The following is a 72089-nucleotide window of genomic DNA, read 5'->3' as shown; positions in this document are numbered from 1 at the left end:
CGTTCAAAGGGTTAAGTGTATTCCCTAATTGTGCTTTTTTACTGTGGGGGGGATGGGGGTCACTGCATAGACACTATGATTAGCAGAAACACTAGATCAGTGTCCATGCCTGACAGCACGGTGGTCTGCTTGTTTACAACGGCAGACTGCTGTTCTATCTCTGTGGGGAGCGATCGCTGGTGGCCGGCGAACATCGCATCCGCCAGGCCAGCTGATTGGCTCCCCCTGTGGCTATTGAACAAATCACGTACAGGTCCGTGATTTTGCGCAATAGAGCTGTCCTGCCACAGTATATGTACAGCAGGTGGCCGGGAACCGATTAAGCGACATAGAGCAGTGGTCATCAACCCTGTCCTCAGGGCCCACTTACAGGCCAGGTTTTATTGTATTACCTTGGGGAGATTCAGACTAGAATACTGCAATCACTGAGCAGCAAATTGTATCACCTGTGATGTATTTCAGTTATCTTGCAAACCTGGCCTGTTAGTGGGCCCTGAGGACAGGGTTGATGACCACTGACGTAGGGGATTTTTCACTGTCAGGGCGATAAGGATGTGGAACTCTCTTCCACAATTGGTGGTTTCAGTGGGGAGCATTGATATTTTTTACAGTTCACTGAGAATCTTGAGCTGCCTGCCGCGGCTTTGAAGGAATGGCTCGGGCATGTGGGCAGAGCCCTGCACAGCTATGCTCGTTTTAAATTGTGAAAGAGGGTAGAGCAAAATGATCCTCCTCACTCTGTCACAGTGGGGGATAAGAGCCGCACAGGCAGGTGCTCTTTGGTAACATGTTACACCCTAAATAATGGTGTAACATGATACAAAAGATGAACTTATTCTTTAAATAAATTGACCTCTTAAATTTTCAAAGCAATAGTAAATTCTCGTCTGTTTTTAATAAGATTAACATTAAGACCCCTTTCACACTGGGCGGTTTTCAAGTGCTTAAGAGCTAGAAATATCCTCTGCAAAGTGCCTCCTATTCATTCCAGTGTGTCTTTTCACACTGGGGCAGTGCACTCGCGGGACGTTCGGAAGAGTCCTGCAAGCAGCATCTTTGGGGCGAGTTGGGAGCGCTGTATTTCACACTCCCAAAACACACTGCCCATTGGAATGAATAGGCAGCTTTTTCAAAGCGCTATGAAAGCACCACAAAACAGTTTTTTTAACCCTTTTTTGGGGTAAAAAGCGCTCCCTAGCGGTCGTAAAGCAGCCTTATATTGCACTAAATGTGACATTCACAAACATTTATTGCTGGTGAATATTCCTGGTCCTTGTGTTTAAAGTTGCAGTGATTTATTCCCATTCACTGACTTATGACTATGCCCCTATAGAGGAAATTCATGAATTTAATCCATTTTGAAGTAAGGCTGTAACATAACAACGTGTGGAAATAGTGAAGCGCTGTGAATACTTTCCCGGATACACTGTATGTATCACTACTGATGGATAATGTGGGTTGTGTTGGTTAGATGAATTTTTGTAGTGTATGTCAACAGAAATAAAGCACAATTCCACACACAAATAAATCAAGTACTGAAATGTTTATTTCCATTATTCAAACTATCATAACAATGCAGCCATGTTCCTGACGTAAATAAATAAAGTAAAATCTATATTTATATATTATATATATATTTATATATTTGTATGTATATTTCTTACAGTTGTATATATGGGAAGACATATGATAAGACATTATAAGAAAGGACAACAAAGCTAGGATGATGAAATCTAATAAAGGCAGATGACATGTATCCACCTGTGACACATCGCACAATGACATTAGTTTATAGAAAAATAAAAAGGTGTCTGATATTTTCTATTTGTAGCGTGCCTACTTGTCGGACACATTTAAAGTACTTAATTTATGAAAAGGCTGCTTTTGCTTTCCATACTTATTTTAGCTAAATCTATCAGGAAGCAAAACACCTGTATAATTAGGCTTTGACGGAAGCAGCCATTCCCTGACTCATGTGCCTCACACTAGTGTTGGGCCAGCTGGACCAAACATATTCACTTAGTCACTGCCTTAAAACCAGCATGTGGCAGATTATCCAGGGATTGGCACCACGGGCTGATTACATGCACATTTTGCTTCATGACAATCCATTCAAGCCATCGGTCTCATTTGCATCATGAGAGTAGCAATACCTCCATATGCATACATACACAGACAATATGAATAAAAATAACAAAATAGAAACTTGTGCCTGCATCAAAACTAGATTTTTTTTTTGTGAACAGTGATGTGTTGTACTGTTAGCCATAGAAAGTATAGGGGATATACTTTTTTGGTTAACCAAACATAGGTACAATCCAGTAAGATTTGATTGTTTAAATAATAACTATCATTATATATATTTTTACTGATCTGTCCCCTATGGAACAACATACAAGTAGTATTGTATCCCATATTGCTAGGTGCTTCCTAACCCAAGCTTTGGGGATCAGCCCCCCTACCCCCTGCCACAGCCAATTTGCAACAGCTAAGATGGTGACAGATGCCCCACAACAGCAGCTTACATATTTACATAGTTCTATAGTAGGTGAGGTTGAAAAAAGACCCACGTCCAACCTATGTGTGTGCTTATCGCAACTCTGAACAGTTTCCCTAGAATGTGTCATTCCTTGCGTTCTTCTTGCCACTGCTTGTCTCAGAAAAGTGCTCAGAGCCGAGATAAGCTGCCATTATGAAGCAGCTGTCTCCTTCCTAGCTGTTATCGGATCAGCCACAACAAGATGGTAGGGTGGCAGGTTAGGCCCCTTTCACACTAAGGAGTTTTTCAGGTGGTTTAGCACTAAAAATACAGGCTAAATACCGCCTGAAAAACTCCTGCCCCAGCATTCTCAATGTGAAAGCCTGAGGGCTTTCACACTGAGGCGATGCGCTGGCGGGAGAGAAAAAAAATCTCCTGCAAGCAGCATCTTTGGAGCGGTGAGAGGAGCAGTGTGTATACCGCTCCTTAACCGCTCCTTCCCATTGAAAACAATGGGACACTGCGGTAATACCGCCGGCAATGCGCCTCTGCATTGTTTTTAGCGGCGCTATACCGCCACCGGACATTCTGCCCCAGTGTGAAAGGGGCCTTAGACTTCAAAGCTAGGTTTAAGCAGCACCAACCATCATTGGTCAAAGTACTATGTGTACATTGTCCCATAGGGGACAGAATAGTCAAAAATATGATGATCTTTAAGTCTTGAAATGCATATAACTAAAATAGGTGGACCTGCACAGGGTATCAGATTTTCATTCAGGCATTGCTATTAGTTCCCTAGGTAGCTCCACTCCCCTTTGCCAGTAATTTAGTGATCTTGAAACCCCCTTTTCTTACCTGTTTCTAACACAGGAGAGGTATCACACCCACTGCAGCTTCATTTTCGTATCCTGCATACAGAAAGATTATGTATCATAATGTGAATACTAAGGGGTATATTAACCACTTCAGCCCCGGAAGAATTGGCTGCCCAATGACCGGGCATTTTTTTTTGCGATTCGCTACTGCGTTGCTTTAACTGACAATTGCGCGGTCGTGCGACGTTGCACCCAAACAAAATTGACATCCTTTTTTTCCCACAAATAGAGCTTTCTTATGGTGGCATTTGATCACCTCTGCGTTTTTTATTTTTTGCGCTATAAACAAAAAAATAGCGTCAATTTTTTTTTTTTTACTTTTTGCTATAAAGAATATATATATACTGTGTGTATATATATATATATATATATATATATATATATATATATATATATATATATATATATATATATATATATATATATATAAAAAACAACAATGGTTTCCTCAGTTTAGGCCAATATGTATTCTTCTACATATTTTTGATAAAAAGAAATCGCAATAAGCGTATATTGATTTGCGCAAAAGTCATAGCGTCTACAGAATAGGAATAGTTTTATGGCATTTTTATTATAATTTTTTTATAGTAATGCCAGGGATCAGCGTTTTTTATCATGACATGCGATATTGCGGCGGACACTTTTGACACTAGTTTGGGACCTTTGTCATTTATACAGCGATCATTGCTAAAAAAAATGCACTGATTACTGTGTAAATGACACTATGACACTGGCAGTGAAGGGGTTAACCACTAGGGGTCGAGGAAGGGGTTAAGTGTGTCCTAGGGAGTGATTCTAACTGTATGGGGGCTGGGCTACGAGTGACACAAAAGTGATCACTGCTCCCAATGACGGGCAGTAGATCACTTTTCTGTCCCAGAGCGGCAGAACAGGAAAATGCTATAGGCATCTCCCTGTTCTGCCGCTCTGTGACACGATCGCTGAGCGCCAGCGGACGTTGAGTCCGCGGGCAGGGTCACGGAACTCGTAGCAGGCGCACATGCCCGCTAGGTGGCAGTTTTAAAGCAACATACAGGTACGTTACTTTGCCTGCCCATGCCATTCTGACAACGTAAATGTACGTTAGACAGTCGGCAAGTGGTTAATAAAATATTTATGGATCCATTCCTCCCATGAAATTGTATGTACATTCGATCCTTGGAAATGCTAGAAAAATTAAATGCTAGTAGGCTAAGTTTCTGTACAGGTCAAATGTTCGTAAATATAGTGAGGAATCAGGAAAATAACCCCATTATGACGACTTGATGGAGCTGAAGATCATATGAAAATTTAGAGTATGTGTAAGTATTTATTTCCTTTGATCATAAGCTCAATCTAGTGGTCATAATGCAGTATTATCCTGATTCACGCTATACTGTATGACTGAAAAATATCCTACCCGGAGAAACTATCACAGTAATGATTTTGCCCTTGTTCACAGGAAACAAATGTACTGTACATACAGTTTTGCAGAAGGACTGGCTCTGAGAATTTTTTATAAATACACCTTTTGAAAAATATTTCACTTTTATTAGTCAGTTTCAAACATTTCCTGTAAACCTAAGTCTGTCCAATCACAGAGTGAATTTCAGCCAGTTCCTGATGAACCGACCAAAAATTGTTTTGCATGTGTCCCTGTTAACACCCTCCTCTCCAAATTCTTACAACTGAAAGTGTGATGAAAATTGTCAGTCAACCAGACCCTTTAAGGGCCCTTTCAGACGTGTGGACCGTATGTCCGCATTTTCATCCATCCGTTGCGGATGAAAATGGGACATACATTGGTCCCTATGTGATTGCGGGTGTCAGCGGATGACCATCCGCTGACCCCTGTAATCGTCCGCCTCCGCAAAGATCTTTTTCGGACGGAAGAAAATCCTATTTTTCTTCCGTCTGCCGGATCGGATGAACGCGGACATACGGTCAGTGTTCATCCGATCCCCCATAGGGGAGAGCGGAGGAAAGACAGGGCGGTCCCTGCACAGTGTGCGGGGACCGCCCTGTCAGCTGCCAGCTCAGCGGGGATTTTACGGAGGATCCCCGCTAAGCTTTTGCGGACACACGGAGCGGATCATTACTGATCCGCCCGTGTGAAAGGGCCCTAAGGGCTCAATTACACCAACCCAGACACTAAAACGTGTGTGAGCTGGTGTCTGATGTGTTGAGCAGTGTTTTGCATCGTTACAATGCAAGGCACTGTTTAACTTTTTTTTTTTTTTTTACTTATTAAAATGTTATAAAATTATATTTTTTCCCACTCTGCTGCAGTGCAGTGACATCATGTAATGTGAGAAGCATTGTGAAAAAATACAGCATGTCTGCATTTTTAGGCAATACATTACACAACCCACATCAACACAGCATTGTGGTTTAAACGGGGCACATAGAAAGCAATTGGATGCCCCTTGCATTGAGACTTTATCGATCTATGCAGAGCAATGCACCAAAACTGATGTGGGTGAATGAACCCTAAATCAGACAATCGGAACAGACAAACTCATGCCACATGTAAGGAGTGTTGCGCAATCTGGCTACTGTGGATTATAAACAATTCAGGAGTATACTAACTTTAGCTCAGCAGAATTGCTTTGTTTTGTAGCCTTAAAGGGGTTCTAAAGGTTCGTTTTTTCACCTTAATGCATCCTGGCAATGACGGCCCCCCCAACCCCCCGTTCTACTTACCTGAGACCGTTTACCTGCTGCACTCGCCCTAGATGTCCGCTTTTCCACTCAGTCTGGCCGTTGATTGGCTAGATTGGATGTATTGATAGCAGCACAGCCATTGGCTCGCACTGCTGTCAATCACATCCAATGATGTGGCGCGCCAGGGGGGCCGAGTGAGACAGTCTGTGGCTATAGCCGCCGGCTGCATCACGGGAGCGTGCCCGCAAGAACTAACCCCCATGGGAGAGAGCTCCCATGAAGGGGGTTAGTTCTTGTGGGGAGGAGCCGAGACAGCCGCTGAGGGACCCCAGAGGACCAGGATCGGGGCCACTGTGTGCAAAACGAGCTACACAGTGGAGGTAAGTATAACATGTTTGTTATTTTTTTTTAAAACACGGGAACCTTTAGTGTCCCTTTTAATGTAGACCCTACTAAAAAAAAAATCTGACTAAATGAATGTAAACATATTTATTTTAAAAAAAACGAAGTTAGAAGTACTGTCTTTGTTGTGCCATTTCCTCTGTATGATGATATAGTTTCCCGGGGTGTATTTGTAAGGTCCTGGTTATGTTGTCAGTGCCTCACTGTATGTGAAAGGTCAGTTGTGACTAAAACTTTCATTTTTCCCCTGACTTCAGAATAATTAGGGATAAGCATGAAGAGGTGCACGTGCCACAGATTTTAGGCGAGAAAGGCCTACTTCAAAGTGTATTTTTGCCTTTGCAACCAAATGTTTGTGTTCCCATTCACACAGTGGGCCAGATCCTCAAAAGGGATACGCCGGCGTATCTACTGATACGCCGTCGTATACCTGTTTCTGTCTTTGGAACTGATCCACAGAATCAGTTTCCAAAAGATAGGCAGAAGATCCGACATGTGTAAGGGACTTACACTGCCGGATCTTAGGATGCAGTACCGCATTCCGCCGCTGGGGGCATTTCGAGTCGAAATGCGGCTTCGGGTATGCAAATTAGCACTTACGGAGATCCACAAAGCTTTTACGCTTCGTTTTTTCTCCGTAAGTATTAAGTTGCATGTGTAAAATTAGGGCTGCTTTTACAAAGTGTAAACTGTTTACATCTTGTAAAAGTAGACCCTTCTTACCCGCGACGCTGTTATTTTTCTTTTTTTTTTTTGCCGTATCTTTTTTTTTTTTTCGACGCAACTTTTTTTACCCGGCGCGATTCACAAAACTCGGCGTAACGTAAAACCGCGATATGCAAGTCGGGAAAATTACGTCGTGAGCATGCGCAGTACGTCCGGCGTGGGAGCGCGCCTAATTTAAATGGGACTCGCCCCATGAAAATAGGAACGCCTTGCGCCGGACGAATTTAAGTTACACAGCCGAAAATTTCTAGGTAAGTGCTTTGTGGATCGGGCACTTAGGTAGAAATTTTGCGGCAGTGTAACTTAAATCAGAATATTTAAGTTACGGCGGCTCTTTGTGGATCTGGCCCAGTATACCTAAATATTTCTTACCTTTTTAGCTATTTCTTTGGAGCAAGATTATACTATACATCAGTGGCGGCTGGTGCTCAATATTTTTTGGGGGGGGGCAGCGGCGACAAAAAAAAACTGCACACCCCCTCCCCCCACAGGAGATGGATGGTGGCGAGGCGATCAGTGGCCCAACCCCCCCTCACGAGAGACCGATGGCGGCGATCAGTATCCTCCCGTGGGAGATGGGCAGCGGTAATTAGTGCCCAGCCCCCCACAGGAGACGGATGGTGGCCACAGTGGCCTTACCTTAAGAGGCAGATGCTGCTTCTCGCTCCAGCTTGCAGGGGAAGAGCCGGGGTCGTTGGTTCTCCTCCTGGCCGGAAAAGAAAGTGAGTCCTGAGACCTGATTGGCCAGGAGTCCAAAGACTCCTGGCCAATCAGGTCTCAAGACACGCTTCTTGATTGGACGGGGGGAGGGGCAGGAAGACAATAGTGAATATTAATTTGATATTGTCACAAAGCCTCACTCTCTAATCATGTGCTTAAAGCGGAGGTTCACCCTAAAAATCAACTTTGTCTGACTCATACCTGCAGCCATCGAGTATGTATAATCCATCGTGTTTTTTTTTTTAAATCGCATTGTTTACCTTGATTCAGGAGGATTTATTGTTGCTTCTGGGTTCCTTTCCCCGTGGGAGTGGGCGTGCTTTAGAATTTCTCCACAGTAATCGGTGCATATTTATATCACTGATCACTGTATTACAATTAGTCAAGGGTGCCAAAATAATGTCAAAAGTGTCTGATCTATCAGCCAAATTTGTCACAGTCAGGATAAAAATCGATGATCGATTAGTAAAAAATAACAATAATAAAAATGCTATAAATCTATCCCCTATTTTGTAGGCGCTATAACTTTTGCGCAAACCAATCAATATACGCTTATTGGAAAATATGTACAAGAATACATATTGGCCTAAACTGAACTTTTTCTTTTTTTAAATTGGGATATTTATTGTAGCAAAAAGTAAAAAAATTATTATTTTTTCAAAATGTTGCTCTTTTTCTGTTTTATAGCACAACAAACGCATAGGTGATCAAATACCACCAAAAAAAGATCTTATTTGTGGGGAAAAAAATTATAAATGTATACAGTAAATGTTACAGCGCTGAAAATTGGCCTGGGCAGGAAGGGGGTGAAAATGCCCTGTACTGAAGTGGTTAATATGCTATTTATACTGTTGGATGTTTTTACATTCTCAGCAGCTACATTACCAAAAAACATTTTTAATAAAAATCTATTATAAATAATGTTCTTTAGCAAGGAACATTCCACATTAATAATAATGCTACCAAAATTAGTGTGTGCTGTAAATTGTCTCCAGCATTGCCCCTGTTTCTTTCTTTTTGCTGGAGGCTTCCATTTTGCTGAAGCCTAGAGCCCCTGAACAGCAGTAAATAATCAAGTGGAACTAAACACATCGATTTAAGGGTTTCAAAAAACAGTTTCATTCCTAGAATGCTGGGACTGCTTACTGTCGTATTTGCTTGTGTCCCCAACCAAACTGTCAAATGATCACATGTGCAGCACCACACATGTGCAGCATCCTTGGCTGTAAAGGATAGGAGGGTTTAATTCTGCTTTAGGGCTGTCAGTAGATCGGCCTGTACAAATTCGGCAGTGCTTAAAAATAGAGCGCAACTGAGCATATGCAGAGCAGGGTGAGACACTGTATTACTTAATTTTTAACAATATTTATTTTTTATGTTTTACATGGCTATACCTTCAAAAATGGCCAGCCTAAAGTGATCTAGCAGGATTTAAATTTCTGACTAAAGTTTCACTTGTGCTGTTCTATATGTTAGTGTAGTTACTTTACCCACCAACACTTTGTAATTACTTTAATTTTATGTGGTCTAGGACAGAAGGAGGGGCTTAATTGCAAAGGCTGATTACAGGCAGAGAATAAAGCTAATGATATTCAACAGGACAATACAAGCAATGGTTGACAACCTATTGTATAGCCTGTAAGTTTCTCTTTTCCAGTGTATATTTAGTTAACCAATAAAACCCATCCCATATACTCTTTTTTTTTATTTGTACTTCAAAATAACATTGAATAAACATATCTGAGACCCATATTTATAAAAGTTGAAAGGTAAAATGTGCTGAGAAATATGCCCTGTCAAATTAATTAAAGGCCAACCACAAAATGACTATGTAAAATTGTTTTTGGAAGTCAAATGGTAATTTTTAATTGTAGCATCTAATTGAAACTAAGCTAATTCAAAATATATTCATCTGACTTCAACAAAGTGAATTCTAATTGGGTGCATTTAAGAAATGCCACTTTGGGGATAATTATATTATCATACTGTTAACTTTTACGTTACTCCCATTCGTCACACACCAGGGTATTATACACTTATGTGTGAAAATGTCCTGTTCATTACTATTGAGAGGCAAACTTCCTACGCATACCAATGTTAGATGGTCTCTGCATAGGGAGTGATGGATGGTATTTTTTTTATGCATGCACAGAGAATAAGAAGTACCTGTTGTGAGAGTAGGCTCCTTAATGCCCTCATTCACCAGATCAGAAACTGTGGCTTAAGGCTAGCCATACGTTATACAATTTTATTGCACAATTTTCCTTTAGATTTACCAAAACCATATAATATAAGGTCAGGCCTAAACATTTTCAATTTGTATGCAGTCAGGACGTCCCTTGCGTTACAAAGTTAAAGGTATATCTAAAGGAAATGGAGTATGAAAATATTATAATATATGGCCATCCTAATATATAGTTTATGGTTGGGAACACAAGGTTTAAAAAAAAGGTTCCCTATGCTTTGAACTGCAGCACATTAAAATTCAAGAAAATTAATAACTACATGCCAATCCCCCCCCAACAGAAAGACAGCCAGAATATTCTATTGCATCCAGCACCAAACAAATGTCACTATTTACAGGTGACTTTCTCTGTTAAATTTATGCACATTGGAATTGCATTGACTGAGCACATTGATTTTCTATGAACCCAGTTAGCAAAAAGTAACCCACTGCAGTATATCTTTAGTTTTTGCTCCCTCATAAGAGTGTTCGGTTTTGGCACATCAAAACATATTGAAAATGAATCCAATACTCACCAGCTAGTCTAAACCACTTTACTAATATTATTGAAGATATTTTTTATTCAAATATCAGAAAATCATATAATTAAGTAGAATAAATTGAGAGTTGGCACTTCAATGTTACTAAATTAAACTGATATTATTTCAAGCTAGGCATAGCAAGAAATAAGCACATCTAAGGCAAAAATCTCACTGGTCAACGTTTCTCAGAAAATGGGGGACTTATACTTGGAATTTGGGGCCAACATCTAATGTTAATGCAATGTTATATCCTGCTACTTTTGAAGTCCACACTGACCAAACACCTCACATAAAATAAAGTTTCCCTAAGTTTGTTGCATTAATGCATACCATTCTTATGAATGAGCTGACTAATGCACCAAACACATTGAAATAGGTGAATGCAACACAACACAACAAAAGGTGTTAACATGAATCATGGTTAACAGCAAACAGGTGCTTTAGGAAGATGCATTGGGGTGCAATTCTGAATAATTAGGGCCACAGTTCACCAACACGCATAATGTGCACAGCTGTATTAACCTTTTTTATTTTTTCACTTTTTAGGACCTCTAGAGAGCTGAGAATAAATCATTTTGTACTCCCAACTTTCAAAGCTACATTGCTCTTGACAAATGGTAGACCTTTTAATTTCAAAGGACCCAAGGTGGATGCCCACTGACATGCTTATGCTCCCTCTGCCACTATATAAGCCTAAAAAAGGTTGGCCTTCAAAGAGAGTGTTCAAGAGAAGTAAACATCTAAGTTTATAAAATACAAAGCTGAGTGGGTGTCAGTATTAGCATTATTTTTCATGTGAAGCTTATTTTTCAGCCCTGGTTATTTTTGACAGTATAGGTCTCAGTACAGGAATACAGGCTGGAGTTACATGATGGAATTGGAAAGCAGGTACCGGTATATGTTTAATGAGCTGCTAACAAATGTAGATGCAGTAATGGAATAGTTTATGACTTCATAAGCTGTTCAACAATCTGTCACACCTAAGTGCTACAAGCACGTTATATCACAGTTACACGGGATGGTTGTGCTTTTCTTTCTTACATTACTTTAGAACAGTACAGAATTCAACACTGGAATGACTGACCAGCAGTCTTTTGGGTAACAAAGATATTATATACAGACCGCAGTTTGATCCATACAGTTGCAGGGGGCACAGAAAGTGATGCCACAAAGTCAAAAAATGATCTTATGCTTGAATATTCGACATTATCGCCCCCATTATATTTTGATGTGGCTTTTTTTTTTTAAATCATTGGTAAAGTGAAGGACATTATGCACTATACAGTGCCTTGAAAAATAATTTGTACCCCTTGAATTTTTCCACATTTTGTCATGTTACAACCAAAAACGTAAATGTATTTTATTGGGTTTGTATGTGATAGACCAACACAAAGTGGCACATAAAATTGTGAAGTGTAAGGGAAATGATAAATGGCTTTCAACATTTTTTGCAAATAAATATGTGAAAAGTGTTGCATGCATTTTGTATTCACCCCCTTTACTCTGATAACCCTAACTAAAATCTAGTGGAACTAATTGCCTTCATAAGTAACCAAATTAGTAAATAGAGTCCACCTGTGTGTAATTTTATCTCAGTATAAATACAGCTGTTCTGTGAAGCCCTCTTTGGTAGAAAACTTTAGTGAACAAACAGCATCATAAAGACCAAGAAACACACCAGACAGGTCAGGGATAAAGTTGTGGGGAAGTTTAAAGCAGGGTTAGGTTATACAAAAATATTCTAAGCTTTGAACATCTCACGGAGTACTGTCCAATCTATCATCCGAAAATGGAAAGAGTATGGCACAACTGCAAACCTACCAAGACATGGTGGTCCACCTAAACTGACAGGCCAGGCAAGAACATTAATCAGAGAAGCAGCCAAGAGGCCCATGGTAACTCTGGAGGAACTGCAGAGATCCACAGCTCAGATGGGAGAATCTGTCCACAGGACAACTGTTAGTCATGCACTCCACAAATCTAGCCTTTATGGAAGAGTGGCAAGAAGAAAGCCATAAGAAGTCCTGTTTGCAGTTTGTGAGAAGCCATGTGGAGGTCACAGCAAACATACGATAGAAGGTACTCTGATCAGATGAGACCAAAAGTGAACTTCTTGACCTAAAAGCAAAATGCTGTGTGGCAGAAAACACTGCACACAAACACACATGAAACATGGTGGTTGCAACATCATATTGTGTGGATGCTTTTCTTCAGCAGGGACAGGATAGTTGGTGGGAAGATGGATGGCGTCAAATACAGGGCAATCTTTGAAGAAAACCTGTTATGCCCCATACAGATGACCGGTTTTCCAGTCGAGAAAAAAAAACGATGGTTTTCCCGTCGGTATTCCGCTCAAGCTTGTCTTTGGTACACACGGTCACACCAAATTCCGACAGTCAAAAACGTGGTGACGTACAACACTACGACGAGCCAAGAAAAATAAAAGTTCAATGCTTCCGAGCATGCATCGACTTGATTCTTAGCATGCGTGTTTTTTTGCGCGTTGAAATTGCATACAGATGAACAGTTTTCCCGATAGGATTTTTTCCTGATGGGAAAAAAGAGATCCTGCTCTCTTTTTTTTCGGTCAGTTTTCCTGTGGGAAAAAGTCAGATGGAGCATACACATGGTCGGGATTCCCGACGAAAAGCTCTCATCTGAGTTTCTCCAACGGGAAAACCGGTCATGTGTACGGGGCTTAAGAGTCTGCAAAAGGCTTGACACTGTGGCGGAGGTTTACCTTCCAGCAGGACAACGACCCTAAACCTACAGCCAGAGTTACAATGGAATGGTTTGGATCAAAGCATATTCATGTGTTAGAATGGCCCAGTCCAGACCTAAATTCAATTAAGAATCAGTGGCAAGACTTGAAAATTGCTGTTCACATATGCTCTCTATGCAATATGACAGAGCTTGAGCTATTGCACAAATAAGAATGGGCCAACATTTACATTTTTAGATGTGCAAAGCTGGTAGAGACATACCCAAAAAGACTTGCAGCTGTAATTGCAGCAAAAAGTGGTTCTACAAAGTATTGACTCAGGGGGGGGGGGGGCTGAATACAAATACATGCCACACTTTTCAAATATTTATTTGTAAAACATTTTCAAAACCATTTATCATTTTCCTTCCACTCCACAATTATGTGTCACTTTGTCGGTCTATCACATAAAATCCCAATAAAATACGTTTACCTTTTTGGTTGTAACATAATAAAATGTGGAAAATTTCAAGGGGTATGAATACTTTTTCAAGGCACTGTAAATCCAATTTAAATTTTAGGTTGCTATTACAATGGCTGCATCTCCAGGAAAATCATGGTTGCATCTTTGCATTTGTAAACTAAAACGTGCTTACCAAAAGCAGATGATTCTGTGATGATTTCAAAACCCTCTCTACTCTTTTAATATTAATTTTCTATGCATATATATTTATTTTCCTCACACTGATGTATGATTATTCTCATAAGTTTAACATCCAACTTCTTAATTCTGCTCCCTCTAATTGGATTTGAACAACAACCTGACATGCACATGCAGGACAGGAGACTTTTAGTAAGGGATGGTAAGGTTGTTTGAAATGAACGGTTTGCAAGCTTACTTTTGAAACACCTTTGTCACACCACAATTGGAGTGTCAGAGAATACTGAACTGATAGATCCTGGATCTGACAGCTTCCGGTGTGGTGATGATTGCTGTAGCTGGTGGCCTTTTATTCCAGGAGCTTCTTGTGAACCATTTGGTTTTAGTTTACCATTCTGACCTTGCAGATCTCCAGGGGGATCCAGAAAAGCCACATGACGACTGAGAGCTGCCTTGTCACTAGTAGTCTCATGGTTGGGGGTGGCACTGAGGCTCGAGGAGCGGATGCTATCCCTGTCCTCTCCTTGTCCCCTATCACCTGGCCGACACCAGCAGCGACATGGTGTCATGTATAAGTAAATCAGCACTAGAATAACACTAGCCACACATCCCACTAAAGTGGTATATGCTGTATTTAGTGTATCCTGGTGGACATGCTGTGTAAAGTTGAATACAGTGAGTGTGACATACAGAGTCTCATTCAGAACTTCACCTTGAGCATAGCAAGTATATGTCCCTTTGTCTTCCAAACGGATCCGTTTTATTTGAAGACTGCCATTCCCAAGCACATGTATGGTACGATTTCCCTCTGTCCCATCAACATGTTTTTGTATCCATTCATTCCCAGGAGTAACCCAAATTAGGTTTACACCTCTTTGTTTGGTGTCACAGTTTAAGGTGACTGTCTCCTCAAGATGTGCCTCCATTCCAGTCTCTCTTACAACACTGCAGTTCATACCGTCATTGAGGGAAAACACATTTACTGAGACAGTCCGTGGCTGGGCAGGTGGATAACACTGTAATTCTTCTCTGAAATCTATGGTGGATGCCAACTGACGTACATGCCAGTGCCAGAAAAGTTCATATAATTCACAGTTGCAGGTCAGTTGATTTCCATGTAGATATAGCCTGTTACTCAGCCAAGCAGGTAGCGCCCGAAGCTGTTTTACTGGGAGAACTTTCATGTGATTGAAGGAGAGATCAAGTAATGTAAGCTCTGGCAATTTCTCTCCATCTTTCACCAGTTCTAGAGGGAAGCGTTGCATTGAATTATGGCTCAGGTATAACTTTTGTAAATGGTTCAGTTCATCAAATGCACTGCGATCAATATCTACTAATTTATTTTTATAGAGAAGAAGTACTTCCAGGTTTTCCAGAGCACTAAATGCATTCTCCTCAAGTGTGCGCAGTTTATTACAGGATATGTCCAAATGACGGAGGTTGGGGGTCTGAAGAAAAGCTTCAGGGGATACAAAGGTTAAATGATTATGTGACAGTAATAACGTGTGAAGTGTTTTTAGTGGATATGTGGTCCATTCAGCCCGTATTCTCATCAGGTTGTTGTGACTGAGGTCTAACATTGCTATATACTTTGGTAAACCACTCGGAACCACTCCCAGTTCCTTCTTAGAGCAACTGATAACATCACTGGCACAGACACAAGTTTCCTGGCAGTTAAGTGGAGATGCTTCTGATTTTGTTACTGTTTCTAAAAAACACAGACTGAAGGCCCAGAACAGTTGTGGCCAGAAGACACAGGGCAGCCTCATAGTGAGAGATCGGTCACACGTAGCAAACAGTTAATTTGGCTGCATTGTACCATACTACAGGTGCCAGGCATTCACTGGTACAGGGCAGTAAAGCAATATTATACATCATTAGATGTCCTTAACCGATGTTGTAATGTTGTTGTGTTTTATAGAAATGTCTGAATTAGCCCATGATCCAAAATCGACATCTGTACTTCCTTATAAACTTCCATCGGTTCACTTTAGGGTCCAAAAGCTAATCTGCAGAACAGATTAAAAGCTACTGATTTAGGAAAAACAATTTCTGTAGGGAAAGAAAAAAACAAGTGCTGAGTATATCAGACATGACAGGGTTGTATTGCAATTTTTTGAATTTAGACATTTTGAGTCCTAATATTGAATTTTCTATTTCATAAATTACATTACATCAACTAATACCAAACAATTGTTTGCTTAATAAGCGTTCTATACATTCCTGTGTCCCAGTACATAGTTTAAGTTCAAACACAACATTATATTTGACAAGAAGTCAATATAAACAACTTTGACTTTCTAGGATAATACAAAGGGGCAAATGTCCACAGCAACCAACCAGATTGTACAGGACTGTAGGAAAACACTATGGCAGATAGACGTTTATGATCTGTTCATCCCAACCAGCATATTCCTAAGGGCACTAAACAGATTAGTTTAGTGCCCTTACAAGTTATATTTGTTTGGGGTATTAAAAACATACCTATTCTTCTATGGCGAACCTGTTAAATGGTCCAATTTTATAACCACATTTAACACAGTGTTAGAATAAACAAAACAGTGTCAATTAAAAAAAAAAATCTTTATTTCAAATCAAGATACCTCTCTGATTCATCTTAAAAAAAAAATATGCACATCCCAAAGTCCCCATAATGGGTTAAATTTATGGAAGCAATGCTCCCATATGTGTAGTTAAGCAATGTTCCCAGGCACTAACTGGTTAATTGCGTCATTTGTTTAGAAGAAACCATAGCTGTTGATTTAGGTCATCAAAGAGTGATATTATATTAAATGGACCACGGAAGCATCCCAGGATCCTATATGTGGTGACATGTCCCTTCCCCAAAATTTCATTGTAAAGGTTTTGATTGAATGGGAGACTTGGAATCAAAACAGGAATATGGAAACTTCTATTAACTGTATTTAGCTCTTTCTTTTTAATTTGTCAATAAATGTGACAGGATGGGCTTGGCCCTGTGTGTATATATATTTTTTGTTATATTTCACTGTGGTGAAAGGATAGGGGGACAAATGTACTATTTTACCAGTTCACCAGGTACAGTAAGTTACCTGCTACCACTAAAAGCAGAATTTTGCACTTAACTACCTACACCATCTTAGGCAGGTGGGGTGGTCTAAAAGTGTCAAAGCAGCATTGCTGTGGTGTTTTTAAATATAAAACACCATGCAGTTCTGAAATAAATAACAAGATAGTGTTACCATGGAGGGCTGACCGCAGAAAAGGAACCCTACAGCATTGAAAAAAGTCAAGGATTTGGGAAAAGTAGGATATTTTATAAAAAAAATAAGAAAGAGCAATTCCACTGTATCATTACAGGAACAGTCTGGAGTAGTAAGAAAAAAAAACTAAAGATGTCTACATTTAAAACATAATTTTTTTCCCATTTGTAAACTAGTTGGAATCAGTTAAAAAATAATCTAGCTAAGATATGGTGGAAACAAGATGCTCTGAAATAACAGAAAAATGAAATAATAAATTACAAATTTGGTAAACCCTTTCATGTACGTCAGTCAAAATGGGGGATTTACACACACAGCTTCCAGGAGTGTGTGTATCTGACAAGTCATCAGATGAAAGTGATCCAGCAGTGCTGCAGCCCCCAGATCGCTTCCATACACCCTGGTAATGGCTGCTCCCACCATGTTTCCCTGCTCTGTGTGCCCATTGGCAGACCCAGAATGAGCATGGCGGTTGCTTCTGGGTAGAAGGGAGCGAGAGCAATTTTAAGGCTTGGAATGTTGGGTATGCATTTTACTTGGTGCAACCTCATCTTTTATATTTTACCCAATAATTAGGTAAAGCATTCCATTTGTGCCCTTAGATTAACTTAGTATATTGTTTACTGAGATTTTGTGTTTCGTAGACCGTTGTGCTAATATCGCGTGAAATAAAAAATTGGAACTACCACTATTCTATTCTCTAGTGTGTTTGCCCTGGTAGTGTAAGGCCGAGTACTCACGAGCAGACATGTCCTATGAAACCGGTCCGCGGACCGTTTTCAACGGACATGTCTGCCCGGGGACTTCTGTTCGATGGCTGTACACACCATCGAACAGAGGTCCGCGCATAAACAATACGCGGGGCGTGTCCGCGGTGTCGCCGCGACAATGACGCGGCAACGTGGGCGGCCTGCCTTTAAAATGCTTCCACGCATGCGAGGGATGGCGGGCGGCCGGACATGTACGGTAGGTCTGTACAGACGACCGTACATGTCGGGGGGACAGGTTTCCAGTTTTTAAAGCAAGTCCAGGAAACAGTTGTCCGCTGGAAACCTGTCCGATCCGCCCGAAAATGGTCCGCTCGGGCCTACACACAGCCAAACATGTCTGCTGAAACTGGTCTGCGGACCAGTTTCAGCAGACATGTTTGGTCGTGAGTACGGGGCCTAAGGGCTAAAAGAAAATAATAAAAAAAAATATATAGAAAAGGTAAGAAGACTGCAGATATTCTCTGTGCCAACCACATCTAAAGCTTCGTACAAACAATGAGAATATCGGACAAATAATTCTTTTTTTTTTTGTTTTGTCTTTTGCATGCTAGTCTCATATTGTAAATTACTAAAGTTACAAAAATTTCCGTACTACAGTATACAACTTTGGGAAGTGATGTGATGTAATGTATTATAATATATTCTTTAGTTTCCGAGCATGCGTGGTTGTGGTCACTCAATTATTTTCAGACAAATACTGTACTGATTAAACGAAAATAGTTTGTTCTGGTATCGTACGAAAACTATTTTCATGCTTGTCTCTTTAGATAATTTCAAATAAACTGCCTTGATCCCCTCTCGAAAGCGGTGTACTAAAATACTGATTATCGTATGATGGCTTCAAAGGCAGTATTTTCCGTCCGATTTTCTCATTGTGTTCACTAGGCATAAAAAAGGTACAAGAATAACTGATCAGCAACATAGTCAATTCTTCCCTCAAGTATAGTCAGTTCAGTCTTGTTTGTACAAGGTTGAAATAGCCTGCAGACATACAATAATTCCCCAATCCAACAATTAACAGTCGGTTGGCGCCAAAACTTAGCGATAATAGAGCGGGCAGCCATAAAAAAATGTTGAATTGAGCTTTTCTTGATTTATTTATAGGAGCCTAGCAACATAGAAAGTATGGTTATACGAGGTTCATTCAGGAATTTGTCCCCAACAAGCTTGACATATAGTTGCAGTATTTATTCCAAAAAGGGATAATGTGCGGGCATGTGCTCCATATAGGCAACATGGTGCCTGAGGCCTGTAAACATCTCCAGCATGTATTTTGTATGGTTGGATCAATTTTATGCAGGATAGTAATGCAGTGATATCATCTAGACACAATTCAGTTATTCCGTTCTTGGGCATGAGATGAGATAGACAGTTTGAAGGAAAGTGCTAGTGTTTTGCCCCACTCCATATCATCAGGGGTAGGGATGAGCTTCGAGTTCAAGTCGAAACATGAGTTTGACTCGAACATTGGCTGTTCGGCGAACAATTTGGGGTGTTCGCGGCAAATCCGAAAAGCTGCGGAACACCCTGTAAAAGTCTACGGGAGAATTCTAAAATGCTAATTTTAGAGGTTAATATGCAAATTATTGTCCTAAAAAGTGTTTGGGGACCTGGGTCCTGCCCCAGGGGACATGTATCAATGCAAAAAAAGTTTTAAAAACTAACATTTTTTCGGGAGTAGTGATTTCAATAATGCCTAAAGTGAAACACTAAAAAAGTGAAATATTCCTTTTATTTTTCGTACCTGGGGGTATGCCTGTAAAGTAGTGCATGTTTCCCGTGTTTAGAACTGTCTCTGCACAAAATGTCATTTTTTAAGTAATTTAAAAGTACTACTATTCATGAATTGCCAGGTCCCCGCAATACAGAGAAAGGTCATTGAAAAAAAACGGCAGGGGTCTCCCCCCAGTCCATTACCAGGCCATTTGGGTCTGGTATGGATATTACATTTTTTTTCCAATTACTTTTATCTGTATTGCTGGAACCCGACAATTCATTAATAGCCACAAGTAATTTTAAATGGATTTTTTTCCTTCAAAAATGACATTTTGTGCAGGGAACCAAAATGAAAAAAAAATTGCGTAGGGGGTCCCCCTCAAAATCCATACCAGACCCTTCAAGTCTGGTATGAATTTTAAGGGGTACCCCACACCAAATGAAAAAAAATGGCGTGGAGTTCCCCCAAAAATCCATACCAGACCCTTATCTGAGCACGCAACCTGGCACGCAATGTAGCTGAGGGTGGTGCCACCTGTCACGGGACCACGCCTCCCTCTGACGCAAGGGGAAACGCTGGGCTTTCCCAGTGATGTGGATGGGTGACCCCGCCCCCTCTGATGCAATGGAAACCACCCATCCACGTCAATGGTAAAGCCCATCGTTTCCCCTTGCATCAGACAGGCACAGGGTCACGTGACGGGTGGCCCCGCCCTCAGCTACATAAGAGCGGTCAGGCTAGCGCCGCGTCATTCCCAGGGTGTCTCCGGTGGAGTCAGGATCGTGTGCGTGTTCCTTGCTGGATATCATCGCTGTTGAGTGGAGATCACCCATCGCTGGATACCGAGAATGTATTCCATCACTGGAGTGGAGATTGAAAATAGATTACATCGCTGGAATCTTTTTTTATTTTTTAGGACTTCTAAAACTGTGTCTTTGTGGTTAACAATTTGACAATTTTTGTGTGAAATGATAGGTGTACAATGTACCCGTTATCAATTCACATAGGGGGGACCGGAATCTGGGGGTCCACTTTGTTAAAGGGTGCTTCCAAATTCCAATAAGCCCCCTGCACGCAGACCCCCACAACCACCAGGCAAGGGTTGTGGGGATGAGGCCCTTGTCCCCATCAACATGGGGACAAGGTGCTTTAGGGGTCACAGACCCCCAAAACATCCTCCCCATGTTGAAGCATGTGGCCTGGTATGGTTCAGGAGGGGGGCACTCTCTCGTCTACCCTCTTTTCCTGCGGCCTACCAGGTTGAATGCTCAGATAAGGGTTTGGTATGGATTTTTGGGGAACCCCACGCCTTTTTTTTTTTTTTCATTTGGACCCAGCAATTCATGAATAGCCGCGAGTAGTTTTAAATTACCTTTTTTCCATAACAAATTACGTTTTGTGCAGGGACAGTTCTAAGCACGGGAAACATGCGCTACTTTACAGGCATAGGTATGAAATTTAAAGGAATATTTCACTTTTATTGTTTCACGTTAAGCATTATTAAAATCACTGCTCCCGAAAAAAATGCAGATTTTAAAACTTTTTTTTTGCATTGATACATGTTCCCTGTGGACCCGGGTTCCCAAACACTTTTTAGGACAATAACTTGCATATTAGCCTTTAAAATTAGCACTTTTGATTTCTCACGTTCGAGTCCCATAGACTTTAACCGTGTACGAATGTTCGCGTGAACTTTTGGTCTGTTCACATGTTCTGGATGCGAACCAAACCGAGGGGTATTCGGCTAATCCCTAATCAGGGGATACATTCAACGCCTGTTCCCATTTTGAAAGGAATGGTGGTGAAGCTGGGGACTGGTTTTCATGTCTTAAAGCTTATGGCTCAGAACAGGAGCATCAGATTTTCTACCATGAGAGGAATTTGGAACTAGTAAAAGTCAGAGGGAAAGATGCGATTCCAAAAAGCAGGGTGAAGGGGGTAGGTCTTGAGGACAGTAAGCCTCTGGTGAGGTATTTGTCCCAGATATAGTGTAGCATAAGTCCAAAGGAGCAATAGATCATTAGAAGGTCTGTGTGTAGAGTCTGTCCACAACAGAGACATAAGATCGGGGGATATCAGGTTGTTTTCTAAGAGGGTCCAAAGTTTAGTGAATTTGCCATGGTACCAATCAATTATCCGAAGCAGCAGCGCCGCATGGAAGTATAACAAAAGATGAGGTAGAGCAACACCTTCCCTGATTTTCTTTTTCATGTATGTCAGGGAAACTGGTCCACGTGGACCACAGTAACAAAAGTATCATAATCAAAAATAACATAACATCCACATCGGTGAGGTATATATACAGGAATAATCCAACACCAGCACCAAAGGTGTATAATACAGTCCCGTCTAAGCTAGACATTACCACATAGCTAAAGCCGGTGCAGCAGTACCCCCAAACAAATTTCCACGTGGGGAACCGTGGCAAGTCCACATATCCCTGTGGTTGTCCTGTGTGGTTGAGAGGTGTGACAGACTCACCTGGGACAGAGGCTTTTAGAGGGGACTGAATGCTAGCCTCTTGCCTTGCGATCATGGGCCTTGGCATTTGAGGGAACTGTGCTCTTTGTGAGCTGTATGCCTGGGGACAAGGGATGAGCCGAACACCCCCCTGTTCGGTTCGCACCAGAACTTGCGAACACACCAAATGTTCGTGTGAACTTTAGAACCCCGTTAAAGTCTATGGGACTCGAACATTTGAAAATCTAAAGTGCTAATTTTAAAGGCTTATATGCAAGTTATTGCCCTAAAAAGTGTTTGGGGACCTGGGTCCTGTCCCAGGGGACATGTATCAATGCAAAAAAAAGTTTTAAAAACTAACGTTTTTTCGGGAGCAGTGAATTTAATAATGCTAAAAGTGAAACAATAAAAGTGAAATATTACTTTAAATTTAGTACCTGGGGGGGGGGGGGTGTAAAGTTAGCATGTGAAATATCGCATATTTCCCGTACTTAGAACTGTCAATGTACAAAGTGTAATTTCTGAAAGGAAAAAAGTCATTTAAAACCGGACTATAATGAATTGTTGGCTCCGGCAATTCAGAGAGAATTCATTCATAAAATAAAAAAAAAAGCGTGGGGGTCCCCCTGAATTCAATTACCAGGCCCTTCAGGTCTGGTATGAATATTAAGGGGAACCCCGCCGTCAATTTAAAAAAAAATGACGTCGGATTCCCCCCAAATATCCATTCCAGACCCTTCAGGCTTCACGCTTTTTTTAATGGGAACTCCACGCCAAATTTAAAAAAAAATGGCGTGGAGTTCCCCCAAAAATCCACACCAGACCCCTTATCCGAGCACGCTAACCTGGCCGGCCGCATAAAAGAGGGGGGGGACAGAGTGGGGCCCCCCCTCTCCTGAACCGTACCAGGCCACATGCCCCACACCCTTGCCCGGTGGTTGTTGGGGTCTGCGGGCAGGGGGCTTATCAGAATCTGGAAGACCCCTTTAACAAAGGGGACCTCCAGATCCCGCCCCCCCATGTGAATTGGTAATGGGGTACATTGTACCCCTACCATTTCACAAAGGAAGTGTAAATAGTTGTAAAAAAACACACACACACACACACACCGTAGAAAAAAGTCCTTTATTAATAATAAAAAAAAAGGTAATCTACTCGGTCCCAGCTCCCTGCTCCAACGTTGTCTGTATCCAGCGACGGGTGATCTCCTCTCCGTTCCAGCGATGAGAAGATTGTCCGGGATCCAGAGCAGCATCGCCGGCCTCCTCTCTCCGCCGGACACAGCCCGGCGAATGACGCGGCTGGAGCTTTGACATTTCTTATATTTGTGAGGTGGGGCCACCGTCACGTGACCTCGTCCCCTCTGACGCACCGTCTGCTACGTCACTGGGGAAGTCCAGGCTTCCCCCATTGCGTCAGAGGGGGTGGGGTCATGTGACGGTGGCCCCGCCTCACAAATATAAGAAATGTCAAAGCTCCAGCCGCGTCATTCACCGAGCTGTGTCCGGCGGAGAGAGGAGTCCGGCGATGGATAGCGCACTTCTCATAGTGCAGTGGGAAAGATTTAATAATGAAAAACAATAAAATATTACACTTACAAACAATGAGAGAGGGGATGTGGTGGGAAGCAGGATACTGGAGTGATGTCCGTGCAAGGAACGTCTGACTCCTCACCTTGGCCACAGACTGGGGAGAAGCATTGGCTGCTGCTGGTTATACCGATGCGGTAGGAAAAGATGACAGGAGCCGCCAGGGGCCAGGAATTGTCCAGAAAACCACCTGTAGTACAATGCAATGTGTGTGCGTACTTACTTGTATTTTTGTTATATAGCTATTTATGCATATATTTGAATGTCTAAAATGCTAAGTAGGAGCAGGCATAATGGAGTGTAAGTGTAGAGCAGCATCGCCGGCCTCCTCTCTCCGGCAGACACAGCCCGGCGAATGACGCGGCTGGAGCTTTGACATTTCTTATATTTGTGAGGCGGTGCCACCGTCGCGTGACCCCGCCCCCTGTGACGCAATGGGGGAAGCCTGGACTTCCCCAGTGACGTAGCAGAGGGTGCGTCAGAGGGGGACGAGGTCACGTGACGGTGGCCCCGCCTCACAAATATAAGAAATGTCAAAGCTCCAGCCGCGTCATTCGCCGGGCTGTGTCCGGCGGAGAGAGGCGGCCGGCGATGCTGCTCTGGATCCCGGACGATCTTCTCATCGCTGGACCAGAGAGGAGATCACCCGTCGCTGGATACAGACAACGTTGGAGCAGGGAGCTGGGACCGAGTAGATTACCACCGCTGGATTTTTTTTATTTAATTTTTTTATTAATAAAGGACTTTTTTCTACGGTGTGTGTGTGTGTGTGTGTGTGTGTGTGTGTTTTTTACAACTATTTACACTTCCTTCGTGAAATGGTAGGGGTACAATGTACCCCATTACCAATTCACATGGGGGGGCAGGATCTGGGGGTCCCCTTTGTTAAAGGCGTCTTCCAGATTCTGATAAGCCCCCTGCCCGCAAACCCCCACAACCACCGTTTTTGTGGTGAGGACGTAAAAGAGGTTTTCTTCTGATGACTCTTCCATGAAGACCATATTTGTACAAGTATCTCTTTAAAGTGGAATAGTGTACCACAACTCCAGTGTCTGCCAGATCTTTCTGGAGGGATCCCCAAACGTGGGTTTTGAATTGCTTTTCTCACAATCCTGCGAGCTGTTCTGTCTGATATTTTTCTTGGTCTTCCAGATCTTGCTTTAACTTCCACTGTTTCTGATCACTGCCATTTCTTAACCCCTTAACGCATGCCGCACGACTATATACGTCCGCAAAATGGCACGGACAGGCAGATGGGCGTATATATACGTCCCTGCCTTCTAGCGGGTGGGGGGTCCGATCGGAACCCCCCCCCCGCTGCGTGCGGCGGGCGGATTCCCTCGGGGAGCGATCCGGGACGACGGCGCGGCTATTTATTTATAGCCGCTCCGTCGTGATCGCTCCCCGGAGCTGAAGAACGGGGAGAGCCGTATGTAAACACGGCTTCCCCATGCTTCACTGTGGCGGCGTATCGATCGAGTGATCCTTTTTATAAGGGAAACTCGATCGATGACGTCAGTCCTACAGCCACACCCCCCTACAGTTGTAAACACACACTAGGTGAACCCTAACTCCTACAGCGCCCCTTGTGGTTAACTCCAAAACTGCAACTGTCATTTTCACAATAAACAATGCAATTTAAATGCATTTTTTGCTGTGAAAATGACAATGGTCCCAAAAATGTGTCAAAATTGTCCGCCATAATGTCGCAGTCACGAAAAAAATCGCTGATCGCCGCCAATAGTAGTAAAAAAATTTTTTTTTATAAAAATGCAATAAAACTATCCCCTATTTTGTAAACGCTATAAATTTTGCGCAAACCAATCGATAAACGCTTATTGCAATTTTTTTTACCAAAAATAGGTAGAAGAATACGTATCGGCCTAAACTGAGGAAAAAAAATGTTATATATGTTTTTGGGGGATATATATTATAGCAAAAAGTAAAAAATATTGCATTTTTTTTCAAAATTGTCGCTCTATTTTTGTTTATAGCGCAAAAAATAAAAACCGCAGAGGTGATCAAATACCACCAAAAGAAAGCTCTATTTGTGGGGAAAAAAGGACGCCAATTTTGTTTGGGAGCCACGTCGCACGACCACGCAATTGTCTGTTAAAGCGACACAGTGCCGAATCGCAAAACCTGGCCTGGGCATTTAGCTGCAAAATGGTCTGGGGCTTAAGTGGTTAATTACATTCCGAACAGAGGATATTGACATCTGAAAACGCTTTGCTATCTTCTTATAGCCTTCTTCAGCTTTGTGAGCGTCAACTATTTTCAGTTTCAGTTTTCTAGACAACTGCTTAGAAGAACCCATGGTGCTGATTGTTGGGGCAATGTCAGATGAGTCTGGGCATTTAAAACCTTTGACATTGACATCACCTGGTCTTCCCAGACGATGATTAAGAACAATCCATGACACTGGCAGGTCTCAGCTTTGCAAAGGGGCAGTGCATGCTATAAATTCTGCAGGGTGCCCAAACTTTTGCAGACACCATTTTTTGGTTTTCTGTAATTTTGAAAGTGTAAATGATGGAAATAAAATCTAAGGCCCCATACACACGAGAGGATTTATCCGCGAATACGGTCCAGCGGACCGTTTCCGCGGATAAATCCTCTCGAGGATTTGCGCGGATTTCTATGCGATGGAGTGTACTCACCATCGCATTGAAATCTGCGCCGAAATCCTCTGGCGATGACGTGTCGCGCCGTCGCCGCGATTATGACGCGGCGACGTGCGCGACGCTGTCATATAAGGAATTCCACGCATGCGTCGAATCATTACGACGCATGCGGGGGATCCCTTTCGGACGGATGGATCCGGTGAGTCTATACAGACCAGCGGATCCATCCGTTGGGATGGATTCCAGCGGATAGATTTGTTTAGCATGTCAGCAAATATTCGATCTGCTGGAATCCATCCCAGGGGATAAAAGATCCGCTGGAGTGTACACACCATAGGATCTATCCGCTGAAACCCATTCGCTGGGATTTTTCAGCGGATGGATTCTATCGTGTGTATGGGGCCTTACTTTTTTTGACATATTATAAGAATGTCTAATCTGTAATTTGATGCCTTTTGGAGATTTTTCCATCTTTCCTTGGCTTTGTTATGCACATTAATACAAATTTTTACCTGGGGGGCCCAAACTTTCGATCCCCGATGTATAAGGTTGTATTCTTGGTTATATTAAACACTCCATGTTCAACAGACAAACATGTCTTGTCTCGTTGTGTGCTTGTGAGCAGCTGGAATATCTAATATCTATATCCAGACTGATAGGAAGCGGTATATGACGGAAGCACTCTTGTATATAATTATTTATAGTTATTTATTATATTATAATTTATGATTTTGTGTTTCAAACTTTATCATACCCGGGATGTCTACTAGACTCTTGTTTGGACAGATTTAAGTGAGTTATTCTTAAGAATTACAGGCCTACAATATAAAACACCAAATTTCCATGTAAAATAATGGTACTGCTTTCAGCACCTAAAATCTGAAAGAATCATTCAGCCAAGGAGGTTAAAGGGGTTGTAAAGACAAAAATATTTTCCTCTTAAATTAAAGTCTGACAGTAGCTGATAAAATAAAAAGTAATGTTTTGCATTATAACTAGTTTGATACCTGTTGAAATCGAGCTGTTTAATTCACCTCCGTCACTCCTGAATCATTATTCTCACTGACTTCCTGGTTTGCGGTGCGCATTCATTCTTGCTACATCACGGGCTAATGGGAACTACAGTTCCCATTAGGCTTAGCCTCCATGCCTGTGAGGGATAAGAGAGCATCTTCACGCAGAGCTGTAGTCATAGGGAGGGGGTGAGCACATTCTGCTTTCCACCATGCAAAACGGCTCAGATGCTGATGAAAAGCAAGAAGAGGAGAGACAGGAAATGGCATTTTCAAACCTGGATTACTGTATTTTGGAGGTCAAAAGGAAAAACGAGGTAAGTGATATTTAAATGCTCTAGCTTACAGCAATCAATTGATCTAATAAAAAAATAAACCTTTAGTGTTCCTTTAAGGCCGTGTCAGATCATTTTAGATTGAAGCTAGCTCGGGGGCATGTGAGTTGGGGCAGTGGAATTCCTATACCGATCGCCCACGGGAGACTTGCCCATAGTTGTCAAACTCCTGCATTAGGTTGGGTAGTGATATGGCTGGTTTCGTAAGTGGCACTTCGTTCGTGTCACTGTACAGCAGCGTGGTGTGTTGTGCTGCTGTACAGAGACATGCGATCCTGTGCATTGAGATAAAATGCAGAATCTCTGCTCTGGGCAGCTCTGGTCTGCATTTCTGTGTGAATATGACACACAGAAAATAATTGCTTTCTGTGTGTCCTAGCTGAGACTGGTGTGCTGAAGAAAAATACTGGTCATGTGTAAATGGGCCCCAACTCTTCAGGTATGTTCACCCAGTGCAAACATGCATGTTTGTACAATAATTGTTAGTAAAAAAAAAAAACTGGTCAATGGCCAGATCACACTATTTATTTATTTATTTATTAAAATTCTTAAAAGTACAAAATGGTACAAAACGCAGTCAGTTACCCGTAGGCCTCGATGCGCCGAGAACAACAATACAGCAACAACCAAAAACCTAGGCTCCGTAAACTCTAATTTTAAACTAATTCCATCATAACAAGTAGTGTTATAGTAGACAATAGCAAGCTCTGGCATCTCTTTCTATCCATTGCAGCTTTTCAACGGCAAGGTTTGCAGTAAATGACACTACCTTCATCAAAATTTTCACTGTGGTATAAGATGGCACTGGAATGTTCTTGCTCAGTGAAATACTTTATTAATTAGTTGGTTGCCTCCCAAAAATGATGGCAATGGCCTTTATAAAAATGTTCTGAATGAGATTAAATAATTATTGACATAGACATTGACTAAACCTTGCTGGTGTGGATGACTAAAAACAGCCTGGAAAATATGCTTTCCACTTTAGCCTGAAAAATATGCATTTTAGTGAACTTTCACACTGAGGTGCTTCTAAACTGCCAGTAAAACACTGAGCGCATTTTCAGGCATTTTTGAGGTGCTTTTTTTTTGCGCTCCAAACATGCTGCTTGCAGGACTTTTTTCACCGCCCCAGTGTGAAAGCATTCATTGATTTTAATGGAAATATGTTTTCGCAAACTTTTAAGTCGCTTTTTTGAGTGCGAAAGCACATGAAAAGCGCCTCAGTGTGAAAGGAGTTTTAAACAGAAGTCATTTTGTATATATAAAAAAAAAAAAAAAATTATAAACTAGAACTAGGTATTTTAGGCAGGTGTGAAAAAATGCTGTAAATTAAGAATGCTTTCAGAAATAAAAATTTTGAACGATTTTTTTTTTATCAAATAACACAATTTGCCTTCAAAACAGCATTAATACTTCAATTCTTCTAGGTACACTTGCACACCATTTTTGAAGAAACTCGGCAGGTAGGTTGTTCCAACCATCTTGTAGAACTAACCACAGATCTTCTGTGGATGCAGGCTGCCTCAAAATCCTTCTGTCTCTTCATGTAATTCCACAGAGTCCGATCTCCACATCATAGAGTCTGTCTGGGGTTACATGAAGAGACAGCAGGATTTGAGGTAGCCCGCATCCACAGAAGATCTGTGGTTAGTTCATTTTTTCACACCCGCGTAAAACTTTTGCACAGTGCTGTGTATATATACAGTTGTGCTCATAAGTTTACATACCCTGGCAGAATTTATGATTTCTTGGCCATTTTTTACCCTGGTCAAAAGTTTACTTACCCTGGTGATTTTGGTCTGATAACATGCACACAGGTTGACACAAAGGGGTTTGAATGGCTATTAAAGGTAACCATCCTCACCTGTGATCTGTTTGCTTGTAATTAGTGTGTGTTCATAAAAGGTCAGTGAGTTTCTGGACTCCTGACAGACCCTTGCATCATTCATCCCGTGTTGCACTGATGTTTCTGGATTCTGAGTCATGGGGAAAGCAAAAGAATTGTCAAAGGATCTGCGGGAAAAGGTAGTTGAACTGTATACAACAGGAAAGGGATATAAAAAGATATAAGGAATTGCGAATACCAATCAGCAGTGTTCAAACTGTAATCAAGTGGAAAATGAGGGGTTCTGTTGAAACAAAACCACAGTCAGGTAGACCAACTAAAATTTCAGCCACAACTGCCAGGAAAATTGTTTGGGATGCAAAGAAAAACCCACAAATAACTTAAGGTGAAATACAGTACTCTGAAAACGTGGTGTGGCTGTTTCAAGATGCAAAATAAGGAGGCACTTGAAGAAAGATGGGCTGCATGGTCGAGTTACCAGAAGAAAGCCATTACTATGCAAATGCCACAAAGTATCCCGCTTACAATACGCCAAACAGCACAGAAACAAGCCTCAAACCTTCTGGCACAAAGTAATTTGGAGTGATGAGACCATAAACGCTACATTTCGAGAGGAGTCAACAAGGCCTATGATGAAAGGTACACCATTCCTGCTGTAAAACATGGAGGTGGATCGCTGATGTTTTGGGGATGTGTGAGCTGCAAAGGCACAGGAAATTTGGTCAAAATTGATTGCAAGATGAATGCAGTAAGTTATCAAAAAATACTGGAGGAATATTTGCATTCATCAGCCAGAAAGCTGCGCATGGGACGTCCTTGGACATTCCAACATGACAATGATCCAAAACACAAGGCCAAGTCGACCTGTCATTGGCTACAGCAGAATAAAGTGAAGGTTCTTGGGTGGCCATCTCCTGACCTCAATATCATTGAGCCACTCAGACAGCCCAAGAATTTACAGGAACTGGAGGCTTTTTGCCAAGAGGAATGGTCAGCTTTACCATCTGAGAAGATAGAGAGCCTCATCCACAAACACCACAAAAGACTTCAAGCTGCCATTGATGTTAAAGGGGGCAATACACTGTATTTCTGTTGTGATTATGATTTAACTACTTAAGGACTGCCTCCTGCACATTTATGTCGGCAGAATGGCACGGCTGGGCACAGGCACGTACCTGCACATCCCCTTTAAGTGCCCAGCCGTGGGTCGCAGGCGCGCGCCCACGACCCGGTGCAAAGCTCCGTGACCGCGGCCGCAAGACCCGAGGACCCGATCGCCGCCGATGTCACGCGATCGGTCACAGGAGCTGAAGAACGGGGAGAAGTGTGTGTAAACACACCTTCCCCGTTCTTCACAGTGGCAATGTCACTGATCGTCTGTTTCCTGATATAGGGAAAGGCGATTAGTGATGTCACACGTCCAGCCCCACCCCCTACAGTTAGAAACACATCTGAGGTCACACATAACCCCTACAGCGCCCCCTAGTGGTTAACTCCTGAACTGCAATTGTCATTTTCACAGTAAACAATGCATTTTTATAGCATTTTTTGCTGTGAAAATGACAATAGTCCCAAAATTGTGTCAAAATTGTCCGATGTGTCTGCCATAATGTCGCAGTCACGCTAAAAAATCGGTGATCACCGCCATTAGTAGTAAAATAAAAAAATATTAATAAAAATGACATCCCCTATTTTGTAAACGCTATAAATTTTGCGCAAACCGATCGTTAAACGCTTATTGCGATTTTTTTTTACCAAAAATATGTAGAAGAATACGTATCGGCCTAAACTGAGATTTTTTTTGTATATATATATCTTTTTTTGGGGTATTCATTATAGCAAAAAGTAAAAAATTTAGATTTTTTTTTTAAATTGTCGCTCTGTTTTGTTTATAACGCAAAAAATAAAAACCGCAGAGGTGATCAAATACCACCAAAAGAAAGCTCCATTTCTGGGGAAAAAAAAGGACGCCAATTTTGTTTGGGAGCCACATCTCACGACCGCGCAATTGTCAGTTAAAGCGACGCAGTGCCGAATCGCAAAAACTGGCCAGGTCCTTTACCTGCATAATGATCCGGGTCTTAAGTGGTTAAAAAGAGTAAACATAGTTGATTGATAATAAATGGCTTCAGCCAAACACTAACCATGAGTGAAAGAAAAGTTGTTGTGTTATCATTCATATTCTCTGAAAAATGGCCAAGAAATCAAAGATTCGGCCAGGGTATGTAAACTTATGAACACAACTGTACTTTTATATTGGAGTGTTTCTTGTCTATGGGAAATTAAGTCATAAATATCCCATTGAAATGCATAGGGGTTTAACCCTTTTCTTCTCTATCTAAAACTAAAAATACAGTTTGGATTTGAAGTAGATATACACACATAGTGTTCTATGCATGAAAACAATTTGCTGTGCAGATGTCCTAAGCAGGCCCAATATTTATAATATGATTATCTCGGCGGTATTGTCAGATGTTTTTTCACCTTAATGCATCCTATGCATTAGGGCAGGGGTGTCCAAACTTTTTTCAAAGAGGGCCAGATTTGATGAAGTGAACATGCGTGAGGGCCGACCATTTTGACTGACATTCTTTGGACCATTAAATTTGGTCTAAGTGAGTTCCTCCTAGCACTAATACACTGCCCAACAATTATCTTGCCTTTGTGGCTGTGTGTGCTAAAGAGATGAGCTTGGGCGTGATATTTGGATATATGTATATCTTTTGTGGCCCCAAAAATCCCCAGGCGCCGCTCAAGACTATGGATGAGTTTCGGCCGGTTATTTGGATATACCATATTTATCGGCGTATAACACGCACCTTCACTTCAAGAGGGAAGTTTCAGGAAAAAATGTAAATTTTAGTAAAGAACTGAGAAGCAAAATAAGGGTCAGTGCCCATCAATGCAGCCTAATCAGTGTTCATATGCAGCCTCACCATTGCCACGAATGCAGCCTTATTATTGCCGTGAATGCAGCCTCACCATTGCCATCAGAGCAGCCTGATCGATGCCCATCTGCATCCTCGGAGGGGGCAGGAGGAGCGCCAATAGATTACATACAGAAGAACCTCATGTTTACTCTGTGGCCTCTTTAATACAAAGTCCCGCCTCCTATGATAGACAGAACAGTCGTCCAATGACAGCCCAGGAGATAGGACTTCCTATTACAGACGCGGCAGAGTAAACAGGAGATTCTCCTTTATGTAATCTGACAGCGCTTGTCCAGCTCCCTCCCTGTCCCCTCAGAGGCAACGCCGATATATACGGTATATATCTTTTGCGGCCCTGGGGGCCACAAAAGATATATATATCCAAATTACAAGGGGGGCCGCATGAAACCGGAACGCGGGCCGCAATTGGCCCGCGGACTGGACTTTGGACATGCCTGCATTAGGGTGAAAAAACATTTACCTTTACAACCCCTTTAAAAAAGTGCTTTATGGGCACTAAGTAATGCTGATAATATAGGAACTACATACATTAGGGAAGAAGAAAGAAAACTGACAGGGATCCCAAAAGTTAACCAAACCCAAGAACAAAAATGTCATACATTGCTTACAAGTCCTTATATGATATGGTGGGCACATTTGTGTTAATTGTTCACATTAAGATTTTTTTTTTTAGCAAGTACAGTAAATGCTCATTGATTGTGTCCGAAATGCAATGTCTTTGCCCATTTCAAGTGAGATAAACTGGGAACACCTGTATCACTACCACCACCAATTAATGGATTAGAACAAAGGCAGAATGTAGCCACCCTAGGATGAGAAGGGTGTTCTTTCCAGGATAAACAGGTGCCACCCCCCCCCCCCCTGATATCTATGCGCCCGGCTCCTAATCTCTATGCAGAGCGCCGAATGCATACTGTTCTACTGTTTTTCTTTTCTTTTTTCATGTGAAGCACGTGATTAGGATGGGCTCAGGGCACAGAGCACCCACTTGTGAAAATAGCAAACCAACATTTGCTATTGACTTCCTGCTTCTCCACCCGGCCAATCAGGACTGGAAGCAGGTCCTGAGACCGGATTAGCCGGGAGAAGAACCGACCGGATTTGCCGGGAGAAGAAGCCGCCCGGGACCTGGATGGGGTTGGGGGTGCATTGTTTGCCACACAAAAAATGAAGCACCAGCCACCACTGCTCCTGGTACAGAGGTTTTACAACACAAAATTAAACAGGTTTATTAAAGCGGTGTTCCGCCCCAAATTTTTTTTATTTAAATCAAGCAGCTACACATACTACAGCTGCTGGCTTTTAATATTAGGACACTTACCTGTCCTGGAATTCAGCAATGTCAGCACCCGCAGCTGATGTTTCCATCAGCTGTCGGGTGCTGCGCTACCATTGCGGGTAAGGGAACCTGGCAGTGTAGCCTTTCGGCTTCACGCAAGGAACACTACTGCCCATGCGCAAGGCCCACTCTTCTCTCCTACTGGCCTGGTGGCCGGGGAAGGAGGAGGGAGCCCCGCAGTGACGTTACGGGCCCTGGCTCTGCCTTGAAGCATTCAGTATGGCATGACTCATAAGGCCATGGTATGCACCTTGTGCTAAACATGTCATATTTTAATGAGTTAAGTTGTGTTGGACTAGGTAAGGCTTTTGAGCTGTAAGGGTTTGATTTACTAAAGGAAAATAGGCTGTTAATTGCACATTGCAAAGGATTTTTCCCCAGTGCTTAGTGAATGTGGTGAAGTTTCACTTTGCAAGTCATAACAAATTATGTGCACCGATGGAAGCTAGCAGAGCTAGCAGAGCTTCACCTCATTCACTAAGCTCTGGGGAAAATTGTGTTCATATTGTGAAGTAAATGCTTCAGCCACTTTCCTACGTGCCAGCAGATATTCAGTTTAACTGACAGAGCTGTCTCAGTTCACAAATATGTCCTATAGCCATGAATTCCAGGTGATGGCAGCCTGTATTTTGAGGTATTTATGCTTTTTTTTATTCCGTCTCTTTTTTTGGCAAGAGTTGCATGCGATGGCAAACATTGTACAAGAGGCAATGTAATCAATCTGATAAACCAATTTGTGCAAAGGAGTATTTGGTTTGATTGACAAGAACAAATTACTGTTGATATGTTGTTTTGACACAAAGTGGTTTGGAGCAGTCCACTGGATGTGTACATGATCTAGGAAACAATGTCTCAGGTACCATTTAGTGAACCTTGCTCCTGAATAATCCCATTGTGAGGATGCTAGCAGTTGCATTTTGCATGATGTTTTGGACTCTTCTTTGCAAAGGGCTTTACAGTGTCTGAGGAAATCTGATGCTAACCAGACCTACAGCATAGTCTGCCTTTCCAAACAAAAAGAGAGACAATTTCAAGTGGACATGCCAGAGTTCTAGAAAGAAAGCTTGCCACCATTACCTAGCTTGCCCCTCAGAAGTTCCATCTTTCCCACCTTCTTTGACAAATTCCTTGTCATAGAAAAAAAATGAAAATTCAAACACTTTTTGCAGTGTTTTAATAGACCCTGCAACCATTATCAACTGCCTCAAAACAGTGGACTACATATCATCTACCAGTGGCAATATGTGCATTTTTTTTCTTAGGAGCCTGTAAAGCATCGCACTCACCATCAGCAGATCGTGAGTGCAATGCCAGGCTCCCTACAGACAGTAGGTAGAGCTGTCTGCCTGTACCTCTAATAGAGACAGGTAGTTACTGAATTGTAGGAAGATCAATGCAATATGAGCAAACTCACCTGCACTCTTGCGGTTCATTGAGAACTACAACCTGTCAGCTGCAATGACAATTCTGTGAATGAATGAAGTGGCTGTGTGGTGGGGCCGCACTGTATTTGAATTGTGACAGCAGGTGTGGGGAGAAGATCCTCTGCCCGCTGTCACAAGCAGGGATCAGGTCTGGGGGGTGGCAGGTGATGTTAGAGTATAAATCTGGCTGTAATGTAACATGTTACTAATGGTGAACCTACCCTTTAAGCGTGAAAGTCATCCTTATCATTAAAATTACAATAAAGGCACCTTTAACCCAGCCATAGACTGATCGAAATGTGGGTGGTTCAGCAGGCTGGTTGTACTAAAGTTGACCTATCAATCACTTTCAGTACAATTAACCTGTTGGGTTTTCTTTGTTTGATCACTGCCTGTGGCTGTAGCCGCCAGCAATGATCATTGTATTCTGATGGCTGTAAAATTTCCTGCTGTCAGAATACTATAGACAGTGTTGATGGGGGAATCAAGCAATTTTCTTTTAATTAAACTCAAGGTTGAATAAAGAAAATTGCATAATGTATGGTCTGCCTTAGGGCTCTTTCACACGGGTGGCCCGTTCAGATCCGCCTGCCAGTTTTTTAGGCGGACCTGAACGGGTGCTCCGTGCTCCTCTATGGAGCCGCGGATGTCAGCAGTGACATGCCCTCTGACATCCGACCCGCTCCGATCCGCCAAAGTGTGACAGAGAAAAAACCTACTTTTCCATCCGTCTGGCGGATCGGATCAGGTGAACACGGACAGACGGTGACAGACGGTCCGTGTTCATCCGATCCCCCCATAGGGGAGAGCGGAGAAAAGACAGGGTGGTCCCTGCACAGTGTGCGGAGACAGCCCTGTCATCCGCCGGCTCAGCGGGGATCAACGGAGCGATCCGCCCCGTGTGAAAGGGGCCTTATGCTGCATTCTCACCTGAGCAGCGCGATTTTCAGGCATTTTTATTTGAGCATTTTTTGTGTGCATATACAAGCATTTTAAATGTGTATTCAAGCCTACCTAGGCAATTTCCAATTTACTTTGTTCCCCTCCCCAGAGCAGTTTTATCTATTCTTTAATCAATGTGAAAATACTTATGCGATGCAACGTGTAAACAATTAACAAATTGATAGGTAATAGCTGTTACTAGATAAATAAAACAGAGAACAGCTGTGACCATTAAAAAAGTGTACTCAAAAACACTAAAACATAAAGTGAAAAATAGTGTAAATGGTGCTGTAACGGTCACCACCGCTTACGACCTTCCATCAACCCACGACAGCTTCAGACACTCCAACCATCCAGCAGACCCGAACCATTCCATAAGAATTCCCTCAATAACAAGACTTGCTCTGTTACTGGTTTCAAATGCAAGACAACTTTAATGGCCAGCTCTCAGCTTTTAAACAGTTACAGCATGTTACAGTACTCAAAGGAACAAAACCACACCCCACCCATACATCACACGATGAGCTTCAATCCCATTCTTTTAGATAATTACATAGAGGAGTTAATTATCCCCCAGACGTTACGTCTCCGACAATAAGTCATTCACCTGCACAATCCACATTGCACAGACGTCTGACCTTTAGAGTCACAACACATCTATCATCAATAGCACACAATGAAAGGTCTTTCAGAAGCCTGACTCAATTAACAACTCACTAGCCAGGGCTAATCATTGAAAAGAGTCATTATTGACCGGTATGGTCAGAATATTCTTTACAGACATTAAAGAATATATGGTAGATTACTGTCCATGTTAAAACAATCCAATATATGTCTCTTTATTTCCTGGCTCAATCTGTGCCCAAAAGTGACTCCTGTTACAGGTGCGTTTATTCTATTCCATATAAAGAAAAATATGTGCGAACCCAAGAGGATAAGGTTTAAAAAAAAAAAAGTGTTGAGGTGAAAAGAATAACAAAAAATAGTAAAAAGGTTATGCACAGAGTCCATCCACGAAGAGCCTGATGATTCTCCTATAAATCATATAAAGATCTTAAACTTTTGGAAAAACAAAAGGGGCCTGTCCACTGCCTTCAGGTGTAATGGCCGCTCACCTCAGGAATTGACCATCAGGTCAAACAGCGCTCATAAGATGAATGGTAAGGGATCTCTTTCAGCCTCTGGGTCCCAGAGTCCACAAATGTTTTCACTGATCCATCTGTGTATTGGTGTGTGAAATCCTTTAAGCTCCCAAAAGTCAGTTTTACTTAAAGTAAAAGAAAAAATTCACAGCACAATATGCTGATAAAAGCCGTATTTATTAAGGGCCGGTTCACACCACATGCAGTCCTGTGCGTTTTTTTTTCTACATCAAAAATGCATGGAATGTAGGTTATATGGTCTTTAATGGCATAGTTCACACTGGTGCTTGCAGTTTCAGTGCGTTCCAGAGAAAAAAGTAGAACATGCTGCATTTTTTCTGCCCTGGACTGTACTGGGACGCTGTAAAATGCATCAAAAAGGCACTGGAACACACATGTCCTTATGGGATAGCAGACGGGAATACCCTTAACACTTTAATAAATAAATAAATAAAAGACAACAGACCACTGTTGGATGTTAAAGGCCGCAGTTATTTAATATTGGTTTTCAAAATATTGTGATAAATATTATCAACAAAATATAAATAAATAAGCATAAAAGTAAAGCATTAAAGCTAACCTAGCCACTACGGCTCAGGCTGCCAACACAATTACCCAGATAGCACACTAGTCCCCCTTTGCTGTTAAAAACCTTATTTTTTCTCTTTTTTTTAATAAAGCAAAGGTGACACTACCACATAAGAAATAACCGCGACAAGGTATCTTCTGAAAATAGGGGGGGGGGGGGTAGGAGGGGAAGAACACCACAGCGCCAAGTCTTCTGAGGTGAATGAGCCTGGGCTGGACGGAACCCGCTTTAAATAGCCCAGAACGGGCTAAAAACCCACTGGTTCTGACTGGTTTGAACTGACCCTTCCCGGGCTTTAGCCCAGGAGGGGTCACCCAAAGTTCAAAGAACCTGCCAAAATTCCCCCAGAAAGGTCACCTGGGGGACAATTGACTAAATGTAAACTGACCTTTCCCGGGCATTCTATTCAGGCCCAGGAAAGGTCACCCAAAGGCTACTAATCTATTTTCCTCACAGGGGGGGGGGAAACCCCCCTCCCAGGAGAAAATACTGTCCCCCGTCGCTCTCCCATGAGGAAAAGGGGGCTATAATTGCCCCTTTTCCTGTCATTTAAGTATAGGAAAAAAGAGGATGGAAAAAATGCAACGGACTGCATCAGAAACGCAAAAAAAAACCCACATAAAAAGCTGTACAGGACTGCATGAAAGACGTGCCAAAAACGTGCATGCAGAAAAGCATCTGCAACGCATACGGACTGCGTTTCTATGGTGTGAACTGGCCCTAAAACCAAAGATAATCTGCTCACTTGTAAACCAAAAAAAAACATGCATAGGGTATTAAAACAGGATGAACTGCCTTCTCACCGCACTTCCGAAGCCAGGGTGGAGCCAGTGACGTCTGTTCCGGTGACTCCGATTCCTGAAAGTATGGTGAGGAGGTAATTCATCCTGTCTTGCTACCCTATGTGAGTTTTTTGGTTTACATGTAAGCAGATTATATTTGGTTTTCATAAATATGGCTGTTTCCTTTAACATTGAGTAAAATTGACTTTTGGGAGCTTAAAGGATTTCTTACACCAATATGCAGATGGATCAGTGGAAGCAGGGCAGGACTTAGGGTGGTGGGGGCCCCTGGGCTTAATAATCGAAGGGGCCCCCTGCAGCAGAGAGGGGGGGGGTGACCGCCAACCGGTCATAGTTGTTGAGAGCGGGGGGGGGGGGGCAGTGCACAGAAATGTTTGCGATTGCTGCGAAATTGTGGGAGGGGATTGCCGCGAAATTGTGGGAGAGGATTGCGGAGAAAATTCCGTGAGGGAGTTGCCGCAATTGCTGCGAACGGGGGGTTGCCACGATTGAGCCTGGGGCCCCCTATTGTCAAGCCCAATGGTAAGTCCTGCCCTGAGTGGAAGGATTTGTGGGACCCAGATACTGTTGGTAGAAAGTGACCCAGAGGCTGAAGGAGATCCCTTACCATTCATCTTATGAGCGCTGTTTGACCTGATGGTCAATTCCTGAGGTGAGCGGCCATTACAACTGAAGGCTGTGGACGACAAAGTTTAACATCTTTATATGATTTATAGGAGAATCATCTGGCCCTTTGTCGATGAAACTTTATACAATTTTTTGTGTTTGGTTTTTGTTATTTTGTTATTCTTTTCACCTCAACATTTTGTGCACACAATAATTTGTAAACCTTATCCTCTTGGGTTTGCACACATTGCTCTTTATATGGAATAGAATAAGTGCACCATTTACACTATCTATTTTTTAATGTCCGCTTGTACAGTTGATTACATGCATATCCTTATTATTGGACCAGACAAGACTGTTTTTTAACTTAAAGCGGAGTTCCGCTTTAAATTTTAAGTCAGCAGCTACAAATACTGCAGCTGCTGACTTTTAATATTAGGACACTTCCCTGTCCAGGTTGCCCGTGATGTCAGCACCCAAAGCCGATCTGTCCCTCGGCTCTTGGATGCTGCTGCTGCTACCTTTGGTAAGGGATTTGGGAAGTGAAGCCTTGCAGCTTCACTTCCTGGTTCCTTACTGCACATGTCCATGCTGTCTTCTGGGACCTGTGTGTCTCCCAGAAGGCAGCTTGGGGGACCGGAGATGGCGTAGATCGCCAAGGACGAGTCTGGGAGGCCAGAGTTACATCACCAGTGCTGTACTCTGCTGTAGCTTTTAGTAAAAGAGGGGGGGGGGGGGAAGGTCCACTGTAAGTGGAGAAAAAAAGATTTTTATTATTTGGTCATACTAGTGATACTAGTATGAAAAAATTACCTCTGAATGGAGACAGACCATCTTGCCTTCTGCAGTTTTTAATTTGTTGGTGATAGCTTACATAGATAACAAGGTAACAATTCAACACTGAGGCAAAAGTTACTTTGTTGCATTCAAGAGGTTGTAAACTCTAAATTTGGCCATACATGGATTAAAGTTCAGCCGGTTCAACAGGATCCATGTATGGGTAGGCTGTACCCAAGTCGATCCATCGGGTATAACCAGCCTGTTGGATTTTTTTATATGCAATTACTGCCAGTGACTAGATCTACTAGCAGTGATCATTGTGTTCTCCTGACGAGGAAGGATACCCAGGCCTCTCCTCCAGCAGAACACAATAGCGCTGCTGGAGGCACTTCCTCATCCACACTGACTTTTATGATGGGGGGAATCAAGTGATTTCCTCTCCTTCCACCCATGGTGGAAGCAAAGAAAATCAAATCATCTATAGACTGCTTTAGGCTAGGCATAGGTGGGTGTTTTTTTTTTTATTATCAGCCAGTGGGCTAATAAAAAAAAACAAAAAAAATGATTTCTCCATCCACACAATCAAAGTGGAGAGAGGAAACCTCCCGGCTTTGTTATTTTATTCTGACAGCAGGGACTCCTCTGCTGTCAGAATACATTGATTAACATTGCAGCTGATTGGCTGCATGTGCTAATCGTATGAAAACTTTCCAACATCCCCTTTGAGAGAAACCAATCATTAGATTGACTTCTCTTGAGCGGGTACGGCCATAGATGGTTCGAAATGCGCCTGGGTCCCTGCTTAACCGTATTTTTTTCAATACATCCATTGCAAGCTTAAGGACATTACCTATTTATTTTTTAGGGATTTTAAGAATCTGACATGCAGTGCTTCTAACTCAAGATTATTTGATATGAGGTGCAATACAGGTTTGAAAGCATTGGGAGCACTGAACTACATTCTTATCAATGTGTTGAAGGGTACTGAAGTAGGTAGACTGATATCGCAAGTATGTGCATGTAACATCGTCCCAGGAGTCAGGAAAAATACCAGAACATCTGAAGGTAGTGTGTAATGACTTTATATAATAGTAGCTTTGGGCAAGATCATATGGAGAGTATATGCTAAATCTAGCCCTGTTAGCTCTCAATACATGATGCTTTGAGATTTAAAGAAATGTTTTTCTCCTGTCACATTAGGAAGATTTTTATTATTTGGTCATACTAGTGATACTAGTATGAAAAAATTACCTCTGAATGGAGACAGACCATCTTGCCTTCTGCATTTTCACTTGTTGGAGATAGCTTACAAAGATAACAAGGCAACAATTCAACACCAAGGCAAAAGTTACTTTGTTGCATTCAAGAGGTTGCAGACTCTAAATTCAGCCATACATGGATTGAAATTATGCTAAAGCAAATTGTTGTGATAATATCATGGCTGTGACACGGCAGCAGGGTGCACAGATCTCCCAACAATGTTAGTCATAGTTTGCAAATCAAGCAGAATTGCTATAGACGAGGAAGAGCTGCACACATCGGAACCTCATGCTCTGAAGTAATAATACTCAAAAATATTGTAAAACTAATGCCACGTACACACCGATCGGTTCATCCGATGAAAACGGAATGATGGATTTTTTCGTCAGATATCCGATGAAGCTGACTTTCATCAGTCTTGCCTACACACCATCAGTTAAAAATCCGATCGTGTCCAACGCGGTGACGTAAAACACAACGACATGCAGAGAAAAATTAAGTTCAATGCTTCCGAGCATTTATCGACTTGATTCTGAGCATGCATGGAATTTTTGACCGATGGATTTCCCCACAGACGATCGTTTTTTTTCTATCAGTTTTTTAACCATCAGAGAATTTTAAAACTGGTTCTATTTTTTTTCACTGATGGGAAAAAAAACGATGGGGCCCACACACCATCGGACCATTTTCATCAGACGAACCGATCGTGCGTACAGGGCATAACACAAACATTTCTAAGTTTAAAGCAGTAAGGCTCCATTCACATCTAGGCGGACGAAATCGCGGCATTTGTCGCCGCAAATCGCGGTACAAATAGCGGCCTTTTGTACCGCGATTTGCGGTATTGTCCGCCTAGATGTGCCCCAGATTGACCCCCTCTATGGAGATGCTTCCCATCTCCTAGCCGAACGCCGAAAGACGCCTGAAAAAAAGGTCCGGCGTGGAGATGTGAACCATCTCCATAGAGGGAAATGTGTCACCAGCCCTCTGGCGCCGGCGGCGTAGCGCTACAGGCGTAAAAACTCCTAGATGTGAATGGGGGCTAACTCTATCTTTTGTTAGGGTAGGTTATCAAAAATGGTAGGATGACCAAATAGCTGGTAAAAGAAGCTTCAGACTGTCTGGGATGGGGGGCAATTAAAAAGCACCTCAAGCAGTTCATATCGAACTGTTTTGGCCCTAGATGTTTTGGGTCACATCATGACAGATGGGCATGTGCGCTTTCAATGTCCATTTGGGGGTTGGTGGTGGATGGTTTGAATTGTTAGCCAATAAGAATTTACCAATTAATCACCATACAGCACAGCAAATTTAATTTATGTAAATATATACTTTTAAACGTCCTGGAAGAATCACGATTAACCAAATCAATTAATGTGTCTCATCATATGACAAACCATCCTAGTCCTTGTCACAAAATACAACTTCACATGTGTAGAGAATGTATATAACACACAAGCCAAAGCTTATTTTTTTTTTTAATGTTGGTTAGTATAAAAGGTAAATCATCTGTCAAATTTTTATTGCAGCATTTGTCAGGACTGTGGAGATTATCCATTGTTTGCTGTCCCCGTGACCACTTGTCATTAGGGCAGGTAGTGAGAGAACTCTTATGCCGCGTATACACACGACCATTTTTTATGACGTGAATTTTTTTTTTTAATGTCATTAAAAACGATCGTGTGTGGGCTCCAGAGCATTTTCCTCAACGTGAAAAATGGGCATTAAAAATTTTGAACATGCTTTAAATTTTCGCGTCGTTTATAATGTCGTTTTTCACGTTGTGAAAAATGATCGTGTGTAGGCTTTAATGACGGGAAAAAAACACGCATGCTCAGAAGCAAGTTATGAGACGGGAGCGCTCGTTCTGGTAAAACTAGTGTTTGTAATGGAGATAGCACATTCGTCACGCTGTAACAGACTGAAAAGCACGAAGACTGAAAAGCGTGAATAGTCTCACACCAAACTTTTACTAACACAAAATCAGCAAAAGTATCCCAAAGGGTGGCGCCATCTGAATGGAACTTCCCCTTTATAGTGCTGTCGTACGTGTTGTACATCACCGCGATTTGCTCCAGCATTTTTTTTCACGATTGTGTGTGTATGCAAGGCAGGCTTGACAAGAATCATGTTGAGAAAAACATTGTTTTTTCTAGGACATGAAAAACGGTCGTGTGTACGCGGCATAACAAAGAGAACAATAAAAAATCTGAGGCCTTGTACACACGACCGAACATGTCCGCTGAAACTGGTCCGCCGACCAGTTTCAGCGGACAGATCTGATCGTGTGTACTGGCAGTGGTTAGCGGACAGATTTCCAGCGGACAAATGTTTCTTAGCATGCTAAGAAACGTGTCCGCTGGAAAGCTGTCCGGCGAACATGTCCGCTGGTTAGTACGTCTAACCAGCGGACCGAAATCCCGCGCATGCGTCGAATTGATTCGACGCATGCGTGGAAGCATTGAACTCGTGCAAGAAAGAACGTCAGTGTCATCTACATCACCGCGTTCTCTGTCCGTGCGGATTTCGGTTTGATGGTGTGTACAGCCATCAGACCGAAATCTCTGAGCGGACATGTCCGATGAAAACGGTCCGCGGACCGTTTTCATCGGACATGTCCGCTGGTGTGTACGAGGCCTGAGAAAGGCTCCACCACTTTCCCAATATACTAAAACTAACATGTTTTAGTACTGTTTGGGTCCACATTTGAGGGATTTCGCATGACTTATTTTCTTCCTAAAAGTGAGAGGAAATCTTCCCACTGGGGACGTACACACTAAAATAATAACGATAATAAAAAAAAAAGACAAATTTGATTTTAGTAAACCAACCCCTTGAAGTTCAGCAATCATTCCAAAAGCTCAAGATTTTGAAGTTGGAGTGTAACTCAGGCACTACAAGAATAATATATTGCTCAATTGTAGATTTTTATTAAATGTCAGCAAAGTAAGGCAACTGCTTTAAGGCTGAATTCCAGGAATACAGCCACTTTGTGAAAAGTGAAGGCATACTATGAGTTGAGCCCAAGGAGGTGCATGACATCTCCTGAACGTATTTATATCCGACATGTTTATGGCTCTGCCAGAGCATGCACTGTTATTGGGGCTGTGAGAGAGGAGATAGAGAGGCACACAGGGTAGCTATGTCTGCCCCTCCCCTTTGCTGCCCATTTAGAGAAGCCTTTGTATTTTGTAAATGAGTTCAAATACAAAGGGTTCTATGATAAGGCATGGGGAGGGAAAGATTGGGCATAGCAGCTTCACTGACTCTAATGTTGAAGATGCTTAGACCTGCAGAATCAGAGTCGGGCTCCCAGAAATACAGTGATAGCTTTCTCCAGCACAATAAAACTGTCAGATGTAAATAATAGATATAAGCCTAGGAGATGTCATGCACTTCCTTGAACTGAACTCATAGTATGCCTTCACTTTTTACCAAGGAGCTGAATTCCTGGAGTTCAGTTTTAAGTTAAAGTAACTTTACTTTTGGATGAGTGTGCATTGGTGACTACAACTCCTTGCAGCTTCACAGCCAGTTCCCTATTGCGAGAGGAGGAGCAGGGAGGAGAAGGGGGTCGAACTTCTGATGTACCTCCTCGCGGCGCTCCTGAAAAGATGCCAAATGTGGCACCGGAGGGGGGGGGAGACAGATAAGGGGAGCTTCCACTTTTGGGTGGAACTCCGCTTTAAAGATCTAGGTACTAAATAATGAAAGGTTTTACTTCCAAATAAACTTTCTATGGAAATATAATGGTAAAACCATACATATTAGCCCTGGTAGAATTTACATGCTTGTAGCTATAGAGAAGGAAGAAGTGCACCAGCCCCTCTCTCTCTCAAAAAAAAAAAAAATCCAACCCAGACATTTGAATTATTTCCCAAGAAGCCCTGGCCAGAGGGATGTCGGTCATGGTAGAGTAGGGACTACAAACGGATGTTATGGCAAGATTAAGGAAGCCCCCCTTGCTGTTTGAAGGCATTTAAAGGGGTTGTAAAGGTAAAAGTTTTTTCACCTTAATGCATTCTATGCATTAAGGTGCAAAAACATCTGCGAATTAGCGCCCCGAGCCCCCCTTTACTTACCTGACCCCTCGAAAGTCCCGCACCGCAAACGCGCTTGCTTCTCGGCTCATTCATTGGTTGGATAGAAAAAGGGTAACCGCTCAAAGAGAACCAGATAATCAGGTTCCTATAGTACGAACCTAGGGTGCAGGCAATGCAATCAGGATGCAGGTTTGAATACAAGAAAGAGCTGGGACAGCCGCACTCCAAAAAAACTTCTCCTTTTATTAAAAATGGATCACAAAATACATGCCACGGCCAAAAACAGAACAAAAAAGCTGAAGCGTTTCGCACTGTATCTCAGTGCTTATTCATAGCTAGTGTGCAAACAGTAGAATGACAGAATAAATACCTTACAACACAATAGGTGGGAGGGGGCTCTGAGAACAATTAAGTTAATCAGAGTCTCCTGTGGGTTTGGGTGTGTCTCAACAAGTAATCAAAGAGTGTCCCATACAAACCCATCATGGGTAGACAATTGTAAAATAGTGATTTGTGTATGTTGATCCAAAAAGCAAAAAAACAAGAAAAAGAAATGAATAAATGAATGGAGTAAAAAGTGAAAAATGAGAGCATATGTGGGTGAGAAAGTGGAGGTGCAAAAAAAATGTTTTGTGTGAAGAAATGTAATGTGAAAAGCAGAAAAGGAGGAAAAAAAAAAAGAAAAATTAGGTAAGTATAACATGTTTGTTATTTAAAAAAAAAAAAAAAATCTTTATATACCCTTTAACATCAGTCTTGTTAGTTCAAAGATTGCTACCCATTCAGACCTTTAAAACTGATCATGTTTTACACCTTCTGCCTGTGTGTTGGCAAATGCATCTTGCAGCCAGTCTGACAGTGGAGTCAAATGGATGTTTGTTTTCGACTGCAGTGATGACAAAAGTGGAAGTAGCAGAATTCCTTTCGAAAAGTCGTGTATTGCCAATAGAGGAGAAGTGATAACAATTTGTGACAGCTAGTACCTTCTGAAAGCAACTATATGGCAAGTGACCAAAGTGATAAAAATAGTGACAGCTGATGTAATATGGCAAATAAGTGAAGTGACAGAAATAAAGACATCTCCTTGGTAAAACGATGCAGTTCACGAGTTCATGGACTGGATGATGAGGTTGGAATATGCATAAGGAAAAATCTCCTAAGTTTGCAAAATAGTTAAAATGAAATCTTTGAGTTGGCCAACATTATCCCAAAAGTACAGCTATCACAAAGCAATGGTGAAGCCTCTTGGCATTGCAGCACTTCTAAAACGTTCAGCTATTCTTGCACCCTGAATCTGGTAACATGTCCCTTCAATGTTTATTTAATGGACGACAAGCTTCCCAAGTAAAAGTCACAACAATGTAAAAATGCTGATAAGCCATTTTCTTGCAAATCACTTGACGTTTACAACTATCTGTCTAAAGCAAACTCGCCTGATAAAGGATGCATTTCCAACCAGGCATATCAATTTTCTCTAATTTAAGGGTATTCTTAAGGGGCCGAAGAAGTTGTGCCCAGTTTAGCTTCCAGGTTTGCTTTGTATACAGATGGAGCTAGACACATAGCACTGTGGATACTCTTGCTTTAAAATACCTTCTTTTCTGCAGCTCATATTTTCTGTTGCCAGAGCTTTGTAGTGGTCCTGAGAGATGGAGATAAACTAAGCTCTAAGACCTCATAGCTTTCACCCCGAAGACTACAACCCATAACATAAGGGTTCTAGTAAGATACTAAGCCTGTATGCAACAAAAATGTTATCCCCAACATTTATTATAATACATGTTGGGAAATCTGGTCAGTTTTTGCTCTAATCTTGTTTGCCCTCTCATAACCATTTTGTCGGGAAAAAAAGACGGAAACCTAAGAAATGTCTTGTACTTTTCCTGCATCACTAATTGTTCTAATTGTGACCCTGAGATTGTGTCACTAAATGCCTACTGAATCCTGCTGTATCGGTATCCACAATCATTTTTGATTAAACAAAACACTAAGTCAATCAGATTAAATGACATCCGCGTACTGCATTTGCGCATATGTGTGATACACCAATATATCTACAGCTCCAATATTGTTTACATACAATTAGCTATCTGGCTCACAGGCCCATAATCGAAGCTTGCTTTGTGTTGTCTTATATGCATGTCATATATAATTCTCTTTCATTTAGAAGCAAAGATGAGACAGCAGAAACAATATATATCGTACATATATGTATATAGTGTATAAGCATCATATAGCGTGTTAATTTAGCAGGTCAGGAAAAAAAGGATGTATATTTCAGTAGTACCAGTACAAATTCATATCAATAGAGAAAAATAGTCACACTTTCGAGTCCAATTCATTCCCATTCCATTTGAATCATGTAAGCAAATCCAAGGTTCCGGTACTGTTTTAATATCGGTTCTTTGGACTTTGCATTGCAGATCTATACCTTGAGATGAAAATGCCTGTGCAGTGTCTATGTGCAGAGCAATTGGTGAGTGAGTGCTGTGGATGGGAGGGGGTTGGATGTTTACAAGGATGATGCAGACAAACTGCAGGTCCCACATGATGGATGTCATTGTGCTGCTAATTTTTGTGTGTATGGTGTCTTTGTGTATGTCCCAAAACAGAACAAATGATGTGTATGTAATCCCTTAAACTCATTTTTCTAAATGATGATACTGCTTCTCTGCATCAATATATGTATAAAAAACTTAACTGTTACTACAAAATAAAATTGAACAAATGTGTATTTGCTGTTGCATTCTTTTTATTTTGATCTCTACCTGCATCTATTCATGAGTTACATGGCTTTTTGTATCACATGCATAACCCTGCATAGATATCTTTCTGTACAACTACTGTGTCATTGATCTACCCCATATGCAGTGCCCATGGTATATCCCCCAGGTTATTCGCACCTATCACCGCATATATATTTGAAATGTTTTACTTTACCTGTCTTATGTTTTCCTTTGTTCCCTCTGTGCTGCTTTTGTAGCATATCCCTGGGTTACTGTTGAAGGCTAGGTATAGATGTGGTTTGTCCTCTGCATGCAGAAAGCTTCGTCCACTGCTGATCTCTTTCACATTATTGCTTCCGATGAGATGGAGGGAGGGGAGAGAGAGCAGGAGGGAGAGTGAAAAGGGACGAAAAAGAGAGGGAAGAGGGTGGAGAAAGGGGGAGGAAGAGGGAAAAAAAACAAAAGGAGGAGGGAGAAAACGAGAGATTAGATGATATGGGAGGGAGAAAGAAAGGGACAAAAGAAAAGCGTCAGTGAAGGAGGGAGGTTGTGTTTGGAAGTCATCCTTCCTGATGTTCTCTGACTCCTTGTCCTTGTTAGTCTTGATTTGCTTTTCTGCTTTCTGACTGATCCTTGCTGCAAACCTAATTGCACATTTTCTGCATTTTGCTGCTATCCCTTTCACTTATTTTATCTTCATCCCTGCACAGAAAAATGCTTTTCATTTCCCATCAAAGCATCCTTCCAATGGCTTAGGTCAGCAGTATTTCATAACCATATTCCCTATCCATAAATCTTGTGTCTTTTTCCTTGTTTTGTTTGCTTCGGATCTGCTGCATGTTTGTTGACATTGATTGGCACCATTCCCAGTATTTATAACCAAGTAAATGTTAGGCAATAGAAAGCCATGGGTCAATGACAAATGTGCAGCAAATCCTCTAATCTAGATGAATCCTGATTATTTCCACTGGACAGATATTTACTGGAGGCCAGGGTGGCAAATGCAGATCGCATTGGATGCGATTGGCAGCAGATCGTTATAAATCAAGCAATTGGCATCCGGTGAATAAGCAGTTAAAAAGGGTGAACAATCACACTCCAGTATTGAAGACGAGTTTTGAAAACCTAAAGAGATGCCACTCTGGGCAGCACTGGGACTGATTGTCTGAGTATAGCAGACAAGCCCTCCCAACCCTATTAATATTTGCAGAAAAGTAAGAAATAATTAGCAATTTTTTTCTCAACAAAACTGTGATTTCTGTTCAAATCCTCATGCATAATCCCGCCACAATAATCCTGCCACTCTAATCCAATCAATTTAGAATTACAATCTGCCACATAATTTATGATGGGGTAAAGCGGTATATGGTATAGCAGGGATTGTTCTAGGTATTATTAACCATCAAGGATGACCCCCGGCGTGTTCGCACAGTCCACGTGCAGAGCCCGCCAGGAGGTTGGCGCTGCGCTAATCACAGGCAGGGAGACATTTCCCGATCTCTGCAGCTGAGCATCGGGACAATGTCTCCCTGCCTGTGATTAGCGCAGCGTGGTGCCGACTTCCTGGCAGGCTTTGCACGTGGACTGTGCGAACACGCCGGAGATCATCCTTATTAACAATCCCTTTTCCCTTTAAGGTTGTGGACTATGGTTGTCTTTCAGTACAATAGACAGTCAATGGATTCTCTCTGTGAACTTGACAGTCTTTGACAGTCGTTCTGTAACCTTGCAGTCTTATAAAATATAGCAGTTTTTTTTTATAACATGGTAATGGTAAAACTGTTTTTTTTTTTTTTGTACGAGTTTGCAAGTCCAATATGTTTCAACATAGATATTAGTGTGATGGTGGTGCAACATTAAGCACCAATCAAAAAAATATTTAAAGCCGCAGCCAACATTTTCAGATGCCTTAAATCCCAGGAAAATTAGGTCTATGTGTTCTCAGTTATCTGCAGAAAGTTGAAAGTTTTGATGTGCACAATGGTGTACATGTCAGTCCCCTTTAAGAACACAGCCGTAGGTCGCGAGCGCGCCGCCGGCCCGAAGCTCCGTGACCACGCCGGCGGGACCCGCGGACCCGATCACCACTGGTGTCCTGCGATTATTCACAGGAGCTGAAGAATGGGGAGAGGTGAGTGTAAACAAACCTTCCCCATTCTTCTCTGTGGCTTGTCACTGATCGTCTGTTCCCTGTCATAGGGAACAACGATCAGTGACGTCACACGTCCAGCCACGCCCCCCTACAGTAAGAAACACACAATAGGACACACTTAACCCCTTTAGCGCCCCTAGTGGTTAACCCCTTCACTGCCATTGTCATTTTCACAGTAATCAGTGTATTTTTATAGCACTTTTCGCTGTGAAATTGACAATAGTCCCAAAAATGTGTCAAAAGTGTCCGATGTGTCCACCATAATGTCGCAGTCATGAAAAAAAATCACTGATCACCGCCATTACTAGTAAAAAAAATATATTAATAAAAATGCCATTAACCAGTTCCCGACCCCCGCATGTACATATACGTCCACAATATGGCACGTACAGGCACATGGGCGTACATGTACGTCCTCGCCTATTAGCGGGTGGGGGGTCCGATCGGGACCCCCCCCGCTACATGCGGAGGTCGGGTCCGCTCGGGGAGGGATCCGGGACCACGGCGCGGCTATTTGTTTATAGCCGCTCCGTCGCGATCGCTCCCCGGAGCTGAAGAACGGGGAGAGCCGTGTGTAAACACGGCTTCCCCGTGCTTCACTGTGTCGGCGCATCGATCGCGTCATTCCCTTTATAGGGAAGACACGATCGATGACGTCATTCCTACAGCCACACCCCCCTACAGTTGTAAACACATACTAGGTGCACCCTAACTCCTACAGCGCCACCTGTGGTTAACTCCCAAACTGCAACTGTCATTTTCACAATAAAGAATGCAATTTAAATGCATTTTTTGCTGTGAAAATGACAATGGTCCCAAAAATGTGTCAAAATTGTCCGAAGTGTCCGCCATAATGTCGCAGTCACGAAAAAAATTGCTGATCGCCGCCATTAGTAGTAAAAAAAAAAAAATTAATAAAAATGCAATAAAACTATCCCCTATTTTGTAAACGCTATAAATTTTGCGCAAACCAATCGATAAACGCTTATTGCGATTTTTTTTACTAAAAATAGGTAGAAGAATACGTATCGGCCTAAACTGAGGAAAAAAAATGTTTTTATATATGTTTTTGGGGGATATTTATTACAGCAAAAAGTAAAAAATATTGAATTTTTTTCAAAATTGTCGCTCTATTTTTGTTTATAGCGCAAAAACTAAAAACCGCAGATGTGATCAAATACCACCAAAAGAAAGCTCTATTTGTGGGGGGAAAAAGGACGCCAATTTTGTTTGGGAGCCACGTCGCACGACCGCGCAATTGTCTGTTAAAGCGACGCAGTCCCGAACTGTAAAAACACCTTGGGTCTTTAGGCTGCATATTGGTCCGGGGCTTAACTGGTTAAACTATCCCCTATTTTTTTTAAAACGCTATAACTTTTGCGCAAACCAATCAATAAACGCTTATTGACATTTTTTTACCAAAAATATGTAGAAGAATACGTATCGGCCTAAACTGAGGGAAAAAAATGTTTGTATATTTTTGGGGGATATTTATTTTAGCAAAAAGTAAAAAATATTTTTTTTTTTTTAAATTTTCGCTCTATTTTTGTTTTTAGCGCAAAAAATAAAAACCACAGAGGTGATCAAATACCACCAAAAGAAAGCTCTATTTGTGGGAAAAAAAGGATGCCAATTTTGTTTGGGAGCCACGTCGCACGAGCGCGCAATTGTCAGTTAAAGCGACACAGTGCCGAATCGCAAAAAGGGGCCAGGTCCTTTACCTGCATAATGGTCCGGGGCTTAAGCGGTTAAGCAGCAAGTTATCCTTTTCACTTTCTTCTTTAACCTTTAAACACAGCATCTTCTAATCTACCTAATTTCCCCCCATCTGAGGGGAATCATTCACATGCCTAGAGCTGGTAATATTTTCCAGCAATTATAAATCCAGTACCTAATTCTTCTGGTCTGGCATTTCACCTGATATGCTCTGCATATGACAATAACACTATACAGCTGTCATACTGCTTTAGGGACAATTTATACCCATGTTTGCAGAGGTTTTCCATTGTTTTTAATGGTGCTAGTTCACATATACTGTATGTAGCTTGTTGACATACATTTTCCAAAAAAGCCGATATGTCATCCATTGATACACTTTATAGGTGCTTTGGATAGAACAGTGAGGCATGTCAGTGTATCATTAAATGCGTCAAAAACTTGGAAATGTGCTGCAAAGCACACATATACATGTCAATACAGCCTTATCAATCTTTGACCAATCTCTAATTCAGTGGTCAGTTATATTCAGGGCTTTTTTTCTCAGAGAATAGGTGCAGGAACTCTCCCTTTTGGACTTGCCTCGTCTTCACCACTACCTACCTCCGAGCACCGTTCCTTGGTCCCACCCCCTACCCACCTCCCAGTACTGCCCCTTTAATTTGTTAATGATAACAAGAAAAGCAGTAAACTAGATGCCCTGCAGCCAATAACAATAGACCCCCCAGCAACAATAGATCCACCGGCAACAATAGACCACCCTCAACAAAATAAACCCCCCCCAGCAACAACAGACCCCCAGCAGCAACAAAAGATCTCCCCGCAGACAGTTTCAATAGACCATCCAACAGCCAGCTACAATAGAATTCTCCCTCAACAGTAGATCCCTCCAGGCAACAACTGACTCTCCCAGCAACATAAGACCCACCCCAGCAACAATCCTTAGGGGCGGACTGACCATTCCTGCTCTCAGGCACTGCCCGAGGGCCCCATGCCACTAGGGGGCCCCATCAGGGTTGGCAGCCTCAGCAAAACCAGGGACAGTATGTGAAAATCTCTGTTTTTTTTTTACATCTTTTCCTGAAATGTCCCTTACCGACATCCTTTTGGTCGAAAAATCCCAAGATTATGCCCCGCCTCTTCATGCATACTGTATGTATGTGTGTACTGTGTGGCCCCATAATCTCTTATTGCCCAGGGGCCCTATAATCTCCTTTTGACGGGAGCCCCATAATCTCCTTTTGACGGGAGCCCCATAATCTCCTTTTGACGGGAGCCCCATAATCTCCTTTTGCCCGGGGGCCCCATAATCTCCTATTGCCCGGGGGCCCCATAATCTCCTAATGCCCGGGGGCCCCATGAGTTGTCAGTCCACCCCTGTACCTCCTCCGCAACAATAGACCCTCCCCTGCAAAAATAGATCCCTTCCAGCAACACTTTATCCCCCCTAGACACTGTAGCACAACCCAGCACCCCTTGACATCACATACATTCAATGCTAGAGGTGCCAGAACTGCGTTCCCCCGCATTCCCGCTGAAAAAAAGTCCTGGTTATATTACTTCTTAGCACTAAGCACAGCATTATGGTGAGGGGTAGTCTTATGTATTCCCCATACCTAGAAATGTATGTTTTCCTGAAACCTAATTCTTATATCCAGTGGGTGTTCTTAAGCCTTTACACCTGGCAGTTCTCAGGTTCTCTGTATTGCCACCAGATTCTCCTGCGTTATGTCATTTGCATGAGGGATAAGTGTGAATGTTTGTTACACATAGCGCTGTTGTCACTGCCTATTTTTGTTATACACTATGAACTGACTTGTTTACAATCTACTGCTGTGTCTTCCACATATGCTGGCATATTAGGAACAGTGTTACGTTCAGCTTCATCTTACATAGGTTTAAACTCAACAAAATGGAAGATAGTCTATTGTACACTTTTACAATGAGATTGGCCTTAAGGTGACCAGATTTTTAAAATGAAATCCGGGGACATATTTTTTATCTGAGCCGTTTTGCATGGTGGAAAGCAGAATGTGCTCACCCCCTCCCTATGACTACAGCCCTGCGTGAAGATGCTCTCTTATCCCTCACAGGCATGGAGGCTAAGCCTAATGGGAACTGTAGTTCCCATTAGGCCATGATGTAGCAAGAATGAATGTGCACCGCAAACCAGGAAGTCAGTCAGAATAATGATTCAGGAGTGCCGGAGGTGAATAAAACAGCTCGATTTCAACAGGTATCAAACTAGTCATAATGCAAAACATTACTTTTTACTTTATCAGCTGTCAGACTTTAATTTAAGAGGAAAATATTTTTGTCTTTACAACCCCTTTAAGAACCAATTTAGAAAATAAAAAACAAACCTTTACAACCCCTTTAAGAATCCAGTGCATTACCTGCTCGCTCCACTGTCATCAAGTATAGGGACTTAGGCTGGCCATACACGGTTTCAATCATTAACCGCTTAACGACCGCCGCATGTATATGTACGTCCACAGAATGGCACGTACAGGCATATGGGCGTACATGTACGTCCCTGCCTTTCCGCGGGTCGGGGGTCCGATCGGGACCCCCCCTGCTACATGCGGCAGCGGATACCCACGGGGAGCGATCTGGGACTAGGGCGCGGCTATTCGAATAGCCGCCCCCTCGCGATCGCTCCCCGGAGCTGAAGAACGGGGAGAGCCGTATGTAAACACGGCTCCTCCGTGCTTCACTGTGGCGGCTGCATCGATCGAGTCATCCCTTTTATAGGGAGACTCGATCGATGACGTCAGACCTACAGCCACACCCCCCTACAGTTGTAAACACACACTAGGTGAACCCTAACTCCTTCAGCGCCCCCTGTGGTTAACTCCCAAACTGCAACTGTCATTTTCACAATAAACAATGCAATTTAAATGCATTTTTTGCTGTGAAAATGACAATGGTCCAAAAAATGTGTCAAGATTGTCCGAAGTGTCCGCCATAATGTCGCAGTCACGAAAAAAATCACTGATAGCCGCCATTAGTAGTAAAAAAAAAAATTATAAAAATGCAATAAAACTATCCCCTATTTTGTAAACGCTATAAATTTTGCGCAAACCAATCGATAAACGGTTATTGCGATATTTTTTTACCAAAAATAGGTAGAAGAATACGTATCGGCCTAAACTGAGGGGAAAAAAATGTTATATATGTTTTTGGGGGATATTTATTATAGCAAAAAGTAAAAAATATTGAATTTTTTTCAAAATTGTCGCTCTATTTTTGTTTATAGCGCAAAAAATAAAAACCGCAGAGGTGATCAAATACCACCAAAAGAAAGCTCTATTTGTGGGGGAAAAAGGACGCCAATTTTGTTTGGGAGCCATGTCACACGACCGCGCAATTGTCTGTTAAATCGACGGAGTGCCGAATCGCAAAACCTGGCCTGGGAATTTAGCTGCCTAAAGGTCCGGGGCTTAAGTGGTTAATAGGCAGGCTGAATGTACCAAGTTGATTGATCGATCAACCTGGGTACAACCAGCCTGCCTTAGCCACTAGCGATAATCACTGTCTTATCCCGGTGGAGATGTCTAACCCCCTCCCCACCGGAAGAAGACAATTGCTTGGCAAGACGGATTCCCCTGTCAACACTGTCTGTGTTGATGGGGGGGGGGTGCAAATTTATTTCCTGCTTGCCTTTTTCTTGCTCTGAACGACACCAACAATATATGTTGCTTTTATTCCTCCCACTGACACAAATGATATTGGGCTTTTGTTTTCCCCACTAACACCAATGTCGATGGTTATTTTATCCCACTGTCACCAATGGGGGAGGGGGCATATTTATGTAAAAGAAAATGGAAAGGTATATGCAGGGCTCCACTCTTACTGGGGATCACTTAATTCTAGCACCTCTCACTAAAATGTGCATACTATAATCAACAACATAACAAACACCTACAGCGCTTACTCAAGTTAACCAATCCCAAACCAGCCAGTTCACTCGTTTTTCCTAGCTAGCCACTTAACGGTTAATTATCTAAACAACCCAGGACTTCTTGGTTCTGAGTCATTCATCAATAGCTGTACATAAGCTACACAACAAGCCACTGCTTATCCTGCCAGTTCAGTTCTCTAGTGACTTAATAAGGCAGCGTTTCTTTGTGTCAGATCGAATGCATATGTCGATCATGGACACCATTTCTCCTCCTCCTCTAGATGGGAAAACCTCTCTCTCCTTCACAGAACTTGTCCAGCGCTTGCCTTCTAATGGATAAATTAATGTTAACCCCTTAGCACTTCTGGGGTGCAGGTCCGGTGGCAGTTCACAAGAGCTATAATGTAAAAAATAAATCCCCTAATCTAAAGTAGTATTTTTAAAACACCATAAAACTTTAATCAAATTGCACTTACAAATGCATATCTCGACTCTTAAAACATAGCAACATCATCATAGGGCACCTATTAGAGCTGGTCTCGATACCCTATTCCTTCAGTCCAGCTAGCAGGTTTTGTTGTCACAGACAACATCACCCCCCTTAGGATGCGTTAAAAGTTTAAAATCACATTAACAAAATCGCAGACCATTACTTTAGATGCACGTCCAGCAGAACACTATGGCCCAGATTCTCAAAGGACTTACGACGGCGCAGCGCAATGTACGCCATCAGAAGTCCTAATTTGACCCATCGTATTTATGCGACTGATTCTTAGAATCAATTACGCATAGATATCCATTAGATTCGACAGGCGTAAGTCTCTTATGCCGTCGGATCTAAACTGCATTTTTTTTGACCACTAGGTGGCGCTTCCGTCGAATTCCGTGTCGAGTATGCAAATTAGCTAGATACGCAAATTCCCGAAAGTACGCGCGACCGACGCAGTAAAGTTACGACGTTTACGTTAGGCTTTTCCCGGCGTAAAGTTGCCCCTGCTATATGAGGCGCAGCCAATGTTAAGTATGGCCGTCGTTCCCGCGTCGAAATTTGAAAAAGTTCCGTCGTTTGCGTAAGTTGTCCGTGAATGGGGCTGGACATCATTTACGTTCACGTTGAAACCAATGACGTCCTTGCGGCGTACTTTGGAGCAATGCACACTAGGAAATTCCACGGACGGCGCATGCATCGTTCCGAAAAAACGTCAATCACGTCGGGTCACAGTAGTTTTGCATAAAACACGCCCCCCCTGATCCAAATTTGAATTAGGCGGGCTTACGCCGGCCGATTTACGCTACGCCGCCGCAACTTACGGAGCAAGTTCTTTGAGAATACAGCACTTGCCCGTGTAAGTTGTGGAAACGTAACGTAAATCAGAAACGTTACGCCCGCACAATTTTACGCGGCTCTACGTAAATCTGCCCCTTAACATCCAGCAATAGATACATATGCTAAACTCTCTCTGTAAAGCCACTCTCTTGACCACACCTATTTTTGGCCACAATGTCTCCGATTGCCTTTTTGCGCCCTCCTGAAATGTCTCTATTATTCCCACAGGGCAGTGGTTCGGAAGTAAGCACCCTTTACATTACAGGTCAGTTGTAAAGTCCCCCTTAAACCTTTTTGCTGCCGATGGCATATCCGACGTATCATTGCTTTGAACGGGTTAAAGCAAGTTCAACAGCAGTCATGAGTTTGTTTCTATTTTGTGCAGCAGAACTATTGTAATAAAATTGACGTTGGCATTAGAGCCATCCAATAACTTTTACAGGACTTGCAAAGTGCTGCTTTTCTCCCATTGATTGTCTCCTTTGGATCCTAGGCCATCCCGCTGGGATCTGGGAGCCTGAAACCCAAAAAGACACTGGCAGAGAGATGAGCAGGAGAACGTTGCAGAGGACATTGGGGAATTTATGTTCTTCTGAGCATGAACCTTAAAGCCCTCAGCTATGAGCCCTTCAGGGCTCAAAGCTGTCAAATTCCCACCTTCAAAGCTGGGTAATCAGCTGATTTACCAGAGTCTGTGCTCTTTTGACTGAAGCAAATGGCCGAGGGAACATTAGAGGTCTAATCTACCCCTAGAGTTGCCACCTCATTCCTTTAAACCCGAACACATATTAATTAGACAGGTTCTGTGGCTGATTAAGGTGCTAATTAAACTCCCTTGTTGCCTTATCTGCATTAAAGTGGCTGTAAACCCTCCATATACACCCAGTGAAGTGAACAGCCTCAGATGATACACAGAGATTAACCAAATCTCCCTACATAGGTTTTATATGTATATCTGCTGTATTAGTTCAGATTTTGTTAGGAGATTTTCTCTTCTTGGTTAACACAGAGTTTGATGTTCGGGCATACAGCCAAGATAGATAACATTGCTGATTGAAGAAAAGGCACACACCCCCTCTCATCATAGGCAGAGACTCTCAGAGCTGTTTTGTAATAGGAGCTGCTCTCTGCTAATCTATTTCAGAAACCTCCTTTGACAAAAGATTCTGTCTGCTTTTGTCTAAAAAATCTAAAAATATGTCAGGAGTTTTCAGGCTGATAACAGAGGAACCGTTCAGAAGAGAGCTATAAGACTTGGCTCATTGAAAAGAGATAACAAAATACTGTAGCTATATGTGCCCAGCTCAAATTTCATGAATCGGGTTTACATCCACTTTAAATCAGCCTTAGAACCTGTGTAATTCATATGTGTTCAGGTTTAAATGGATGAGGTTGCAACCCTATATACCCTGAAGTTTTTTTTAAAGAGTATCTGTCATCTGCCTAAGGCCCCTTTCACACTTGTACGACTTGTCCCACTATTTGTGACTGCAAAGCAGCATTACAAGTCCTTACCCATGATTTCCAATGACAACCATTCATATTTGTACGACTTCAAGTCGTGCCTACTTCAAAGTAGTCCCTGCCCTACTTTGGTCAGACTTTGATGCAAGTTCAGATTCATAGACCTCAGGACAACATAGGGGGCTCCTTAGTCCTCGTGTGCTATCAATAACATTAAAGTGGTTGTGAACCCTTACATATACAGTACCTTGAAAAAGTATACATACCTCTTGAAATTTCCACATTTTGTCATGTTACAACCAAAAACGTAAATGTATTTTATTGGGATTTTTTTTCAAAATATCTGAAAAATGTGGCAGGCATTTGTATTCAGCCCCACTGAGTCAATACTTTGTAGAACCACCTTCGCTGCAATTACAGCTGCAAGTCTTTTTGGGGATGTCTCTACCAGCTTTACCCATCTAGAGTGACATTTTTGCCCATTCTTTGCCAAATAGCTCAAGCTCTGTCAGATTGGATGAAGAGCATCTGTTGGACATCAATTTTCAAGCTTTACCACAGATTCTCAATTGTATTTAGGTCTGGACTTTGACTGAGCCATTTTAACACATGAATATGCTTTGATCTAAACCTTTGTAGCTCTGGCTGTATGTTTATGGTCGTTGTCCTGCTGGAAGGTGAACCTCAATCCCTGTCTCACATCTCTTGCAGACTCTAATGCTGCGTACACACGACCGTTTTTCATGATGAAAAAAACGCAATCTTTTTGTATAGGTCGTTAAAAACGATCATGTGTAGGCTCCAGAGCATTTTTCTTGACGCGAAAAATGGGCATTAAAAATTTAGAACCTGCTCTATTTTTTCTCACCGTTTTTCACATCGCCGTTTTTCTCGTCGCGAAAAACAGTTGTGTGTAGGCTTTAACGACGGGGAAAAAAACGTGCATGCCCAGAAGCAAGTTATGAGAAGAGAAATTTTGAATAATCAGCCCAAAGGGTGGCTCCATTCGAATGGAACTTCCCCTTTATAGTGCCGTCGTACATGTTGTACATCACCGCTCTTTGCTCGAGCATTTTTTATCACAATCGTGTGTATGCAAGGCAGACTTCAGAGGAATCACGTTGGGAAAAACTTTGTTTTTTCCATGGCATGAAACACGGTCGTGTGTACGCAGCATAACAGGTTTTCTTCTAAGATTGCCCTGTATTTGGCTCCATCCAACTTCTTATCAACTCTGACCAGCTTCACTGTTCCTGCTGAAGAAAAGCATCCCCACAACATGACGCTGCCACCACCATGTTTTGTGGTGGGCATGGTGTGCGCAGGATGATGAAGGCTTCTTAAGCCCCTTAGGGAAAGAGAGCCTTGACTGATGGGGGGGCATGGCCAGGTGCAGGACAAGGTGGCTGAGTGGTCACCAAAGATTGGTTGTTTAGGGGGGTATGGGCTGGGCATGAGCTCTGTAAAAGTATTGCCCCAGGTAAATTCTGGGTCTTTAAAAAAAAGTGGTTGGAAGAGCTACCCTTTTTTTCTATGGTATGTCACAGCTTGCTGCGGTTTCTTGACCATGCCAGCATAAAATGGCTGTAATGGGCTAGTAGGGGGCCTGTCCAGCATTTATGGTAAGGACAGGACCCCTTTTGGAATTGTGTGCTCACAATACAACTGTGACTGGCACTGGTTGAAAAGTGTTCACATGCTATGTGTTGGATTTTAATAAAGCTGTGGCTTTGCCTTTTCTAACCTAATGGTTGTAAGTGTGTTTGTTTAATGGGGCAAGGGGGAAGGTTTTCTATACATCTATGTTACAGTTAATTGTACCTGGCCTCTTTGCACCTCAGCAGTCATGTGCAATGTTAGTTTTCCACCACACACAGGGGTAGATCCACAAAGAAATTACACCGGCGTATCTACTGATACGCTGGCGTAATTTCAAAATTCCCGCGTTGTGTCTTTGTTTTGAACCCTCAAAACAAGATACAACGGCATCTCGGCTAGATCCGACAGGCGTACGTCTTCTTACGCCATAGGATCCAAGATGCAATTTTTCGGCGTCCGCTAGGTGGCGTTACCGTCGTAATCCGCGTAGAGTATGCAAATTAGCTATTTCTGACGATCCACGAGCGTACGACCAGACGTCGCATTTTTTAACGTCGTTTCCGTTCGGCTTTTTCCGTCGTATAGTTAAAGCTGCTATATGGTGGCGTACTCAATGTTAAGTATGGCCGTCGTTCCCGCGTATAATTTTGAAAATGTTATGTCGTTTGCGTAAGTCGTCCGTGAATGGGACTGGACGCCATTTACGTTCACGTCGAAACCAATGACGTCCTTGCGACGTCATTTGGAGCAATGCACCCTGGGAGTTTTTACGGACGGCGCATGCGCAGTTCGTTCGGCACGGGGATGCGCTTCATTTAAATGAAACACGCCCCCTACCCGCCGAATTTGAATTCCGCGCCCTTACGCCGCGAGAGATACGCTACGCCGCCGTAACTTATGATTCAAACCAACTAAAAGTAAGTTACAGCGGCGTAGCGTATCTTAGATACGCTGCGCCCAGCGCAGATGTATGTGGATCTGCCCCACAGTGTTTTTCTTTTAGGCCAAAAATTCTATTTTGTTCTGATCTGACCAGAGCATCCTCTTCCACATGTTTGCTGTGTCCCCCATGTGGCCTCTCACAAACGGGACTTCTTATGGCTTTCTTTCCACAATGGTTTTCTTCTTGCCACTCTTCAATGAGGGCCAGATTTGTGGAGTGTGCGACTAATAGTTGTCCTGTGGACAGATTCCCCCACCTAAAAATGTGGCTCTCTGCAGCTCCTCCAGAGTTATCATGGGCCTATTGGCTGCTTCTCTGATTAGTGCTCTCCTTGTCCGGCCTGTCAGTTTAGGTGGACGGCCATGTCTTAGTAGGTTTGCAGTTGCGCTATACTCTTTCCATTTTCAGATGATAGATTGAATAGTGCTTCATGAGATGTTCAAAGCTGGTTTATAACCTAACCCTGCTTTAAACTTCTCCACAACCTTATCCCTGACCTGTCTGGTGTGTGCCTCGGCCTTCATGATGCTGTTTGTTCTCTAATGCCGTGTACACACGGTCAGAATTTCCGACAACAAATGTTCGACGTGAGCTTTTGGTCATTCTCTATCGGACATTTGCTGTCGGAATTTCCGACAACAAATGTTTGAGAGCTGGTTCTCAATTTTTCCGACAACAAAAGTTCTTGTCGGAAATTCTGATCGTCTGTATGCAATTCCAACGCACAAAAATCCTACGCATGCTCGGAATCAATCATTGAACTTAATTTTTCTCGGCTCATTGTAGTGTTGTATGTGACCACGTTTTTGACGTTCGGAATTTCCGACAACATTTGTGTGGCTGTGTGTATGCAACACAAGTTTGAGCCAACATTCAGTCGGAAAAAAATCCATGGTTTTGTTGTCTGAATGTCCGATCGTGTGTACGCAGCATAAGGTTCTCTAACAAACCTCCGAAGGCTTCACAGAACAGCTGTTTTTATACTGAGATTAAATTACACACAGGTAGACTCTATTTACTAATTAGGTGACCTCTGAAGGCAATTGGTTTAATTAGATAGTTAGGGATATCAGAGCAAAGGGGCTGAATACAAATGCACAGATATTTATTTGGGAAAAAAAATTAAAACCATTTATCATTTTCCTTCCACTTCCCAATTATTGTGTTGGTCTATCACAAAAAATCCCAATAAAATACATTTACGTTTTTGGTTATAGCATGACAAAATGTGGAAAATCTCAAGGGGTATAAATACTTTTTCAAGGCACGGTAACCAGTGAAGTGACTGGCCTCAGGTGATACACAGAGATGAAACAAATCCTCCTACATAAGTTGTGGCTGTTTGACTTCAGCCTTGTCTTCTCGCAATGTGTTCAAAGTCCAGAATTTGTAAAGCTTGTTTGTGTTGTCAGAAAACGCGGTGGAGAGATGAAATTACATACAGTGAGGAGAGCTCTGAATGCTGATTGCAAGCAGGAATAGCGCTTAGGCTGTCAATAACAGGCTGTGTGCTGGAGATCCCTTCCCTGTCACTTATTTTTCTTGGTGTCAAGAAAACTTGTCATAAGTGATTCATGCAGTTAGCAGAGGAATGAGGCAGCAGACAGAAATGACACTGAAGCCCTGTACACACGTCCGGTTTGTCTGATGAAAACAGACCGATGGACTGTTTTCATCGGTGAAACCGATCGTGTGTGGGCCCCATCGGTTTGTTTTCCATCGGTGAAAAAAAAATAGAACATGTTTTAAATTTTTCCTATGGATATAAAACCGATAGAAAAAAACGATCGTCTGTGTGGAAGTTCATCGGTCAAAAATCCATGCATGCTCGGAAGCATTGAACTTAATTTTTCTCAGCACGTCGTAGTGTTTTACGTCACCGCGTTTTGGCACGGTCGGATTTTTGACTGATGGTGTGTAGGCAAGACTGATGAAAGTCAGCTTTATCGTATATCCGACGAAAAAAAAACATCGGATTAGATTCCATCAGATATCCGATCGTGTGTACAGGGCTTGAGTGTTCTGGATATAGACAAGTGCATACTACTGTATAGAGGGGTATGCTTTGTTCATATTTCATGTCTGAGGTTTAAAAACACTTTAAAGCAGTATTAAACACCAAACTAAAAATGTAATATATGCAGCTTACCAATCAATAGATGTGGTACTGTGTTCGTTTTTTTAACCTTGTTAACCTCTGTTTTCACCTGCTGATCTGGCAGTATTACACTTCTTGTATTAGAGTGCATGCAGTGTTGTTAATCCAGAGGAAGGGGGTGTTAGGCCCCCGTACAGACGAGGGGACATGTCCGATGAAAACGGTCCGCGGACCATTTTCATTGGACATGTCCGCTCGGAGATTTCGGTTTGATGGTTGTACACACCATCAAACCGAAATCCCCGCAGACAGAGAACGCGGTGACGTATACGACACCGACGTTCTCTGACGTGGAAGGTCAAAGCTTCCACGCATGCGTCGAATCAATTCAACGTCATGCGCGGGTTCTCGGGTCAGCGGACATGTCCGATGAGTCATACTGACCGGCGGACATGGTTCCAGCGGACGTGTTTCTTAGCATGCTAAGAAGCAGTTGTCCGCTGGAAACCTGTCCGATCCGCTGGAAAATTGTCCGGTCGGCCCTACACACGACCGAACATGTCCGCGGGAACTGGTCCGGCGGACCAGTTTCAGCAGACATGTTCGGTCGTGTGTACGAGGCCTTAGATGTACTAGCAGATTTAAATGCACAAACAAACTGAAGCTGAAGCTAATGCTGTCTGATGGACAATTTTCATCAGATGAACCGATCGTGTGTGGGCCCCATCGTTTTTTTTTCCCATCGGTGAAAAAACTTAGAACCTGTTTTAAAACTATCTGATGGTTAAAAAAACAATAGAAAAAAACAATCGTCTGTGGGAAAATTCATTGGTTAAAAATCCACGCATGCTCAGAATCAAGTCAACGCATGCTCAGAAGCATTGAACTTTTCTCAGCATGTCGTTGTGTTTTACGTCAGCGCGTTCTGACACGAACAGATTTTTAACTGATGGTGTGTAGGCACGACTGATGAAAGTCGGCTTCATCGGATATCTGATGAAAAAATCCATCAGACCGTTTTCATCAGATTAACCAATCGTGTGTACGTTGCATAACAGTTACAGCAAACAGTTTTTTTTTCTTTTGGGCTAAAGGTTTTAATATGAATAAATAAAAGCTGATCATTGTAAGCACCTCATGTCACCGTTAAAAGTTTTGTCTCAACTATTGAGAAAAACAACAGACTTACTGGCCACATCACCAGGTAAAGATAAAGGAAAGAAAGACTAAAAAATGAATGCAGCCATCATTCCTAAGAACTGGTGAGCTAAATAAATGTTTGGTTTTGCATTTAATACTGCTTAGTGAAAAAAAATGAAATAGTGTTAAAAAATTTAAATATACTAAGCCAACTTTTTATTCTACAGTGCCTCTGCTTTTTAGAAAATATCAAAGAAATTACCTGGTTTAGATTCTACCCCAGGTATATGTACACAGACATACCTTGGGGTTGAGTCAGGATTTTTTTTTGGTGCTTTGATTTAATACTGGACACTCCTCCTAGTTTTAGTATTTTCTCTGGCTGAGTTTGATTTGAGGATTCTTTTTAATGTAATTTTAGAAAATATACATTGTTTTCAGATTTTAACATGTGTTAACAATGGAAAAACTGCACTAGCAATGAAAGGGTTAAATATTGAGGGTCAGTGCCGTGTATGCCCCCCTTAAATATTGCTGGTCAATGATTTGTTACATCATTCTCGGTCAGTGCTTAGTGTTTTCCATTGGTGGTCAGTCCCCCCCAATGGTTTTCAGTGTCCCTTATTGGTGGTCAGTGTGCATTGTCATTGGTGGTTAGTGGAAGCGATGTTTACCTACCTGATAAATGCTGTAGAGGTCCTGCACAATTTTCTTTCGGGTCTCTAAAGAGCAGCATCAAGCTGGAGCTAAACAGGAGCCACCAGGCTGGATATCCTTCCACCTAGTGCTATCTGCATAGTGCAGAGCAAGCCACTCAAAGGGTCCCAGTAAGCATGTACCCCAGGAGCTGAGGTCTAGCAATGCCTATGTTCTAAACTATTAATCCAAAATTTCTCCAGCAGTTGTATTATTAGCTAAGCTTTCTACGGTCTGTTTTAAAAGTTCTCTAGCACAGTAAACACACCCTTAGCATGCATGGAAATTTCCATGTACAGTATATTTGCATGCATTAGCAATGCACCTTTTGCTTAGCTATTTTCTGTTTTATTATTTACAAATACTTAAAGCGGCAATAAACCTTAAAACAAAAACGAAATATTTTGCAGCTTACCAATCCTTAGATGTGATGGCTGCATTAGTTTTTAGTTTTTCTTTTTTTTTATCAGATTTTACTTAACTACTAGCCGACCAGCCACCGTCATTATACGGCGGCAGGTCGGCTCTCCTAGGCGAGAGCCCGTAGCTATACGTCCTCTCTTTTAGCCGCCCCCCGCTCGCGCGCCCCCCGCTCGCCCCCGACTCCCGTGCGTGTGCCCGGCGGGCGCGATCGCCGCCGGGCACATGCGATCGCTCGGTACAGAGCAGGGAACGGGAGCTGTGTGTGTAAACACACAGCTCCCGGTCCTGTCAGCGGGGGAAATGCTGATCTTCCGTTCATACAATGTATGAACCGAGGATCAGTGTTTCCCCTAGTGAGGCCACCCCCCCCACAGTAAGATAACACAGAGGGAACATACTTAACCCCTTCCCCGCCCCCTAGTGTTAACCCCTTCCCTGCCAGTGGCATTTTTATAGTAATCCAATGCATTTTTATAGCACTGATCGCTATAAAAATGTCAATGGCCCCAAAAATGTGTCAAAAGTGTCCGAAGTGTCCGCCATAATGTCGCAGTACCGAAAAAAAATCGCTGATCGCCGCCATTACTAGTAAAAAAAATATATTAAGAAAAATTACATAAAAATACCTCCTATTTTGTAAACGCTATAACTTTTGCGCAAACCAATCAATAAACGCTTATTGCGATTTTTTTATGAAAAATAGGTAGAAGAATACGTATTGGCCTAAACTGAGGGAAAAAAATGTTTTTTTATATATTTTTGGGGGATATTTATTACAGCAAAAAGTAAAAAATATTATTTTTTTTCAAAATTGTCGCTCTATTTTTGTTTATAGCGCAAAAAATAAAAAACGCAGAGGTGATCAAATACCACCAAAAGAAAGCTCTATTTGTGGGAAAAAAAGGACGCCAATTTTGTTTGGGAGCCACGTCGCACGACCGCGCAATTGTCAGTTAAAGCGACGCAGTCCAGAATCACAAAAAGTACTCTGGTCTTTGGGCAGCAATATGGTCCGGGGGGTAAGTGGTTAAAGCGGTTGTATACCTGCTGTCATTTTTTTTTTAAACCTGAAAAGCAAAAGCCATAATCAGCTAATATGCCCTGCATACTAGCTGATTATGAAATACTTACCTTGGAATGAGGTGAGAGGAACTTACCTGGTCCACGCCGAGGGATGTCATCTTTCCTCGGCGTGTCTTCCGGGTATCGCCGCTCCAGCCCCGTGATTGGCTGGAGCGGCGATGTCGTCACTCCCGCGGATGTGCGCGGAAGACTTTTCTCCGGCAAGGTCCGGCGGCTGCCGGGCCTTTAGCCGAGGATTCCCGCTGCAGTCAGCGGCGCATTGCGGGGGGAATATCTCCTAAACCTGTAAGGTTTAGTAGATATTCTTTATACCTACAGGTAAGCCTTATTATAGGCTTACCTGTAGGTTAAAGTGGTAGTACAGAGTTTACTACCACTTTAAAAAAATTCTATCATAAACACATATACAAAAAGACAGAAAAGGTTTGTCTCAAAGAACCACAGCAAACCAATAACAACCACAAAATACTCAATAAACCCCTGCCCCCCCCCCCCAAAAAAAAACTAATAGCGATCACCAAACATAAAAAATTGCAAATGGGACCTACTTTTAATAACCTAAGCAAAGCAGCTACGGCTAGAGAGGCACATGACCTAGGTCGATACTGGACTCATATGGGCTAACGATGGTAACCAAATTAAATCAAACCTCTTAGATTTCTGAGACAGAAAATATGTTTCACATAGGAAATGCTCTTATTAAGTTCAAATATCCAGTCAGATATGGTCAGAGTCAGTGAAGTCCACTTTAGGACGATTTGTCTTCGAGCCACAAATAGCGCAAGCAGGGCCGATCCTAGGCAGGGTGCATTGCACCCAGGCGCCTGCAGAGGTGGGGGCACCGAACATCTAACAGACTCTCTAACAGAAGCCCTCTCTGTGTCCATCACAGAGCCCCCCCTCCAGGTCCCAATAAAGTACTCTGCTTCTCTTCCTGTATTTTGTTTATTGTAAGGATCCCAGGTTAATGAAGACTTTGTGGGGGAGCATCTCTGTGGTTGAGTCATTGCCATTGAAACATTTGTAAAGGGGAGGAGTTAGTAAAATGACGACGCCCATGTGGGGGCTCCAGAAATATTTCTGCACCCAGGCGCCTGTGACCCTAGGATCAGCCCTGAGCGCAAGTAAGCAGTGAAAAACCAACATGGCCCAGTAAACAAGTAGGGGGATCCATTAAAAGATTCATATCTAAAATCCCATTGAGTGTGCCCACAACCTCCACCCAATACCTCTGGATTTTCGGACAGCGCCATAATAGGTATATCAGAGATCCCGAATTGCAGCATCTGAGACAAATTGTCTCTTTTTTTTGTCTCTTTTTTTCATTTTATAACATCAGCATTCATAGTTATATTTGATAATCCAATATAGTTTATGTAAAACATGTTCTTTCCTTTTGCTTGTCTGCTGGCCATCTCTTCCATGACTCCCTGCATGCTTTGCAGCATTTCCTCTGCTTTTTACTTTCCAATTCTAAGGACTACATATCCCATGGTACCTTGCAACTATAGAATTTCTTAACCATAAGGACCGCCCCCAGTAGATATACGTCGGCAGAATGGCACGTACAGGCACATCCACGTACCTGTACGTGTCTGCCTTTCCGCGGGTGGGGGGTCCAATCGGACCCCCCAGGTCAAGCCACCCCTCCTCCATTGGGACAGACCCCCCACAACCCCCCCTCCATTAGTACAGACCCCCCCACCATTAGTACAGACCCCCCCCACAAACCTCCCCCTCCATTAGTACAGAACCCCCCACAAACCACTCCCCCTCCATTAGTACAGACCACCCCCCACAAACCACCCCCCCTCCATTAGTACAGACCACCCCCCAAAAACCACCTCCCCTCCATTAGTACAGACCACCCCCATTAGACTAATGGAGGGGGGAGGTCTGTACTAATGGAGGGGGGGTGGTTTGTTGGGGGTCTGTACTAATGGCATTAGTACAGAACCACCCACCCCCCTTCATTAGTACAGACCACCCCCCCACTTAGTACATACCACACCCCCACCATTAGTAAACCCCTCCCCCTCGGCTCAGGACAAACCCCACCCGGGGCGGCAGCTGGAGAGGACAGTGTGCAGCTTGATGATGTCCTATCTGGCAATGTAATTATACAGTGCATAATAACCACACTGACCAGACCAGCAGTATAGTAGGTATACATCAGATTGCTAGCTTGGTGTAAGGGTTGTCAGCTCATTGCTTTAGAAGAGCCTTTTTAAGATTTTTTTTTTTTTAGTTGTCACTAAATGATATATTGCTCAAACATGCCATGGGCATATGTGGAATTACACCCCAAAATATATTCTGTTGCTTCTCCTGAGTACGGGGATACTACATGTGTGAGACTTTTTGGGAGCCTAGCCGCGTACGGGACCCCAAAAACCAAGGCTTCAGGCTTTCTAAGGGTGTACATTTTTGATTTCACTTCTCACTGCCTATCACAGTTTCGGAAGGCCATGGAATGCCCAAATTTGCTACAATGTAGTGAGTATACAGCTTGTATAACAGTGTACATTTGCTGTCCCCTCAAAATAACTCAACCGCTGGCAACAAAAGTAAATACGCACCTAAGTGAAAATGTCCAACTTGGGACCAATTAGCCATTTTCCCTCCCCAGTGTCATGTGACTTGTTAGTGTTGCAAGGTCTCAGGTGTGAATGCGGAGTAGGTGTGTCAAATTTGGTGTTATCGCTCTCACTCTCTTATACTGCTCACTGGAAGTTCAACATGGCACCTCATGGCAAAGAACTCTCTGAGGATCTGAAAAAAGGGTTGTTTGCTCTACATAAAGATGGCCTAGGCTATAAGAAGATCGACAAGACCCTGAAACTGAGCTGCAGCACGGTGGTCAAGACCATACAGTGGTTTAACAGGACAGGTTCCACTCAGAACAGGCCTCGCCATGGTCGACCAAAGAAGTTAAGTGCACATGCTCAGCGTCATATCAAGAGGTTGTCTTTGGAAAATAGACGTATGAGTGCTGCCAGCATTGCTGCAGAGGTTGAAGGGGTGGGGGGGTCAGCCTGTCAGTGCTCAGACCAGGGGAGGGCTGGCAGCCTTAGGCCTGGGGGGGGGGGCAAATCCAGTCAATTAGCCCATTAAACCACGGAATCATCTCACTATCACCAATGCCCATTAATGCAGCCCCACCAGTGCCCATCAGTGCAGCCTCATCAGCGCCCATCAATGCAGCCTCACCAGAGTCCATCAATGCAGCCTCACCAGTGTCCATCAATGCAACCTGATCAGTGCCCATTAATGCAGACTCGCCAGTGTCCATCAATGCAGTCTGTTCAGTGCATGGGGATTAGAGAGAGAAGAGCCGCCGGATTATACAGAGTGGAGATCTACTGCCTACCACAGGTCCGCGGGCAGCTCCCAGCAGGACCCACAGCCTTTGGGTCCTGCTGGCCACTGACCTGTGGGTCCTTCTGACCACTGACCTGTGTATTCCGCTGACTGCTGACCTGTGGATCCCACTGGCCACTGACCTGTGGATCCCTCTGGCCGCTGACCTGTGGATCCCGATGGCTGCTGACCTGTGGATTCCGATGGCCGCTGACCTGTGGATCCCGCTGGCCGCTGACCTGTGGATTCCGCTGGCAGCTGACCTTTGGTCCTGCTGGGAGCTGGTTGTTGACCTTTGGGTCCTTCTGGCCCCTGTAGGTTCTATTAGGTCCTACCAATGAGTAAGCAGGGGAGGCAACAGAGTGGGTGAGTGGAGCTCATACGACGGCTCTTCTCTCTCTAATCCCCATGCACTGAACAGACTGCATTGATGGACACTTGCGAGTCTGCATTAATGGGCACTGATCAGGCTGCATTAATGCAGTGTTTGGAGGAGAGGGAGGGGGAAATCGACCGCAGGAGCTGACAGGCTGGCTCTCACTCCTCTGTCGGTGGATTAGTGTGAGCACGACCGACTGGAGGAGCGGAGCTGCGGGTGACAGATCGGCATCCGCTACATGAGTGAGTACCACTTGAGCTTCAGCGCCCCTCCCTCTGCCTCAGCTCATGGCCCCTGCCCTGACTTCCTCCAGAAAAAAAGATTGTGAGCAGGTGGCTGCTGGCCAGTATGGTAGGTAGGTTTGCTGAACCGGTAGGTTTGCTGAAGACAAGCAGACTAAGGACATGGATTACTAGAACCATGTCCTGTGGTCTAATGAGACCAAGATAAATGTATTTGCTTCAAATAGTGTCAAGCATGTGTGGTGGCAACCAGGTGAGGAGTACAAAGACAAGTGTGTCTTGCCTACAATAAAGCATGGTGGTGGGAGTGTCATGGTCTGGGGCTGCATGAGTGCTGCCAGCACTGCAGAGCTACAGTTCATTGAGGGAACCATGAATGCCAACATGTACTGTAACATACTGAAGCAGAGCATGATCCCTTCCCTTTGGAGACATTCCAACATGATAACGATCCCAAACACACCTCCGAGACAACCACTACCTTGCTAAAGAAGCGGAGGGTAAAGGTGAGGGACTGACCTAAACCCTATTGAGCATCTGTGGAGCATCCTCAAACAGCTCCGTGATGTCATCATGCAGCAGTGGAAGAGGACTCCAGTGGCAACCTGCAAAGATCTGGTGAACTCCATGCCCAAGAGGATTAAGGCAGTGCTGGAAAATAATGGTGGCCACATAAAATATTGACACTTTGGGCCAATTTGGACATTTTCACTTAGACGTGTACTCACTTTTGTTGCCAGTGGTTTAGACATTAATGGCTGTGATTTCATTTATTTCAAGGGGACAGAAAATGTGCATTGTTATACAAACTGTACACTCACTACTTTACATTGTAGTGTAATTTCTTCAGTGTGATAACATGAAAAGATATAATAAAATATCTACAAAAATGTGAGGGATGTACTGTATTATTATATATATATAGACTAAAGACTACATATCCCATGGTACATTGCTGCCTTCAATCATTGAATACTGGCTCCACCTCCTGAATTTCTTCTCTCCTCAGCACCTCTGTAGTTCAGAAGGTGGGCTCTGTGAATTGTGTGACACAGCAGTACTTACAGTACTTACAGTGCATAGTGAAGACATGCGGCAGAATTCAAGGAAATCAATGGGTGGGGACCTTCACAAAGTAAATTTACAATCTTCAAGATCATTCAGATTAATAGGAGTAGGCTAATTGACATCTAATCTAGTAATTAATATACTGATTGAAAATTTTGACCATAGCTAGAGTCAAAGATTTGTTGGTTTCTCTGCTGGAAGCCTTTATATTTAGACCTCATGCCCATGAATGTTTTAACCCCTTCCCGACCGCCGCATGTACATATACGTCGGCAGAATGGCACGTACAGGCACATTGGCGTACCTGTACGTCCCTGCCTA

At 42.7% G+C, this 72089-nt stretch overlaps 1 protein-coding gene across 1 annotated transcript; it reads right to left on the bottom strand.

Annotated features, from left to right (window-relative positions):
- Window positions 1-13818: 13818 nt before the first annotated feature.
- On the bottom strand, window positions 13819-48915 carry AMIGO1 (adhesion molecule with Ig like domain 1). The gene is made up of 2 exons (XM_040337644.1): window positions 48389-48915; window positions 13819-16025 (listed from the first exon to the last, which is right to left on the bottom strand). Exon 2 carries the CDS (start codon window positions 15740-15742, stop codon window positions 14228-14230), a length of 1515 nt encoding a protein of 504 aa, XP_040193578.1. The 5' UTR covers window positions 15743-16025; window positions 48389-48915; the 3' UTR covers window positions 13819-14227.
- Window positions 48916-72089: the final 23174 nt, after the last annotated feature.

This window comes from Rana temporaria, chromosome 2 (assembly GCF_905171775.1).
Source record: "Rana temporaria chromosome 2, aRanTem1.1, whole genome shotgun sequence".
Taxonomy (NCBI): domain Eukaryota; kingdom Metazoa; phylum Chordata; class Amphibia; order Anura; family Ranidae; genus Rana; species Rana temporaria.
This window is presented reverse-complemented; position numbering and strand designations above follow the sequence as displayed.

Bases quoted from the DNA above. Each gene is read 5' to 3' on its own strand.
- AMIGO1 (XM_040337644.1), bottom strand. From the start codon at position 15,742: ATGAGGCTGCCCTGTGTCTTCTGGCCACAACTGTTCTGGGCCTTCAGT.